Source organism: Embiotoca jacksoni, unplaced genomic scaffold (genome assembly GCF_022577435.1).
Source record: "Embiotoca jacksoni isolate LCO1_2020_lvr unplaced genomic scaffold, fEmbJac1.0.p SCAF_1, whole genome shotgun sequence".
Classification (NCBI taxonomy): Eukaryota; Metazoa; Chordata; class Actinopteri; family Embiotocidae; genus Embiotoca; species Embiotoca jacksoni.
This window is the reverse complement of record NW_027185229.1, coordinates 5,867,071-5,937,779: the sequence shown is the minus strand read 5'-3', so window position 1 is coordinate 5,937,779 and position 70,709 is coordinate 5,867,071. Positions and strand designations below refer to the sequence as shown.

The 70,709-nt window shown below is 41.9% G+C and overlaps 5 protein-coding genes across 6 annotated transcripts; 3 read left to right on the top strand and 2 right to left on the bottom strand.

Moving 5' to 3' along the window:
* The first annotated feature begins 30,360 nt into the window (after positions 1-30,360).
* msx1a (muscle segment homeobox 1a) lies at positions 30,361-32,488 on the top strand. The gene is made up of 2 exons (XM_069158193.1): positions 30,361-30,880; positions 31,140-32,488. The coding sequence occupies exons 1-2, from the start codon at positions 30,448-30,450 to the stop codon at positions 31,556-31,558; spliced, it is 852 nt and encodes a 283-aa protein (XP_069014294.1). The 5' UTR covers positions 30,361-30,447; the 3' UTR covers positions 31,559-32,488.
* A 6,361-nt stretch (positions 32,489-38,849) lies between these two features.
* cytl1 (cytokine like 1) lies at positions 38,850-40,822 on the bottom strand. Its single transcript, XM_069158204.1, has 4 exons — positions 40,593-40,822; positions 40,459-40,503; positions 39,802-39,948; positions 38,850-39,711 (listed from the first exon to the last, which is right to left on the bottom strand). The coding sequence occupies exons 1-4, from the start codon at positions 40,737-40,739 to the stop codon at positions 39,610-39,612; spliced, it is 441 nt and encodes a 146-aa protein (XP_069014305.1). The 5' UTR covers positions 40,740-40,822; the 3' UTR covers positions 38,850-39,609.
* A 58-nt stretch (positions 40,823-40,880) lies between these two features.
* On the bottom strand, positions 40,881-55,853 carry LOC138203378 (limbin-like). Its single transcript, XM_069158179.1, has 23 exons — positions 55,382-55,853; positions 55,021-55,096; positions 54,475-54,653; positions 54,302-54,358; positions 54,003-54,189; positions 53,791-53,891; positions 53,569-53,634; positions 53,292-53,426; positions 52,919-53,058; positions 52,199-52,523; positions 51,858-52,097; positions 51,416-51,591; positions 50,892-51,051; positions 50,571-50,747; positions 50,145-50,455; positions 49,818-49,992; positions 48,837-48,980; positions 47,619-47,846; positions 47,202-47,434; positions 47,013-47,100; positions 46,708-46,883; positions 42,251-42,352; positions 40,881-42,005 (listed from the first exon to the last, which is right to left on the bottom strand). Exons 1-23 carry the CDS (start codon positions 55,601-55,603, stop codon positions 41,594-41,596), a joined length of 4,110 nt encoding a protein of 1,369 aa, XP_069014280.1. The 5' UTR covers positions 55,604-55,853; the 3' UTR covers positions 40,881-41,593.
* A 350-nt stretch (positions 55,854-56,203) lies between these two features.
* On the top strand, positions 56,204-63,165 carry LOC138199384 (evC complex member EVC). The gene is made up of 20 exons (XM_069151444.1): positions 56,204-56,658; positions 56,941-57,054; positions 57,163-57,249; positions 57,770-57,993; positions 58,089-58,173; positions 58,268-58,366; positions 58,451-58,579; positions 58,652-58,813; positions 58,923-59,139; positions 59,823-59,971; positions 60,143-60,241; positions 60,329-60,541; positions 60,632-60,741; positions 60,928-61,129; positions 61,293-61,517; positions 61,626-61,761; positions 62,088-62,190; positions 62,296-62,422; positions 62,524-62,620; positions 62,706-63,165. Exons 1-20 carry the CDS (start codon positions 56,479-56,481, stop codon positions 62,852-62,854), a joined length of 2,907 nt encoding a protein of 968 aa, XP_069007545.1. The 5' UTR covers positions 56,204-56,478; the 3' UTR covers positions 62,855-63,165.
* A 644-nt stretch (positions 63,166-63,809) lies between these two features.
* Positions 63,810-70,389, top strand: LOC138203366 (major intrinsically disordered Notch2-binding receptor 1-like). Of its 2 annotated transcripts, none has more exons than XM_069158165.1 (4): positions 63,810-64,048; positions 64,989-66,909; positions 67,471-67,683; positions 68,020-70,389. In XM_069158165.1, the coding sequence occupies exons 2-4, from the start codon at positions 64,999-65,001 to the stop codon at positions 68,209-68,211; spliced, it is 2,316 nt and encodes a 771-aa protein (XP_069014266.1). In that variant the 5' UTR covers positions 63,810-64,048; positions 64,989-64,998; the 3' UTR covers positions 68,212-70,389. The 2 variants fall into 2 exon arrangements, with proteins under 2 accessions (XP_069014266.1, XP_069014258.1); XM_069158157.1 differs by having other exon boundaries at positions 64,989-66,996.
* The last annotated feature ends 320 nt before the right edge of the window (positions 70,390-70,709 follow it).

Here is a 70,709-nt window from a genome sequence, read left to right as displayed (position 1 = left end):
TTTTTCCATTTCTACATCCTGAGAAGAGATGTGCAAGATCTGAGGTTTCACTTCCCCTTTCAACACTCCCCTTCCTCCATGACCTTTAAATATGAACTAGGCCTTCATAATTAACCCTGGCATTAAAGTCTGTGTTTAATCTGATAACCTTATAAAAAAAATAAAAAAAAGACAGTGGTCCAACAGAGATACCCTGAGGGACTCCTATGTACTGCTGCCATATCTTTACCTCTTCATGGTAAATGCCTTATCAGCCAGGTCACTGTATGCATGTGACAATTCATTGAGGCACCAGTCCATCAGTGTTTGTCCCAAAGCTGGCAGGATGGGGTGGAGTGATAGAGTGGTGGGAGCGGTGGGGTAAGAGGGTAAGGAGCGGTTAACGATATCCGCCTCCCTCCCAGTTCGTCGAGACAGAGGTGGCGGCAGGTCTGAGTAGGCATCGCCACAATGGCCCGTAAATGGTGGAAGAACATAAATCTCTATCTTTATCAAAACCACACAGAGACGTTGGTGGCCACTCCCCACTGCAGCCGCCGAAACCACCAAATCTGTATCTGATAAACCCCTCCACCCCTACCCCCATCCCCCCACTACCAACTGCACTGCTCCAAATCTGACAGTTAATAATGCCACACAAAAACCTGGTAGGACAGTAAAAGGCTGCTTACACTGGAACCGTCAACAGAAAACCATCTGACAGTGCATGACTTGTTGCATTTCATGTTGACGAGATGAGTCTTTATACTCTCATGAATCAGTTAGATTGTAAATACCAAGTAAAGACAACAGTAAGGAAAGGTGGCGCCTGCTATTACTGAGACACTTTCTGTTTACATCTACAGATCTAAAAAATTATTTCAGCAGGGGCAAAAATGCAAAGTCAAGAGAAAATTGAAAAAAGTAAAAGGTTACATATTGGCCAGCAGAATCACTGAAAAGGAGAAGCAGAGCGTTGTGCTCATTGGGCCTGCAGCGTCTCCCTCTCCCTGCCTGAGCCCACCCCTAAGGAGGCAGTAAATGGTCCATTTTATCTCTTTGCTGTCAACCATGACTGCAAGAGCACCAGATAGAAATCTGCAACAACAAAAAAAAAAGAGTAAAAACAATTTAATTGCCCCCACAATTTTTTTTTTTTTACAGTCGTCCAAAAACCTTTCAAAGCCAACTATGATTGGGATGAAATTGCAGAGGCTCTTCCGCAGGAAGGAAAAGCTGACTAATCACCTTGTCATTAATGCTGGAGCTCATCAGGACCCCGCTGGCACTGCCATCGTGGCCACTCTGACTGCTGCTGTCGGAGCAGGGTTGGCGGATGATTTGCGCCGAAGTGAAAAACAGCTCGCAGAGAATATTTGGATTGTGCTGTTCAAATATTTGCAGCGCCCTGACACAGCTGCCGCCATCCAGAGCTGGCAAGGCAGAGACTGCCTGTAATTGATTTAATTAACAGTAATTACCCAACTGCTTTTGTGTACGCTCTGTCGTCCTGGATGAGGGAGGGATTGGGGGGGAGGGGGGGGGGGATTTGGGGGGGGAGGGGGGGGGGGTTAATGATGTGTTTCCATCTTAATTAATGCTGTGATCCAGTCTGGTTAAAGTGCAGGCATACAAACACTTGTAGATGTAATTTTGTGGAGACTGGCACAGACCGACGCTGAGGGTGGCGGTCTGACACGAGACGAAATGAATGAAAGGAACGTTATGACTTTTTACGTGCAGGTCACCGACTCTTTGTAAACATCAAACTATAAAGCTGAACTTGAGAATATTAGTTAGAAAAGTTTGGATAGCTGAAGAATCACAATAAACCCAATGTGCGTGCCATTCACAACCAAGTGAGTGAGGGTGGGGTTAGGGGGGTGGGGTGGAACTATTAAAAGTCTTGAGTTCTAGCCTGTAAATGTCATGTTTGGTCGAAGATTTCCGTTTTTGCCTTCTAATTGGTGTCGGGGGATTTTGGTCTTTAAAAGGGGGAGGGGTGAAGAAAAAAAAAAAAACGAGTGAGGAAAGCGGGTGGTGGGGAGGGGCGGTGGGGGTGCTAGAGCCCACAAAACTACAGTTGTACTGAACCCAAACTGGGTTTTAATGGTTCCTGCACCAGGAGAGCATAGCTCGGGTCATTAAGACGGGAAAATGGGGTCATGCTAGAAAAATAATCCTCCGCTTTTATTTGACAGCACAAGAAAAATATTGGGTCAACACATAAAAGAGGTCGCTAGTGATCATAAACTACAGTCACCGTTCACGACTGTTGAGTGGGAGGTGTTGCTGAATTGACAACTTCAATGCAGGAATAAAAAGTTGTTGAAGTTACAGCAGGTTTTGCAGAAGGTGTGATCTTGGAACATATTCATCTTGTGTGGAGGTAAGAATAGAGAGGAAGTCAAAAGGCCATTTAAACAGACATCCTCCTTCTGATGGAGCTTCAAAAGAGACTTTGAGCTGTTGTCATCACTCCTGCTTATAAATCTGAAAGCATTTCTCTTTCACACACTCTGTGTTTCATCCGCAGCCCTCCAACACCCCCACGTCTGCTCTCTCCCACCCCTGTCTCGGTCTCGGTCTCGACAGTGAGTGGGTTACTCTACTGTTTACAATATTTCAAATTCCCTCTCAAGTGTTTGGCTTGGCAGGTTGTCCGGCCTTTTCCCTAGCAATTACAGGCTTGCGGGGTTTCTCAAATGGGGCTTTTGAAGAAATAACACTTTTCTCCCCCAAGCTCAGGGGAAAAAAATGGAGACATTTGGCCAGCAGCTCATACAGTCAATCACACAGACCGAGCTCAAGCGCCGTCTGACGCACTTGGCTACTAAAATATCCTCATACCTAGTGTGAGTGGGGGCACACACACACACACACACACACACACACACACACACACACACACACACACACACACACACACACACATACATATATTTTAGAGTCAATCAGAACCTTAGTTTGACTAATGTAGCATAATAGAATATGAAGATTTGATGCTGGAACTGCATTGTTCTAATTTAGGGAGTGTGGTTCACTCATCAGCAGGGCAGAAGATGAAGATGTCAATATAATTTAGAATTTTGCTGAAAGGAGTAAGTAAGTTTAGCTTTTTTGGGAGAGCAAGGATAGTTTTTCTTTCTTTATTTGTTAATTTCACCTCAAATAGTGACAGCAACAAAATGTTTGATGCTTGCCGTGGTTTATTAATTTGTGTTTTGCATCATGTGTGGTCAAACAGCCCAAACAAAATGCTAATACTGTATGGAAGTGTCTTTTTTTTTTTAATAAAATGCAATGAATATACAGAAAACACAGAAATATCTGACCAAATTAAACTAGAAAGGAAATATTAAAACAGTAATATAATGTATGTCCCAAAAGAACAACATCAGTGTAAGATTTTGTGTATATTTTTTTTGTCAAGTCTTTGCAGAGATCAGTTTACTCACTGACACAACATGGACATAAATATACCATATCAAAATAAACCCTATTTCCCGCATCACAGCTACTATTTCTTGCTGACTCAAGCAGACAATTGGGCCTCAACTTCTCATCTCCTGCTTCAACACAGTACAGATGAAAGAACTGGTGAGAGAAGATGATTATTCGTCCATAACTGGCTGCGATCAACCGCCTGAAGTTCCTAAATGAGGGATCACGTGTGGAGCTGAGACTGAGAGTGAAACAAAGAGGGCAGAAAGAAAGATATAAAGAGAGGATTTGTGTGTGTGTCTACTTGAGAGCACAATAAAGAACATTTTCAGGACATAAGTCATTGCCACGTCACGTTCTGGTAATTACAATAAATGTAATTGCACAACTGCTCTGCTAAACTTTCTCTGTGAAGATTATGATGCCGAGTTCAGATGAAAGGCCCAATAACATCAACACAGTTGGCCTTGCATTGTCAGAGGGAGGGGGGCTGCGTGGAGGGGGGGGGTGAGTTCCTTACCCCGAGGCTAAGAATCTCCCCTCCCTCTCCCCCTCCACCTCCCCTCACCCTTCCACCCACACAAGGGAGTTAAAAATCCCATTTACTCTGACTGGAGCCAGGAGTTGGCTTGAAAAGGCCAGGGACAAAAAGCGATTTTCCACGGAACAAAACCATTACAATGGTCCCGCTTTGATCTGCCCCCCTCCCCACTTCTCCAGTCCTACCACTGCCAATTGAACTTTGTCACCATGCAACTGTCATCTGCGAAGGGAAAGCCCTTTTACCCTGAATGAAGCAGTCCACAGCAATTTACTCCAGACAGCGCTTTGAAGTGTCAGGGAGAAATCCAGCTCCTAGACGGCAACTTTTTGGACCGCTCGCCCTCTCTCCGCTCCTTCCCTCGTTCTCTTTATTTCTCTTGCCAAATTCAAACGGCCAGCAGGACAGCGCGGACAGTACAGCAGGGCAGCGAGAGAAGGCAGGGAGCATTAAATGTCCAGCATCATTGCTTTCTCCCTCTTTCCCTCCCTCCCTCCCTCCATCCCGTCTAAGTAACAGAGGCATGCAGTGCTGGCATGTGGATAATCAGCCATGGGGCCCCGCGACATCAAAAGCTTGGAGAGCCCCTAAGAATACAAATGTGAGGCCTAATGGTACACTTCATTAATGTCCTCCCCATCAAAGGCCACTTTACTGACTTGGGAGATTGACTAATTTACACATTGTGGGAAATTGCTCCCAGCCATGCGTAAAACTGCCAAGCATTTATATAGAGGGACTCGGAGAGGGAGGTGTGTGTGTGTGTGTGTGTGTGTGTGTGTGTGTGTGTGTGTGTGTGTGTGTGTGTGTGTGTGTGTGTGTATGTGTTGGGAGGGGGGGGGGGGGGTGTAAGTGGAGGGGACAGCCTCTGTTCTCTTCTCGAGTGCTTTCTTTAACTGTTGGAAGTGGCTGAAGGCCAAGCCACATTATCACACATACGAACACTGGGGAGTGCACGCCTTTGTGTCTCATAAGGATTATTACTTTAGGCATTTCGATATGCAATATCACTTCCCTCCCCTTCTCCTCCGTCTCATCCTCTCCTTCTCCCTCTGTGCTCAATCCACTTCTTTTTTCTTTCTTTTTTTTATTCTCTGTCTTTAGAAGTTTGACATGTTGCAAAATGGGCTTCTTTGGTTTCCGAGAGTATGATGAGAACATTGATATCAGTCTAGTGTGTGTTTTAAGGATGTAGCTGAGACCAAGGCTCTGTTAGCTTTTCTCAGAGTGGAAGCAGCAGGAAGAAGCTAGCTGTGCTTTTTCCAACTAAAACAACTCCGCAGACTTATTTACACAGTCTATCATGTTGTTTCTACATCATATAAAACAAAAAAGGAGAACATGACATTCGTGCTGGTGTGATGTCTGGACAAGCACGAGGTCATTTTATGCAGCATCTTTGGCTGAAGCTCAGGTGTTACATCTACTTATACTTAAAACTTCAAAATAATATGCAAAAAACAACAAGACACACTCAAACAAACAAGTTTTAAACTCGAGTAAAGTCAAGCTTATACGAACTTTCCTCTGTCAGCAGATGGAGTTGAAAACAGCCCTTTTGTCATGCTAAGTTATTGTATAAAGTGAAACAATTTGTCAGTCACTGTCATTATACTTAAGTGGACAGAATGTGTTCATTACTGAGAATTAGTGGCGTTGGCAGATGTACTTTTGAGGCAGGCTAACAGTTGGGCCCTGATTTTAATCTTTTAGCTATGCTAAGCTAACTACCGAACTATAAACGGCATATAAAAATGTATTTAGATTCCACATCTGAAAAGAGAAGCCAATGTGAAAGTGCTTTAAAGTGCAATACCACTCAGGGCCACTAGGGGCTGGCTCCAAAAAGCCCTGGGCACCATTGTCTCCCATTTAAAAACTGTCAACTTCTCTCATGAAGTAAAAAGTCAATAAAGTTTTTCCACAAGTCATTATGGTGTCATTTGTTAAATTCAGTCCTTCTGATCAGTGTTCTGGTGGTTCTTTTGAAAATGATTCCATAATTAATGAGATATTAGGCCTCAAAAAGCAGTATGTTTGAGAGCGTGTCGGGTATCATTGACATGTCTGTGGTACACTCATGTCCCTCATGTAGGTGGACGGGCGTAGTGTCCTCGGGTTCGAGTCACGGCTCGCTCCCCCCCATTTTGTCCAAATATGGTCTCTTCTGGTTAAAAAGGCCAGACGTAATTCTTCAAAACAACAGTTCACAAATGAATGGGTGACATCAAAACGACATTGAACATACATCAAACTGATATTGATCTTCTTATGTCGATTTTGGACAAAAGACTAAAAGTATTTCCCAAAATATTTAACCAATCTCAGCCAAACTTTCTCTTTGCACCAACATCCATTTTTCACAATCACACACACCATCTGCACTCACACACAAAACTCATATTACTGTCATCACCAGTTATTACAAGCCGGAGCCACATGCAGGCCTGTATGTTTTACAACCGCGTTAACCATGCTACGGGGACTTAAGTGACAGCTTGAGATATTTTTTGTAGCCGTCGTACATACATGTTAGCGTGAGCTTGCTCTGTGTGTGTGTGTGTGTGTGTGTGTGTGTGTGTGTGTGTGTGTGTGTGTGTGTGTGTGTGTGTGTGTGTGTTTGGGGATCTGGAGGGAGTTAACGCCTGCTCCGGGCCCTGACACCTGCGATACAGAGCTGGGTTTCAGCAGGCAAATTAGATGGCTTTAATTTGTCTTCTTGAGACAGTGTAGGCTGCCGCGGACACTGATGCCAAACGCCGCTCAACTGTAGCATTGAGGAGAATGTTAAAAGTGTGTTGAGTGTCTGTATATGTAAGCACAGCCTTGACATAAGTAAATACACTGCCTTGGGTGGAACACCTGTTTATGTTGGAGACTGGAGGAGCTGACAGATATTATAAAGGAGTTTTCAATGTTTTTCCATGTAGCCAGAAAGTAGCAATGAAACTTTTTCAAGGAGCTGCACTGGCAAAGGTGCTGTGCCACTGGACTGGGGTTTTGCTGGCAGGAAGGGAAAGCCTAATGTGTCTCATTTGCAAACTGGACAAAGTTTAGTGGTTGGCCCAGCTTGCAGTAGTACACACTTTAGTCACTGGCTGGTCAACAGAGACGATTTGAATATCGTGACTAATTCGACCAATTAAACTGTCACAGGCCTTTTTTTTCAATGGGCCTTTTTCACAAGCTGCTCATCCATAATGCCGTCCTCTGTTACCATGGGCTTTGACTTTAACTCTCTCCATTCACAGTGAAGTGGTGCAATGAGCTAGATCACAGAGTATGTAAAAGCATAGCCAGAGGCAGAACTGGGCCAAGCCTCAGATGAGGGGGGATCTTTACAAATTGAACAATGAGGTCAGTATAAACAGTTTGAGACACTGTTATTTGGCTGCTTTCAAATCAGAAGTGGTCAGGGTGGTCAAAACAAAATTTACAGGAATGACATGGAAATCATAAAATATAATTTACAACTTAGGAACAGAAACTTGAGCATTTCAAACAGGATAGCTGCACTTCTGTTTGTACCCAGTGTGTGCATGTGACTTTTTGCTACTGGTCTCACTGTAACAGAACTAATTCTATATTAATGCAATTACGCACAGTGTATGGATAAACAGTGGGATAGTGTGTTGCACTCAGTGGTTCAGTGGCGCCATACTCCTCCTTATTCATTTCAATGATGCTGCAAAAAAGTTCAACCTGGCGCAAAATTTGCTGCAATGAAACAACTTGATGTAGAATCCAATGCAATGACCAATCAAATGAGCAGTGAGTTGACTTTGTAATATTAATAGATTAATTCTACTGTTTATCTGCTGATCACTGCCATGAAGGATAAAATCATCATAGCTGCGGCAACTTTGGATGTAAACTCAACGTACAGAGTCTGATAACCCTTCCTACTTGTGGATCATTTAGTCAAACCATTCGTCCTAGATCTTATTGTATTGTCTCATAGGTACCTGAAACTAGCCTGGTATTTCCAGATCTGGCAACATTGCATTGGGGATGTTTCCAGTCGTTGCATGCTAACAGGTGTAGACCTTGATATAATTTCCAAATAACTGGAGCAGCCTTTAACCAATCGGCATTGATCACCACATGATGTATGTTGAGCGCCAGAACTCACCAAGAAGTAAACAACAGAGACCCTCCCACAATGTGAGCAGAGTGCAACACCAATTAGGTAAATGCACACTGCAGACTATAAAAAAAACAAACATTGGCCACTATTTTTGTTTGTGCTTTAATTCCTTGTAATTTTCTCGTGATGCTACAACTTTTCGCATCGCTTCATCTCACTCTACCGCTGCCACCAGTGTTGGAACTGCATTTAGCTTGACTTGACCTCATCGCACTGAGTCACGCCCACTGATTGCTGATTGGTCAACCCTCCAGCGTGACTGAGCAAACCTTCTTGAAAACAGGGTTTCCAGATGATGAAGACAGTGACAACTGAAGCTGTGAGCAATAAGGGGATGGAGCCAGGCTAACCAGATCACATCTTGGACTTGTTTTGGCTTGACTATCAAATTATAGCGACTATTGTGTTATTGAAAGGGATCAGATTTTGAATTAAATTGAAAGTGAAGATGAGCCATCAAAGTTGCTGCACTCACTACAGGCTTAAAACATAAATTAGTACTTTTCTGTTTTGTCTGTTCTCTCCCATCAACTGCATCATATATAATAATATAATATAATGCACGTCACTGCAGTCTAAAGTTTTTCCAACACTGATTTCTCAGCTCCACATAATGGCAACAGCTCAAGGCTCAATTATATAACTTTGCAGAACTTGTTGAACTGTTGACTCTAAACTAACCTGCAATTATAATTATTTCCTCTTCCAAAATCAACAAACACTGCAAACTGTGCAGGTAAGCACAAACTAGTGGTTATGAAAAGATCAAAATGATAAAGCAGGTAATAGTGGGAGAGTTAGCACATGTTCAGTTGTTTAAAAGCTACATTGGTTTGTACATGTGGATCTGTGTCATTCTACCAATATGATTTCTTTGTGTTGGTTTTTTCATTGTTCTATAACTGGGGTTCAACCAGGCCGTTACAAAGGTTGTATGAGCCACAGCAGTGACGGCTGACCAATGGAGACATTTTGGGAGACTGAGGGGAGACTTGACATCAATAGACTAGAGTCAGGTCTCGTGAACCTCAAAGGGAGCACTTGAATTCACCTTTTGTTCGTCCCTAAACGAGACGCTGGGGAGACCGTGCCAATCTAGTCCGCAGATCTCAAAGAGAGGGAGAGCCACACTTGGATTTAAGTAATGCGGTATTCCTTGTTGAACAAATTCACCATTGTGACTCGTTAGCCTGATACTATCCACATACCTGCTTTCGGGGAATGCATGTGAAAAGGCGGTCTGGAGACTCTGCCAACAGGAGGGATGGAGTGGTGAGGAAAGAGGAGGGGCTCCACTTAATGGGTCACAAATTCACATTGAGAGGAGCCACATCTGCATTTTATCAACAGGGCCCAGATAGTGTTACAGGGGACGATTGTCTGCAGATTGGCCATTGGGCCTTTTAAAGTGGTAAATTGTTGAGCAAAAGCAGAACTGCACACAAGATGACGTAGCGTGGTGCCGCCTGCCCCTCACGGAAGCTTTCGGCTTACCAGTGAAAAAGGCCTGAGGACTTTGGAGGATGTGTTGAATTATTCTGGGGATCGTTCATTCAATCAATTAACTTTTTAATCTCCTGCTGTCATGGAAACGGTTCGCTCTGTTACTTCAATGCACGTATGCATTTGGGCAGCTCACTTTCAGACTGTCTCAGCAGTTTCTACTCCTTCGCTCAAGTCAGTTCTCTTTTTTAGTTACTCTCCTCGACATCAAACACATAAGCGGTAATTTGGCAAAAAGACATTATCTGGTCAAACATGCACTCTTCCCATGGCTGACCCAGAACATCCTCCGACACATCTACTCCACAGGGAGCTGTGGACGTGGGGGCCAGCGTGGCCTGACAGCAAAACAAGTCCCGCGAGGCGTCAGAGACCCCGCGGGGACCTCTTGTCTCTTCCCTCTGCTTCATTACCATCTTTCCCCTTCTTTCTCCCCTTTCATCTGCAGTCTATCGCTGGCTCCAAGCCGCTCGCATCCGGGAATATGGTGAATAGGGGTGGGAGGCAACAGACAGAGCGGGAGCGGATATGGGAAAAGGCAGAATAAACATTAGAGAAAGGGGATTTTTATTTCAGTTCTATGAAGCCCCTTTTTTAAACAATAAAATGGACACAAAAATAGCAGAAAGGCAAATATTGGCTGCATGATGGGAGAGTTTTCTCTCCATTACATCTCAGGTGGTTTCATACAACAAACTGATTCAATTTTCTGTTCATATTTAGTACTCGCTGCCAGTAACAGGGTCAACTACAAACTGGATTTCATCATACACAAAACACGGAATTAAACATGACAGGCCAATAGCATTTTAGTGGAATAAATGAAGGGCCCAAATAGAAAATTTATAAACAGGGCTAAAACCATGAAGTATCACATCAGCCACGTGCACGTTAAAGTGGATGCGGCTGGGTTTGTTTTTTTAGCTTTCTGATGCTTATTTATTCCTCGTCATTACTTCTGCACTTGCATAAAAAAACACTGCCGTTGATTTTGCTATTATTGTTGCCATTTTTCTTTCCCCTGAAGGAGATTTTAATAGCTCCCTGCATGACAACTAATCCCAGTGAATAAGTAAATCATCAAGCCACATTGCACAACTCTGCAGAGTCAGCTGCACAAAAGCAATGAGGGAGAGTTGCTCTATTCGTCCTCAGAGGAAGAGGCCACTGAAGAAGTTGGGCTGGATCGCTTCACTTTATCTTAATTGTTGGCGTAAATGGGCGGGAGAGTCATTCCACTTTATGATCACCTATTTGCCCTCTAATGGTGTTTATGAAAAGGATGGGGATAAACAAATTAGGGCAGATGGGCGGGATAAGACACACACACACACACACACACACACACACACACACACACACACACACACACACACACACACACACACACACACACAAAATGCAAATGACTTTTCCACTCACAGTTCAGCAGAATTGTAATACTCAAAGTCCAACTGACATTTGAATTCTGGAAGAAAATATAAACTATAATGTATTTCAATTTATCAGGAGAGAATTGCAACCTTTTTGGGATGTTTTTGTTGGAACCAGGACCTTCTTCTTGAGGAACACAAGAACACATGCTTTAAGTTATGTGCTATTGGTGATTTAATACAAGAGCCCGAATGATACTGGATTTTTGGGACAGACACCAATACCAACTAGAGGAAATATAAATGTTCAAATATCAATATATTAACTGAAATGTGGTTATCAAAAACTTATGACAAAAATGTGTAATGGTTTAAGGACATTTTGCCGTTTAAGGATAAACTTTACTGTACAAAATGCCAACAGTGATCCTTACTGGGAGTGTAATAATTCGAAATAAATTCACAGGCACACTCACAAATATGACATCATAAATACAGAATATTTTCTTGCCATATGATCTGTAGAGTTCTTTTTTTTATATTGAACAACAAATACACCGATATTGAAAGACCTGTGACATCCCTAAATCGGCTGCTTTAATTGCCCGATTGATAACTCGTCTTAATTTAACACATCTGGTCACAACATTGAACCTTTGGGACGACCTGTCATGTTGATACGTCCGTATTTCACTCAGAAAGTGAAAGTGAAAGGATTTGGGTTTAGCTTTAGCATTTAGTGTTAGCTGACAAATTTTTTAAATAGTATGGAATACATTTTAACAACTTGTTCCGAGTTTAAAAGATACGACTGTGGCTGATGTAACGATTGATTATGTTCCATTATTATGTAAAAGATTCTCTTTTTATCATAATGCTGTAAAAATATCTTTTGTCAGTGAAGTATTTCAGATCAATTTTGTTGACATTAAAAAAAGGGAATATGTACTGATTCACTAGCCAGATATACCAAACCAACTGAACAATTTCATTCGACAAGCATTAAGCAACTGAGGCTAATTTATTGCTTTCTCATTTATTGGGGGAAGCTTTGAAACATACTTTCCCATGCCTCTCCTCTCTGACCTCTGACAGACTCACCTTCCTTAAATGCACAAATGAATCTGCCACACATACAAACACACATATTCAAAGACACAAACACACATGCTTACCTTTGTTTATGTGCATTTCTTCTGTACACACACGCGTGCACACACACACACACACACACACCCTGAAAGCGGCCTTATCGCCAGACTCTCATGCGCCCTCAGACTCCACTAATCAAGACAAACTCCAGCCCTGCCCCTCACCCCCCAAAAACCCACCCTATCATATCCTTCTCTCATTCCTGCTGCCAACCCCCCCCCCCCCCGCCCCCCTCATCACCCCCCCCCCCCCCCCCCCCCCCCCATCCTGCCTCATTCCCTCCTACTTGGCCCTCTGTGGCTGTTGGGCCGCACAGGGTCCCACTGTAATTGGTTTAGACATAATTTACTGCCCACTTGGTAATGTAGCATTTCAGCATCTGATAAAAATCATATCAAGTCACAGCGATGGCCGCTACGGCTTGAAAGGGACTCATTGTAATCATTTAGATACCAGAAGAGGTTCCTGCTCTCTCTCACTCACTCTTGTACTCCCCCCCGGTCTCTGCGGGCCTGTTTCTCTGACGAACGACTAAAATATAAGCTGATATATTCGTTTTACACACATGTAAAACTCCCCACTGGCACTGTCCTCCTTCCTCCTCCACTTTCCTTTTAACTGCGAGCCATTTTCAAGGGTCAAGACGAAGCACTGTAACCATTATTGTTCCAAAAACGTGGCTGCTGTTACTCGCTTGACTACTCGTGATAATATTCTTGTTTCCCCTTATTCTTTTGAAACAAGACAGGGTGAGGGAAAGAAGCTGGGAGCCAGAGAGGGAAAAGAAACACTGGGTACTAAGGAGAAAATCTGTCTGTGAATGTGAAATAGTGAAAGTTGGAGTTAAGAAAAATTACAAAGTTTCATTTAGAATTACGGGAAGTGCAGCTGTCTTGTCTTCTTTAACTTTTAATGAGCCATGGGCTGATTTTGTGGTCTCCACACCATCACTGCTGAGCTACTGTTGGAATATGGTTAAAGCATCATGGTTTTAAAAGACTGCACCACAACAGATAAGAAATAATAAGAAATGTGTTGTTGGGCAAAAAGATATATATAACGGCAGATTAGATTATTTTTCAAAAGTTAAAAAACAAACCAAACAAACTGCAACACATTGATATCCTGACAGAAGTTAATTTCACATAACGAGACAGAAACATAAGGAGACTAAGCATTATGTCCTTATTCTATCCTTACAATATTATTATTATATTACTGAAATGATTGCTCCTTTATTTGAACCTGTCAATTTACAATTAACATTTGCTCTGTATGCAACAAGCACCCGACACTTGTCTGATATGCTGTTCCTCTTTAGTAAATTTGGATTTAGAGTTATCCACACTCCTCAAGTTTAAAAGTTCTGTATCACCGGATATTGAGATAATTGGTGTGATGCATAAGCATATGAACTTTGGGTTCAATTGCGTGTGAAAGGACTTTTCTTCCAGACCTATGAGAGCGGGAAGGAGACTTATGAGCCAGCTAATCCAATGACAACACTTATTACTCCTTAGCTTGCAGATTGTGGTATTCAAGTATGTGTATGTATTAAAGCCTATGTAGCATTATTTAAAATACTGATTACTGTAAACATTTGCACTATATTCTGATCAATAATTTATAACAAATAGATTATAGGACATTTTTACACCATTTTCTTCTTCAAATAAACGTATGTTAAAAAACTAATTTTAAAAAAAACTCCATATTGCTTTCTTTTCTTTAGGAAGAATAATAAAGATTAAAACATCCACCCACCCACAGAGCTGAAAGGGTCAAAAACTCCACCTCAGTTGGCAGTGCTATTTGAGATGGAAATTTAGTGGACCCTGTTCCTATTACCAGGTCTTGAAGTAGATAGCTATGAGCGTGCACAATTTGCCTTGTGTTTTATGAGCGGCACTAAATCTGGGTTTTATCAGTGTTAGGGAAAATCCTGATGCGCTCTTCGGGTTTCGCTGACGTTTGGAGCGTTCACCACGGAGGTCCAGCCGCTCTCTCTCTCTCTCTCTCTCTCTCTCTCTCTCTCTCTCTCTCTCGCTCTCTCTCTCTCTCCAAGACTCATCTGCTCTACGCTTGACCACACAAAGGAAGAAGCCCCACCGCTAACAAAAGATGCTATCTGAACACTAAACAGAGGCCTTGTGTGTAGGACAGTCCAGATAAGAAGACAGGTGATTGGGCTATGATCAAAGACTAAAACATAACTTTCAATAGGATTCTTTCCCTTCAAACATAACTGATTAACTGACTAATTACTGACCGCCAACTGTCAGTCCACATGTTTGCTCCATCTCTATGTCTCTATGTCACCTCTGTAAAGGGGAGTTGGAGCTTCATCACATGTTTTGCCATCTCTAACTGAATGCTTCTGTATCTGCATAATTTTACATGCGAGGTTATAATATGTATCATGTTGGGTGATAACATGTAAACTAAACATAAAACACTAACGTGACGCCATGATATGAAAATGCAGGACAATCTTTCGAATAGCATTTCAAAAGACTTGGTTTGGACATGACCTTGTTACACTTGGAATGCTGATGCAGCCCGTTTTTATAGGTGAAACTGATGCAAGCAGAGAAAAACATCTGTATGTATGAGCATCCTTTGTATTACATCTAAAGTACGTTAGCCATTACAAAACCTTTGGAAGCTCCTCTAATTGGATAGTTTCCATGTTTTTGCACAACAGGCTGAAGCTGAGCTCCATGCTGGAGGTGACCACAAACCAGCGCTCAGTCTTGGCGACCTGCCGTCGGGGAGTTACCGTTCGGCCTGGTCGGGCGTCTCAGTGGCCACCAGCGGTGCATAAACACCGAGTGCAACAAGAAAAGGCCCTCGCTGCACTGAGCCGAATCAAGTGTCATCTGAGGTTAGCAGACGTCTCTGTTTGCAGTTTGCTTGCAGCAAAGGAGGCCGTCGCTGTGCTGTGAAACGCACATGCCACAGGGCTGCCGTCCAACAGAGAGCCATTAGTACTCATTGTGAAAAGTGAGTTGTTGAAGTGCTTACTAAATTAAAGGCAGACTTAGATCTTCTAAAGAAGACGACGGGCTTGGGAGTAAATAGGTGGTTTTCCTGTTCGTTCCAAAGTAAATAAGATAGAAAACTGTTTCCATCCAGTGTGGAGCTCAATCGTCTGGGTCCTATTTACACCATGAGCTATTTAGCCGTCTCGAACCAGCCTGTTCACGACCATATGCACAGATGAAAGGTGTTGTACACGTAGAGAAAAACCTTGAGAGGCCAAATCTTGTCTCGTTGAAATAACAGAAAAGGGATTAGCAATGTGTGGCTATCCGGTTATATGTCCAACCTCTGACTTGATAGTTTTAACAACTTAATAATATGTACAAAAGGAGAAAAAGTGAGGCTCCAATTATAGTGGGGCTGCAGAAAAATACAATCTGTTCGCAGGACTGGAAACCATTTCAGAATCCAAACAGCAAGTTAAGTGTTTTTTATTGCTTCGGTTCGTTTAACGTGGCTCTTAGAAATCCGTTCAGGTGTCACTGGTAGACAGAGTAATTGCATATTAATCCCATCTAATATGTCTCAAAACTGTGTAATGAAACAATTAATTCCCAACACTGCCTCTTACCTCCCACGCCTGCAGTCAATGGAAAGTTGCCAGGCTTTCATAATCCCCTCATCGCAAATGAAAATGCACAAGAAACTGAAACCGTATATCGCTTGGCACTGTGGTCCTGACATCATCATTTCACTCGTGTGTGGACTCTCACGGGGTGCTCTCTTCATACAAGAGTGTGCACTTGATAAGACTTACGGCCACTTAAGAAGCGTTTTAGTGGTTTTCAGCCCCTGTCAGGAGTCAAGTGCAGCTCTTTGGCTTTGTTACTACCGAAAACGCTGCTCAATCTCGAGCTGCTGCAGAGCAACGCACCCACCAAAACTCACTCTAGTGTCAAACCATGGGGGATTAACTTCAGACCAATAACACGCAATTAGATTTATTTTCCCCCCTTAAGCCTATTAGGCTACAGTCGAGCAGTCAGTGGTCTTGCTTTAGCTGAATTTAATTGTATTTCTTATGCCCAATGAGCTGCGTGCTGCAGGGGGTGGAAGAGTGGAAGAGGCCCTCGTGTCACATAAAGCCACACCTTAAAGGGTTCACAGTCGGCCCAGGCGATCTATGCTCTGGGGCAGAGCTCCGCTGAGCTTCCTCGCCTGGAAGGCACAAGTTGGAACTCATCAAACTGTAAGGTGAAACTGACACTGCTCCTAATCGTGTCACTTTGTGTGCTTTTCATGGGCTCGGTAATCCTGTTACGCAAAAATAAAGACATGACCACGTCCCCTGCTCCCGAGCCCCTCCGCTGTTCATTTACAGGCCCTTTTGCCTTTTGTATACATGTAGGTTTATCCATCCTTGTTGGCTGAGTGGCTCCCCTGCAAGACACAAGAGAATAATGACAGAAAAGATAAGATAGGAGCTGATGTTTATAGTAATATGGTACAATTTTCTTTAGAAAACAGCACACTATCTGTTGGTCATTTGCTTATATTTTTTTAATTGTTTAATAGCTACATTATCTAGACTCATAAGTATTTGGCCAGTTAAACATTATTGTTATTGAGGCTCTGAGCCTCAGCACATTTCATATGAAATATAACAATGGATACAACAGTGAAGCTGCAGCTTTATTTTGAGAAGGATTACGTCAGTGTAGAACATGTGGGAGATATAGCCCTTTAGAACACAGTGTCAAATGTTAAGTTGTTCAAGAGGAACTGAACAAATGAAGTCAGACACAGTTTTTGTACTTAAGATTTTGTGGAAAATCCTCTGCAGTCAATGACTGCCTCAGGCGAAGCATTGTTTCTGGGAAGGTGAAGCTCTCTCGAGCCTCTGCTGCAGCAACCTTCAGCTTTTGATTGTTGTAGTGTCTCTGCCTTCAGTCTGGTCTTCAACAAGTTGAATGCAGCTCATTCAGATAGAGATCAGGTGACTCAGCCAATCAAAGATATATTATATAACTCTTTTTGTATAATTAAGATATTCATCCTGCTGATTATGGTGAAATTTTATCAAATTAGTTTTTATTAATTCAGCTAAATCTGAGCATGAATAATTGTCTGCTGTACCTCTGAGTTCATATCGTTGCTTCCTGAATCCTGATGTTTTTTTTTGTTTATTTTATATATTTTTCATTATCATCATCTTCATGTCCATGGGCAATATTGATGTAAACCAACTCAAATTAAACCAGAGACGTGGCACCTATTGTTGTATTTCAAACTGAATGTGCTGAAGCTCAGAGCCAGAAAAGCAAAACCGGTCAAAATACTTTAAATCTGGGCTGTATATCATTAAAACAAATGGAAAAAAAAAAAAGTCAGCTTTCCAATAATTTTTCATGCAGGTGAAACAGCTACATAAATACTGGGCCAATGATTTCAGGATGAGTAGAGCTCTGGCTGACAAAGAGATGGATCTTATTCGAGCAGACAATAACCACTGCCACCTATTCTTCTGATCATATTCACATTCAAACCAGAAGCTAAATCACCTTCAAAGAACGCTCTCTGTACCCTATTTCTCATCTATTCCCCGGCCTCTTGCTCTCTGTTCAGTTACATATGTGATGTCTAACTCCTACACAATTGCAGAATTTGACAAATGAATTATTCATCCTTCCTTGTCAGGCAGATGAAACATCTTTGCTAGCAAATTTCAATGAATCTGTAAAAGGAGTGCTTAATCACATGCTGATATGTGTGGAAAGAGCAGCAGAGGCACCTCAGCAGAGACAATCAGAGGAGGCGAGAGGAAGAAGACACACGAGTCTGAAGACAAATGTTTAGAAGCTTAAACAGGAGACTTGACAGACAAGCCACCAACTCAGAAAACATGTTCACTGTCTTACGTGTCCAGAACAAAGACACCAGGCCTGGTAAGGCCCAACAAATTGCTGCTATTAAAAGTAGATTGCAGCGCTCATAATGAGCCCAGCGAGCATTCAGAGACACATCAAGCCTCACGCAATCTAATCAGAACAAAAACAAACATCTGAAGCTGCAAACTCTCATTAAACCTTCATCCCTCCAGACCAACACTTCAGTCTGAAACACTTCTTGATGACTGAACAAACAAATCCCAACCGCTGGGGTTGGAGGGGGTCAGATTAGTAATCATATCTTTGTCCTGTTATTCTATGTCCAGGCAGGGAGGACGGGGGTGCAGATGAAGGAGGAGGGAGACGGGTTGGTGGGCTTTTGCTGAAAACATAATTGGCATGGCCTCGGTGACACTGTCCATCAGATTGTGCTGTGCCTCTCTGTGTGCATTCGCAGGGCCCCTGCAATGTTTCATTAAACAAGGAGCAGGGGCCTCTGAGGAGATGTTTGTGCAGCCTCCGTGGCTCCACCACACAGCAAGGAGCACGCCTCACCATTGCGGCCCGACACAACTATAATTAGCTACTCAACCTCAGCTTGAAATGAGTCTCCATGTATACATTCACTCATGTGTGCGTATGAGCCTCTGTGTTATAATCCTCATGAAATAAAATGTAAAAGAAATTCTGACATAGCCAAGTAGTGTAGTTATATTTAGTAATTAATACATTTTTATATTGGTGATGTCTGTGGTGCAGGGGTTGGCACTGTCGCCCCACAGTGAAAAGGTTCTGGGTTTGATCCCTGGTCTTTCTGTATGGAGTTTGCATGTTCTCCCTGTCTGCAGTTCTCTCTGGGTACTCCGGCTTCCTCCCCCCCATGTGCATTTCAGGTTCATTGGTGATTCTACAAATGTCCCTTAGGTGTGAATGAGAGCGTAAACGGTCTTTGTTTCTGTCTCTGTGTTGGCCCTGTGATAGACTGGCGACCTTTCCAAGGTTTACCTTGCTTTCGCCCAAAGTGAGCTGTGATAGGGCCCCCCCCTCCTCCCCCGTAGCCCTGTTCAGAATAAAGTGGGTATAGATAATGGATGGATTTAATTAGAAGGTCAAACAGAAATTAAAACAGCCCTTAAATTTTCTGCGTCATTGCACTTGTATTTGTTAAACTGCTTTCACCTGCTAAGAAGGATTTCGGGCCAAGAGAGCTGTGTGCCATGACGTGAGACTAAATGAAGCGCGGTTATATAAAAATGATTCAGTGATACCGACTGAGTTTCATTGTCATCACCTGGGCCGCGCAATCATAGCTCCCAAAGCATGCCTTCCTGTAAAACATCTGTACCTGTTGAAGAAAGTACAATAAATTGTAACTAAATCTGCATGTCTCCAAACAACCACTCCAGAGTTTGTAACAGTTCACAGTAACAGTGAACAACCATCTGCTGGAAACAAAACCAATTACACAACTGTTGCAACATAACACAAAAAACAAGAACCGAAATCCAGTTGTGCATAAAAGGGCCGAGGCTCCTGGTCATGGGCCTCAACTTCAACAAAGATAATCATCGGAGATATTAAAGAAGGGGATGTGAAGATAATGTGAAGCATGCTAGCCAGAGGAATCCAACGCTGCCTTATAAGGTCTCAACTGGTGCAGAGAGGGCAAAGGGATTCGTGAGGGCACAAAATGGTGGACAGCGTGAGCTCATCATCTATGAATGTGGAACTAAGAGACGTTTAATTAATAAAATCACGTCCAAGAGAGTTTCCATTATGAGTCTTATGCCTGCGCTGCAGTCTGCATTCAATGAGTCAAGGTAGAGCCAGAGTTACCAACTTTCATTTCCCCCCCCCAAAAAAAGCGGGGTCAATATCCTCTCCTGAATTCCCCTTAATTCCACCATTCAAGTGGCTCTCAGTATTTTCCACTAAGCTATCCAATCCTGTCCCCCTACACTGTAGTTCACAGCTAGATCCATCACTAAATAGCACACTTGTACTTCTCGCTATGCTCACCTGTCCATCAAGTGAAATTTAATGAATCATATTTGTGTAACTCACCCTCATAATTCCCACACACTCAACAGAAGCTAAATATATACCTCTTCAGCTGGCTCCACGTGTCTGCTAGCAATTAGTATATAGGTTTTGTGCGAGTCCATTGTTTGGACTGCCGGCCTCTCAGAAAGATAATGAACCATAATCGCTGAGTGACACGATAATTGCCAAGGTGTATGGTGACACGACTGCCGACGCAATTACCCTACTTTTGACATCAATGCTCTCATTAAATGATGTCATTGAAACATGACGCTTTGCATACACACATATGCACCCAGCCAGATCTGCATTTTCACACGTGTGCACACACATACACAGGCATCACACAGTCTGTACAAGGGATTACAGGTATTTGGTACTTATAAGCACCTGGAAAAATTGGGTTAATAGGAATGCAATACGTTATGTTTCATCAATATTTTGTGGCAACCACCATTTTAAAGCGTTTTTTCATGTTTTCTAACATCAGCCACACAATCAAGTTGATTTTTAAGCAATATGATAATTAATACTGGTGAAGAAATTACTTTCTTTTGTCAAAGAATGCCTATAACTTATTTTATGGTTCAATTTTGTGCTGGGAATTATTTTTCAGAATTATTTTTTTTCTTTCTCTGTATTTGCTTAATTTGCAATGTTCAAGCAGTTCCTGGTTTTGGCACATGCAACAAAGGTCTACCTTTACTTCTTAATTCAACTCTGTGGACCTTAACCCATACAAAGTGACGGCAATATTCATTTCTGTTTTCAATTAGATATGGCTTAGAACTGCTTTTACAAGGTGCCTGTGCAAAGCGTACAATAGTATTTCTTTATTAAGTGTCAGCAGCTACTGGTGTTTTAGTCACCACTTAAATATATGCTGTAAAAATGTGTCAAGCAAATAGGTTGTTACAGTTTTATCGTCACACCTAACGCTATTCATCCAAATCACTTTTCTCCACTCGACAATATGAGAGCCACCAATAATAATCTTACAGCACGCTGACACACAAATCAGAATATATCTTATTTTTACTGGTATCATGCAACTCTATTAAAAATAGTTTCTTGCTTACGCTTTGTCTCTCTCATGCTCACTTTAACACCTCCTTAAAATACTTAACTTACACACACACAACGCTGAGCGTGAAGCACACAAACACAACACAAGCAAAAGGCCAAGGCCATAAATAAACACAAGAATTTGTAAGGTTGACTTTTCCAATTAGGACTGCAAGGGAAAATATATCTCAGAGAAACATTTTAATGAGCTTCGGCTAAGTAGCTGTGCTTTCTAAAAAGAGCTCCCCAGTAATGGTTCATCACTCAAAAACTGATGTCGAGAAAATTCTTTAGGATGTCCAGTGATGGCTCACTAAAGAGCCTCAGGCGTCATAAAAACCTGAAGGCAATTAAAAGTGGTTATTTTTCACCCCGCTTTCTAAATTCTGTAGCAATTAATCTGCCCAATTTGATTATGAACGGCACAAATTAAACAATAAAGACCTGTCTAATGAGGGATTAATTATGGGTTGCAGGAGGGGAGTGGGACGGAGGCAGCAGCCATGTGTCAGTGTCTCATGCAGACAGCGCAGGGCCATAAGGAAGATAAAGAGGCTCCTCGTCCATGTGGTCCTGCACTGATAGGGCCCCCTCATCACAGATCAGTAGATCCACAGCCCATGGAGCCCATAAACGGCTGGGCCATAATTGAAAGTGCCAAAATCAATAGCGCTGACAGGCCTTAATTAAATTAAATATGTCTCCCATAGGAGAGGGGTGGGGCTGTGGAGGGAGGTGGGTGCGAGTGCTGCTGCCGGAGTGAGCTCACTGTTCGAGGAACTGTGACTGCAGGGGCATCGTTGGTGTGGTTGCATTATGGGTATCTGACAACACCCTTAAATGGCTATGAGCTCATTAGGGGCAAAGGTGGTGTCCGAGTAAAGATGTCTTTTAAAAATGTTGCAAACGACATTCATTAACAGCTAAATTCTACCTGAAAATGTTTTTTTCACAAGTGACTCCATAATATCTGTAGTTATGCAGCTGTATTTTAACTTGTTTCACAGCGTGCCAACACATTTCCTGTGCATGCATTTGGTCTCTTCAAGAAATGCCATTAAGGCAGAGGTTCACTGTATTATTAGTTAAACTCAGTTCCTCTGACAGTTACAGGACAGGTTGATCCAACACTTGCTGCAGTGTGGTTTTTATTGGCCTCACCACACTACCCAATACAGCACACAAAAACCAAACAGAATAGTCACCACCACACTATATACAGTATATCTCACCAAACAATTATAGCCTGAACACACAACCTGAAAGTGCGTCGTAAAGTTGATTGAATAAAGTTGATAACATTTATTTCATCTCTCAGTGTTACTTTCTGTGACTGTTTTCTTTCTGGCTGCTCAGTGTCAACAAGTCTGCTTTTAACACTCCTGATTTGTCAATTATTTTTCCTCCTCTTGATTTCTCACAGCACATAGAGGGGATGTACCCTTCAGTCGTGTCCTGCACAGCTGAATTTGACACAAATCCGGCTGCATTCCTGCTGCTCAACGTGGAGTTTGCTGCCCATTACAACCAGAGAATCTCTCTCGTCTTTAGGCTGATCCTGCTGGCCACAGGGAAACACAGAGAGGTAAAGGACATCACCTGTATCAAAATAGCCCAACTCCTCATCATTTCAGGCTTTGCCTACATTTAAAGGATTAGGCAGCCCGAGTCAGCGAAGGGTCACTGACAGTGTGTTCCTTTGGGCGGAGGCAAGCGGAAGACAGGGCTGGGTTAGATGGGACAGCGATGGGGGGCTACAAGAGGCTCAACCCCCTCTGGATAAACTTGAGTTGCAGACTGTTGAGACTTGTGAGATTAGGATGGAGCCAAGTCTGCTACGCTGTGATCTGAAGGACAGGGCACGCAGCGCCTCGCCATCTACAGTACAATTTCCCAGACAAGCCCCCTGGTTCTGCCCCCCTTTTTTGTTTTGGTTTGCTTTTCTTTGGCCACATCTATAAAGCGGGAGGGAGCAACCCGAAATGGTGGGCTTAAGGTTTTTGTGAAGGATGGTTTATGTACATGGTGTCACTGGAAGGGCAAGCCAGAGATTTTGCAGTGATATTTTAAAATGGCTGAGCCACACACCACTGTATAAATCCTTATGATTGGATTTCAAAACCTTTTTGTATCTCATGTCGGTTCCCACAGAATTGATTTCCAACACAACTACCTACACTTATTATTCCTGCTTATCTTGATGGAAATGGAAAATGATTACAGTTTTCCAAAGGGAAATTGATTCAAGGGAAATGGAAAATTACAGTGGTCATTATTGTGTGATAACATCCAAAGTACCAGCAAATGCGAGCAAGTGATATTAGTGATTACGTAGTGAAGCAATTTGTTTTATAAAAATTGTGCAAAAAGATAAATAAAGATAATTGTGCAGTCACTGTAATAAAACAAATATTTTAAAATATCATAATAAATATCTAATATGGTGGGTTTATTAATTACTATATATAATAATAATAAAAACAATAATTATTATTATTATATTAATAGAACACAATGTATAGATATTACTTTACGACAATAGTGGCTGCAAAAGCTGAATTTCTACTAAAGTAAGACTGAACATGTTTTCATGTTTTCATTATTCCTGCAATTTGTTTTGAGAGCTGGAAATATGGGTGACAGCGTTTAGATGCTCCACATCATTTACTTCATCATCAAGCACCTTTTTAATTCCCGATTATGGACATGATTTGTTGCAGAAACTATTGCTTGTTATGCGCTTATTAAGCATTTCATTTAGGACTCTATTTAGTTTCTAATCAACAAGAGCACTCGGCGTTTGAAAAGCTCAAATGATGGACTTATCAGAATAAATCCCGTGAATTTCCATGAGTTAATCAATCCATTTAGATATCATATTACCCAGACCAGTGATTTGCAAACGATTTTAGTATGCTTCCTGTTTAATGGCGTGAAAGAAATAAAGGGGCGATAATTCAATTTCACACCAATACCTCGGGTAATTGAGATGTCTCTGACTGAACGATGAAATGTTGTAAATTTAAAAAGCCGCAGTTTTATCTAAGTTTTTCAGAGCAATGGACGGCAGGCCCAGAACTGATACCGCCGCTCACATGCTGAAATTATTTCAATTTTAAAAAGTCACGCGGAGGTCAGAGTGTGAGGGATAGTGATCCTATCAGGCTGAGGGCGTGTGTGTGTGTGTGTGTGTGTGTGTGTGTGTGTGTGTGTGTGTGTGTGTGTGTGTGTGTGTGTGAATTGCAGAGAAAAAGACAGAAATATAGGATGAGAAGCTCCCTTTGCATGTAAATGCAACACAAAAACCTCTCCATCAAGTGTGTGGGATTTTTAGCTTTAAATACAATTTTTTTTTATTATTTATTCTGCCAATTTCTTTATTTTTGCTCTATTCATTTGGTAAAAGGTTTATTTTGAAAGCTAAAATAAACAGACAACTTTGAATTTAGCAATAATAATAACAATGATGAAATATTAATAATAATGTAAAGTAGGCATTATTTAAATATGTAGCATAGTCAAATAGCATTAATGAGGCAGTAAAATGGACCCTGTGTGCATTTTTTTATATCAATCAACAAGCAAAAGTCAGTCCACTAAAGAGTCAGTCCATGATAATAATCCATCATTGTGCTGAAAAGTGTAGGCTCCCTAATTTTGACACAGTTTATATACTTTACAATTATACTTCTTTGCCAGTTCATTACTTTGAATCTTCCCACGAGTATTTGGCCTGTAGGTCTTAAACAACCTGAGTGACAGTTCTATATAAAGGCAATGGTTTTTAATTACCGGGTTAATATTTAAACAGACAGTGATGAGGTCACAGGTGTGTTTCACGCGCGAGCTGCTGCGGTTAACACTTCTGGGCCAATCAGAGTCGAGCATCGGAACTGTTTTACAATCCTCATGCGTGACCCGGACGCGCTATTCTTTTTTCTTCTATTTTTCCAATTAAATCAAGTTGATATTAATGTTTCTTGTTGAAAATTTAAATTATCATCCTGATTTTGTAGCGATGCCACGCAAATATTTCTTCTGAGAGTCTCCTCTAACAATACCCGCCCCCCGCAATGCTGGCGACGACCGAGCTCCGAACCTCTGTTTTTTTCCTGAACCGCAAGAAGGGTTTTCATCATCACCGTGGGGACGCATTCATCCCGCCTGTCAGCCGGAGAGAGGTGAGGGAGATGAATGGGGAATAAAGTTCAGTAAGCGCTGCATCTGATCGACTTCGAGAGTTAATAATTCGAAAAAACATCTATTTCTTCCTCTCCTTCTCCTCCTCCCAGCCGCGCGGAGTCCTTTAATCGCCGTAGCTTCAGATGCATTCATCATCTTCAGCCGGCGTGCCTTCACATTTGGACTTTATTTTTTCTCCAGGCTGCCGTTCTCCTGCTGCAGCGCGCCGCGGAGGACTACAGAGCTAACTTTTAAAAGTGAAGGTTGCGCTCATTTTGATAGCCTGGGAAATAGCGGTTATTGTTTTTATTATATCTCTTTTACCGGCCCCACTTTACGTACGAAAATCATGGCAGATTTAATTAAATTATAATAATTTGACATGTCAAAATATAACTATTGTATTGTTGCCTATTAAAATAAATTTAAAAAAGTATTATTTTAATTCTTTTTTTTTAAATCACCACACTCTTCTTTCTTTATTTTATAATAAAAACAGTTTTTAATTAAAAAAATAAACCAGATTCCATCCTTAATGGCTGCCCAGGATTTAAGATTCATATGTAATAATACTATACATGTTTTTTTGGGGTGGGATCAAAGTAACATAAAGTGGCTTCAGATGATTTGTGGACGTTGGACACATACACCTGCAACCCGCCAGAGCCGCCTATCTGCAGAGTGTGAATGGCATCCCGAAGCTTAAATGACCGTGAGGCATTGTTACTTAGCGGCAGCAAAGTGCCCCGATCCGCCTGATTGCGCTAATTGCTTTGAAATAGGATACATTATGTATAATTATGGAGACCTTGGGCTGGACTGCCGGCTGTTCCTTTCATCTCTCTTTTTGGTGCATCATGAAATCCGCTATCAAATTAACTCCAAACCACTAAAGTGCTGCTCAAATGATTTCACCAGATTCCTCAGAGGTCACAAATTTGATTCAGTGGCTTCATGAAAAAGCCTGTTTGTTTTTAATACTCGTGCACGCAGGCGCAAATTTTGCCATAATTTCTTTTTTAAAAAGGACCAAGATTTAGGAGTTATACTCACGCGCGATGTCATTGTCCCCAGACGAAGGTAATTTACTGGCACCAAGTGCAAATATTTTGCCTGAAAATACCTTTTGACATGGACTCTGCCTTTTATGTCTTTACAGTCTAAATTGACAGACCTTGCATGAAAAGGGTTAAGACAACTTTGAGAGGAGGCAACAATGGGCCTTTGTGTGGAGTCCCTGCCTCCTGACTGCGAATCAAAGGTAGTTTATAAAGTTAAATAAAGGCCCGATGAACCTTAGTTTTTTTGTAACTCAACTCTGCCCTCATTTGTTGCCTCGGGATTTAAATGAAACGGTATGTTAATCGTCTTCTCCATGGCATATCAGTCTTCCTTAAAGGTCACTGTTTGGGATGCTAATTGTCATCAACATTGTTTTCCAGCACCGCTGCCCCTCTGTTCACAAGGCAAATAAACTGGAGACAATGATACTGCAGCAATCCCTCAGATTAAATGGAGGTTTATTATAATCAGCTTCTGGTCGAGATCACAATCAAATCACTGTTGGTGATGAGTTTGTTGTTTTTACATTATTAATTGTGGGGTGGATTATTTTGTCATTATACACTCTAAGGGATCATCATGTTTCAAATATATCATGGGATCAGAAAATACAAATATATGTTGGCCAAAATGGGGGAGATGCAGAGGGAATAATAAACTTGATCACAGACCTGTAATTTAAATATGAGTCTCTGCACATCACCGGAAAAATGAGCTGATCGTGCGTGTTGCTGCGCCTCACCGCAGTGCGCGCGTTAATGCGTCTCATGTGTGCCTATTTGTGTTTACGCAGACTCGTTTAACGAGTTGGTGTTGGGGAGGACGGGTTAAGTGTTTGAGCCCCAAGCAGAGGGGACTTCAGACAGGACGTGGAAGGGCCGGAGACTCTGGTGACTTCAAAGCTTTTTTTTTTCGGTGCAGTGCCACTCCTCGTTCCAGGCAGGTTCGAGGTTTTAAGTGTTTCCAATCACACTGCAGCTGCACGCGAAGCCTGCTATACCTGCACACACAGGATGTGCTGCTGAGCAAATGATAAATGATAAGTGTGTTTAGTTTTTTAGAATCAGTTGATCTGGTCTAAAATGCAAGGCAACGATAAAGAAACACCTGTGGCAGCGATTTAAATATGAAAGTGTCAACCGGAAATGACTCTACGTCTACCTGTTGTTTCGGGAATATTTAAATGACTTCCACGGATTTATCATTCTAATAATCTTACAGTATTATAGCCCCGCAAATGTCCCTATAATTACCAATAATACAGATATTTCTCAGCACACAACTAACTTACATTATAAGGTTACTTATTATGCGTGTAAATCAAGGTGTCACCTTGAATGATTAATGAACTGTCAAGATGGAGGAAGTAAATTCATATACTAACCACAATAACAAGTTTAAAGTTTGCGAGATGCTGATCTGGTCTTGGAGAGGGACTTCCCTGATTTCCTGCATTCAGCACCCAACACACTGCTGCACCGAGTCAGAACACCACATCCCCTCAGACAGACACGGATCTGTGGTCTAATGTGCGTCTTGGGAAACACTTGCAGCGAGGAATCCTTTTCAGTGACGCTCTGAGTAACCGGTGGGCGCTGACCTTTTCTTCTGAGGAACCTACTATTACACGACTATAGCGCTCATTTGAATAGATGGAAATGGCGTGCGATCAGCTGAGAAAAAGCTAATTTTTCAGGCTGAATGGCTCAGTGTCCCTGGGCTAGGGCGGGTGGAGGAGGAGGCGGTGCTGCGCTCTCGGTGCGGGTTCAACTTTTTCAATAGTCTCCCGAAAGCGCAGCGCTTTGATCCGGCCGCTGCTGGCGCCTAAAAACAACATAACTTGTCTGCCCATTAGGGAGACTGACAAATCGTGACAGATTGTTTATGCTTGGCAATTAGCGACGCAGAAGCGATCCTGAGAAACTGACTATACCGTAAAAAGGTGGGCCTGATGTATTTTCAGGTCTCTGCTCCAAGATTTGTGAATCTAACTTTTACTGGAGCGGCATTTTATTTATGAAGTTAAACTGTATGCAGGCATCCAGTGAGGTAATGGGCCTTTACAGGTTCAGGTACAAGTACAGGTTCAGGAAAAAAATTCTATAAACGACTGTAAAAAAAATTAAAACTGCAAGCAGTGATGTACGGACCCTCGCACTGGCGCGCAGCCTCCCCGAAGCCATCTCCCCGACGTGCAGCGCGCGAGGGACCGCGTATACCCGCTTAATGTTGCTATTTTTGTCTCGTTTCCTGTCTCCAGCAGGGGGCGCTGGCGAGCCGTTTGGCCAGGCCAACTCGCAAAACACATCAGATGTATGGTCTCACCACCCTGGATGTATGTGACACGTTGTGTGAGGTTTCAAGCATCCTTTGACCTTAAACATCAACTTCCTGTGTCGGAGAGACCTCAAACTTTGCCGCGTGGTCACGGCGACGCCCATTGACAAAGTCGAACGAATGTCTCAATATATCATCAACTACATGTTTAGGTTATTGTGACCCGACTTTACGTTCACGTGATCAACCAGCTCCACGTAGAATGTGAAAGTATGAAAAGTGTCATTTCCAGTGGCCAACAGGGGGCGCTATGACTATGAGCGAATATTACCACGCAGGGGTCTTCAGGCTGTTATCATACCTGTGATGTTTGGAGAAGGTCAGTCCATGTACATAAGATTTAAAGCAACTAGTAGTTTCATGGCGAGACGCTCAAAATGCCCGCCTCTTACAGGCACACACATCGACGAAAACGAATTATTTTAAGAAGATTTAATCCCAAACATGTTATCTATCCATAGAACCTAAATTCAAGTCAGTGCGACAAAATCCCTAGGAGGAGTTCGACAAAGTGCAATGTGTCAGAATCGCCCAAAATGGCGACTAAATTCAAAATGGTGGACTTCCTGTCGAGTTGACGTAATGGTGCAATGTAACTTTTTTGTGCGTCTTGGTGTAATACACCTGTCCACCGGATTTCGTGAATTTAGGTAAATGTGGCCGCCGGGGCATCTCTTTAGGGGGCGCTCTCGAGCCATTTGGCCGCGGCCACTCGCGACTCCACTAGAATACGAAATTTTTCGCCGGGAGACATATGTGTATCCACTTTCATGAGTTTTTAAATATGTTAAAGCCTCCAAAAAGGCAAATCACTTTTCGTAAGAATAAGAACGTCCAAGAAGATTTTTACGAAAAACAATAGGGCTTTCGCACCGATGCTCGGTGCTCGGGCCCTAATAAAATTCCTCTTTGTGAGGACTACAGAAGGTACAGGAGCGGCAGCAGGTAAATCAATGACAGTCCTGGGGTAAATCTCTCCCTGGCTCCACGCTGCCTCCTCCCCCTCTTAGTCCGACTCCACATACTTTAATGGTTGTAGTCAAGGGGGTGGGGGGGGGATCCTAGTGATCCCTCCCCCAAGCCCGATAATTACCCCTAAATGACTGCGAAGGCCTGTGTGTTTCAATCTGATTAGAGCCCCGCAGCCATCAATAAACAGCGCGCTGCAAGAGGTTCAGCGCATAAAGAGGGGCAGCGACGTGTTGCGCAACATTCAAGACTCACTTCAGCGCTCTGAGCCCGTGGCCAAAGTCATGCACGGTCGATCCTGTCAAAATGTCAAAAGAGTTAGTTATGTTATGATAAACAAGGAGGGTAATAGTCTAATAGAAGAAATACACACGAACATGCACATAGCCCCTCTCATGTAAAATACAAATAACTTTGTTTGGATAATAGTTATGTTGGGATTAAACTTCATTTTGTGGGATTTGGTCTTGATGAAACTATGGCCCATTACGAGTTTGTTGTGTTTATATGTATCTGAAGTTGGTTGTTATAAAAAGTAACTATTGTTAACTTTCCCACTCTGATCCCCCTCCTTCCTCCCCTCCCTCCCTGACAGGGTCCGACCCATCTCGCCCCTGATTGGTCGCCTCTCTCTCCACGTCTGCCTTATTACAGCCTTTGCGCTCCAATTTGGCCACATAAACATGAGGATACCGTCACCTTAAGGCGCACCGCAGCATTTCCACAGAAACTCTTCCCACGAGTTACTAAGTCAACTTCACCGGTGCCAGTCGGACCTTTATGGCCCCATCGACCGCCATGTCAGCTTTGACCGCTGGTTTGAAATCCGAAGATCTCTCCCCCCGCTCGGGTCTCGTCAGCAGAGGCGAAATGCAGACCAGCCTGAGCCCCGCAGGGGAGACCGGGAAGCCCAAAGTCGCTATTCTGCCCTTCAGTGTCGAGGCACTGATGGCTGATAGGAAACCGAGCAGAGAGGTGACATCCCCGGAAGCCCCGTCCGTGGCCGGGACGTCCCAAGCCCTGGGAAAGGCAGTACGGATGGGCTCTTTCGGTGGTCTGGATACTTCAGTTCCTGCGTTACCCATGAGCTCTTCGTTTTCGGTGGGGGAGATCATGAACATGTCAGAAGATGTGCTGATTAAACCCGAGAGCCCGGACAGTAACGAGAGGACTTCGTGGATACAGAGTCCTCGTTTTTCTCCCACACCTCCAAGTAAGTTAAAGTTGTGTTTTCATCAAATAAGTGCCTGGAAGAGAGAAATTAGTCAAACTTTAGTCATATCTTAGTCAAGGATGTGTGTTTTTATTTACCGAGTCTGCAATATGCCAGGGCGTCAGTTTAAAGGGGGTTTCTTTCACTGTCAGTGTTTCTTACATATGCGAACTTTTTCCGAAATGTTTTTGTCCTGCTTGTATTCGGCAGTGCGTAATGCTATCATGACTTTGCATTAAAGCGTTTTGTCTCCTTACAGGAAGGCTAAGCCCTCCTGCCTGTCCACTACGAAAACACAAGACGAACAGAAAGCCCCGGACCCCCTTCACGACGTCCCAGCTGCTCGCCCTGGAGAGGAAGTTCCGCCAGAAGCAGTACCTTTCTATCGCCGAGCGCGCAGAGTTCTCCAGCTCTCTCAACTTGACGGAGACCCAGGTTAAAATCTGGTTTCAGAACAGGAGAGCCAAAGCCAAGCGCCTGCAGGAGGCAGAACTTGAAAAACTGAAAATGGCAGCCAAGCCTATGCTGCCTCCAGCTTTCGGGATTTCCTTTCCTCTCGGTGCGCACGTCCCTGCGTCCTACGCGGGGTCGCACCCGTTCCAGAGGCACTCGCTGCCGGTTTCCCCTGTGGGACTGTACGCCGCTCACGTGGGATACAGTATGTACCACCTCGCTTGACAGGGACCGAGGACGAGGGGCACGCGCAGTGGGACACAAGGGGGTTCACCCTACTTTGTGAGGGCCCCAAGAGCGAAGGGGCCCTTTGGAGCGGAGAGGTGACACTGTACTAAATAAAGAAGCATCCTGGTGGTGAGGTCAGTGTCACATCTTGTCAAGGGGCCAGGGCCCCCTTAAAGACCCCTTTCTGAGGACCTTGAAGTTTATGCACTTCTCTTGACCTCGCCAGTAAGTTCACACACTGCAAAAATAATCCAACTTTATTTGTAAAGTCTTAAATCTGTTCTTGTCGAGCATATATATAATACGAATATAATGAAGTTAAAAAACGTAAAATCTTATTTTAGAATAATGCGATAAGCTAAGACTAAATGACTTTAAGATGGACATTTTTGCGGTGGTGCAGAGGTGGGAAACAACTGGTAGCTCTGTGATATCATGAATGGAGAGTCAAGTATGGACAGTAAGCTGTGCGCCAGTGTGTCCAAGACAGCCCACTCCCTCACAGCTGCTCACAGCCAGGTGAAACGTGACAGGGCTTTTTTATTTTTATTTTTATTATTTTTTTATTTTTTATTTTTTTATAAATCAGAGGCTATTGCGCAGTGACATTTTGCACCAACATCTGTGGGCTGCTCTCACACTACAAGATCCATACTTTTTTCATATTTTTTGCATTCACATCAATGCGTGACTAGAGTGGATTACTGAATCCACTGAGTGCTCTTTGAGAATTTGGAGAACCACAGCATTTTTTTTTTTAATATTTTTTTTTTAATAAACAGCACTGTCTGTTGTCGGATTGATTCCCTTCGGAAGGGATATGTGTACTGTAAAATAATGTATATTTGAAGAATATCCTCATTTATATTATGAATATATTTGTGACATAACTTAACAATAAATTGTTTATTCTTTTTCATGAAAAAAGTTGTTCGTTTTGACTGACACGCCTGTTGCACCAAAGTTGACTATTTCTTGGTCATTTTACGGGACAAGGAGCTTTAAAAAAATATGTCTTATGTTTAATGAAAACTTTATGTATTACTTAGTGTGCTTTCTATATTTTTAGAGCGAGGTTCAAGCCTCTTTTGACTTGAAACGTTTTCTTGGTAATCTTAAAACAAATACGTTTCTATAGGAAAACCAGAAGGAAATAATATTTTCAGGCCTGTTAAAATACAAATACTGATGAGCTTAACGGGAAAATAATTTAGATATTATGTTTTTTTCAATATAAAAAAAGAATACTAAAATCTTTTAATGACCCACACGCTAAAATTATTGACAATAAAAGGCAGTAATCGAACAGGTCACCTGTGCGCACATCGCAGCCTCGCAGCGCCGGTGTGCACTGCGAATGTAAACTTGTCACATGTTATTAGGTGGAATGTATTGCTACAGCTGTCGCCTATTGCTTTGAAACAACTAACCTAGATTTTGTTGGCGCCAGAGGAGTTTAGGGGTGGAGATGAGGGGGTGGGGTGGGGGCAACCAGTTGTGCTGACTTCAAAAACACACCGATAAATATTGGAGATCCTTCTCTGGCCTAAATTGCTCGTAAACAATCCACTGGAGTGTCATTATGTGTATTTAGGGTGTAAAATAAGCCCGGTGACACCCCATTACGGAGAGGACCGGGTGATGGGACCCATGTGCCAATCCACAATCAAAAATATTACATTCCTGGAGCATATAAAGAAAATATAAGTTTGAACAGCCGAGTCATTTTCTGCCATCAGGAAGACTTAAATGACAAAACAGGGATCAGATAGATTACAGGCCACTCCGCAGCAGTTTTAAAGGCTTTCTCTTGACTTCCCTGCCATTCAGGCAGGGGTTAAACGCGAGTAAAATAATTGCTGTAATGAGCAAAGGCAATCTGCCGCAGACAGAGGCCGGCTCCAGCGAGGCTGTAGCTCCAGGCAAGGCGGAACTTTTATCATTCCTAAAACGTCAACGGGGGACTGGGACGGGCAACACTTCTCCTGAGAGCGCAGTGATTTCCTCCTCCTGCTGTCCCGAACAAGGGCCCAGAGAGTGATTTATTCAGGTAGGCCTACTTTCACAGTTTTTCGAGAATCACCTCCAAAGTTTTATAATTTGAAGTCGTTGATTATACATATTTTATTTTAGAGTGTTTACTTTTGTTTGTATGCCTTTTCCTCAACTCGGCTCTATTTCATCCATGAGGCATGCATGAAAACATAATCCCTGACAATAAGTTCAAATCACACGGCTGGACGCTCCATCTGAAAAGAAGAGAAACTTGACACAAAGGAGCCAAAGGGGATCCGTCCTTTCTTTTAAACTCTTTCATTCTTTTGTCCGTTCGCTCTCTATCTCGCCCGGAGCCAAACACAAAACAAAAGTCACTTGTTTATATCATCCAAAAGATCACAGGAGGCTGTTTGACTCTGTAGTAAAAACCCTTTGATCCCCAAGAAAGGAAATATAGAAGGCGCCCATACAGCTTGGATAGATGATTATTAAAGAAGAAGGCTATAACCGTCATTCATTTTTCCATACAGGAAAAGTTGAGACGTTTTAAAATGAATTACAGGAGAAAGTTTGTCGAGCAAAATCGATACCAATGAGCCAAAAATGGATCTGTGTCAATGAACGGATGCTTAAAAAAAGTCTCACCTTCTCTATCACACAGCTGGTGTCAACTGATCAATACTGATGATAAATCTGTAAACACACTACATTAAATTTGTTTTTATTGCAACGAATTTAGTCAGACGTAAATTACAATCCTATAATCGATACAACGATTTTCTTCTCAATAACCGGTTGCTTCTTTTATTTACCACCATACAATTCAATATTTCATCTGTATTAGATTATTAAGAAACCTAGAGAATAATTCAAGCATTTTTTTTGTTATCAAAAACGCCCCGATTTGACATGTTCAATAATAATAGTAATTCTAGCAAGTTTTAGAAATATTTTAAATATATTTGGTTGTTTATGAGCAAAATGCTGTTTAACTAATGGATTTTTTAAAATGACTGCACATTTTATTTGACTTTAATGCCAACCGCTGAGTTTCAAAGGCTGTTCAGGTCCTACATTAAAAAAAAAAAAAAAATAAAATCTATTTATATCAGATAGTGTTTCCAGGGTATGTACCACACTTTGAATAATAATTCAGTATTGAATACTATTCGAATTGTTTACTTAATAAAAAACAATAAATGCCTCCATCGTTACCATTTGAGTCTCAGAAAATTTTACCTCACACCTTTTTCAAGCCAAAATCCATAAAATTAGTAAAAGCCAACTTTCTTTCAGATCCCACACCACCACCTTCTGTTCAGACTCGGAGTAACACAGCAAACACAAACTGTTGCAACAGAAAAAGTATAAAGCTTAACCTCACTTAAACGATACTAAACTCATTTTGAATGAATGAATGAGTTTACGATGAACTGAGCCTAAATGCATCTGCAGCACAATCTTTGTGGTAGGGCTACTGCAGGCCTTTACAACCTAAAACAGGCTCAATGTGCGGAATAAATGTCAATGAAGAAATTACCGAAAAATTTACTTTCAAAAAAGGACGTCATTGGCTCTCTGAAATGTTTAGGATGTATTGTCTTCATCTTCATTTCGCCAAATCAGGTAATTTATTCAAACATTTACATGAAAATGTCGCGCACGTTTAAAAAGGTAAGAGCAAATAAAAGAAAAAGCATGATCTCCGGTTCCATATAAATAAAGACCTTCATAAATATTTTAATTTGGTTTTGAAATATAAATAATATCTTAATTTAACTGTGGAGGACACTGTTAATTTGACCGTACGTATGCTCTTGTTCCAGGCCTGGAAGCCGCCTCAGAGGAACCGCAAGACACAAATACTATTAATAATACAGCATGGATGTTATAAATCAGGGCTCAAAGATCGCCATCATCACCAATTTCTTCCGGATGTCTAAACCGAAAAAGACCAATAAAACCAGTCTCCTGCAGAAAACCAGATGTTCTCATGGAGGGGATTTATAGAAATATTACAGCGTGTTTTAAAAAAAGAAATCACCATGAAGTCTGTTTGGAGACAATCAGTAAAAGTCAATATTAAAGGAAAGGTATAAATACATCATTGAGTCGGACATTAGTTCGGCATCAATGCAACAGGCGTACAGGCCCATTGTACACGCAGAGTCCAGCGCGTGAATATCAAATCCATAAAACGCACTACTTATAGCCGGCTGTTTATCAGTATAGTCGTCACTGTCAGTCTGTTTATCAGCTCTATCAGTGCCGGTGATAAAACTGCTGCCCAGAAGCAGAGCTGGAACATTAATGACAAAATAAAGTGACGCACGTTTTCCTTTCGTGTTTACCTGTACGGTCCACCAGAGGGCAGTGGTGTTTTGACCGACTGGGCATGAAGGGTTTGGGTGACCTGACTGTGGCCTTTTAACACGAAAGGCTCAAGTAGTTCACCACAGAGATATCAAATAAGTGATTACAATGAAATATATGAGCAATCCTCTCCTGGGTGTCCTAATTATTTAAACGTGTACATCCTGTGCGTGTATAAGGTACATTTAGTGTTGCCGGGTGTGGGGGGGGAGGTCGACTATTTTGGATCTCAGAGCAGAGTGAACACAAAAACACAAGCATCTACCCACAACCAAATTCAGAGAGCAGCCTAATTATTTTAACCAGCGTGGAGGGCGCGCCAGTCATCGCTTGGAAACCAAGGGGGAAACATTTTCTTATGTGCACTAATGAGGCAACATTTCTTTTAAGATGCCATAAAAGCGCTAAATGTGATGGAAAATTGCCTGAAAACCCCATAAACAAAACTGCATCACCGATTCTTTAATGTAGCTGAATCGCTTTGTGATCTGTCCTTTACAAGGATATTTATTTCAGGAAAGCAGAGAATGATTACTGTCACCCTTCGGCTAAGTTTTTTCTTTCTTTTTTTTAATTGTGAAACATTTTTGGTGCGGTGTCACAGAACATAAAGTTGTTAAATTACCTGGCCGCCTGCGGTTTAAATGTTCTGTTCTCGTTGTGCCTTAAAATAAAGTGGATTCTGCAGCCATGTAATGATGATTAATAAGAACAGCAATTAAGCTTTATAGCCGCACTGTGGGCTGATTTCTTAACAAGCCACATGCTGCTCACTAACATTTTTGTCTTTGCAGGGTTAGTTGATTAGCTGTGAGGGGTTCAGAGCTCAACTTGTTTTTTGTAACACACGAACAAATATGCTTACTGCAACTTGGGTCAAACAAAATTAAACTGCAGGATGTACAATGATTAGAAAGTGATTAATCTGGGTTGTAAATATTTTAAAGAATCTTCTGCACAGAGGTCATGAAGCTGAGTGTTGTTTTTTTTGCTTAAATTTAGTGTTTAAAGATTGATAGCATGGCAGCTGGATGTTGTGTCCTTATTGTGCATTGTGATATTCCAACAATCCAGTAATGTGTGAGACTTTTCTAATGTTAAAGCTGAAGGTTTGCTGAAAATTCCCTCGCTTACATCATGTTTCAATTTTTTGGGGATCTCTTACTGACACATTGTTGTGGAAATAAAAAGTTTCAAGCCACTGAGCCCTCAAAGGATGCACAATAAATTTGTAGTCGTCCAGCCTTAGCAGGAGATGAATTCTGTCAAAAGTATTGCAAAACATAAATCTTTTGCAAAAATGAATAAATTACTCAAGAGCCATAGTTGGTAATATTTTGCTAATAAACATTTAGTGAAATATCAGAAGTTAAGACCTTTTACAGCATCCTGTCAGGTGTATCTGTCTGCACAGTCTGAGGTCCTTGTAGCATGAACAGCTGGAAAAATCCTCCACTTCTGGTGTAGCAATGTTGAACGAGGACAACCAGCGCCACCTTGTGATCAATCAAAGCACTGTCAAACTCCCTCAGGAAAAACCTTGAACATCTACTTTTGCTAACAATATGACCTTTGAACTGCCTCTCAATCAGTCTCCAGAAGTCCCTGATCCTACTGACCCAGGAACAGCGAAACTCCTGAGTGACTGCTACTTCAACAAGCCCAAACTGACGGCAGCAGTCTTTTAGCATCCTGCTCAACACCTGTGAACCTGATGAGAAAACATCACTGTCTAACAGAGTTGCAGGCCGAACACAAGACACAGACATGGCACACAATCCGTCACTGAAGCCACATGTAAACTCAGAAAAAATGTAAGGCGGCATGTTTCCCTGTTGAAGGGATTTCTGTGATGTCGACAACACTGGCAGCACAAGAAGAAATGTAAAGATAAAAAACAGTAAAGAAACAGCATCAACTGTGGCAAACATTCAGATGTTGGATTCATGGGAGTAAATGCTTGTGTGCATAAGTAATATCAAATATGCAACTAATATCAGAGAGGCAAATTCAGAAGAGAAATTACTCATTGTACCACAAACAAGGTGACCTTTGGTTTGTTTCCTTTAATAGCTGTTGTTTGGCAGCTAAGTCAAGCTACAAAAGATGTCAAACTCGTTCCTCCTTGACCACATGACAAGAACTGAAGCCTCATTTGTAAAATGGAAAGCTGACTGGATCATTCACTGGTGTACATCACTCATCATGTTTACATTTTATTTTCATATTGGCATTGTATTGGAAACCAGGAATTTGCATTGCCAGTGAAGCAAGTGTTCGATCATGGTGTCCAGTCCAGCTTCACTCATCTTTATCTAGTTTCAGTTTAATGAATTATACTTTCAAACAGATTTATTCAAAATGCATTAAATGACTTCCAGGCAGAAATCAATGGAGCTGAGAAAAATGCTGCACATCAGATAAAAGATATTTTAGGTCTAAATGGTCTCCAAAGTCCCTGAATAGGTTCAATGCCGGTGTAAACAATAAAGTTTCTGCATTGAGTTAATAGTTTGGCCAACAGAGGGCAGCAAAGGCTGCAACTTCAATCAAGGTGAGGTGCTTCCAAGTCATAACAGTGCTATCAAAATAATGAAAACAGGGCCATTATTTGTCCAAATGCTTTAATTCTGGAGAAATTGATGGTGCCAAAAGTAACACAAAAGAAAAATGTCATTTTCTTTGGTGGTATTTTTGTTTGATTAATGAACCATCAGGATGGAGACGGTGGTTTGTGTAAAAGCCACACTTACACAACACAGTCATCATTTTAAGACAGCATGTTCAGTTTACTTGGGTTAGTAGAAGACTTTGTATTTTACAGGCCAGTTTTTTTTTTTTATAGTGTTTCGCAAAAGCAACTGGCAGACATTTTTGGAAATAACTTTAGAGAATAAATCAACAAACCCATAAAAGGTGACAAATAATGAGGTTTATTACATGCAAGACGTATGTTGATTAAAAGTAAGAACGCATGAAAGGGAACGCGCTTCTACTTCGTCTGTGAGTGACTTCATATTCATTCTGCTCGAGGACATAAAAACATGTATTTTGTTCAGCTTCAGCAACAAGCAGCAGCGCTATCATAACTACTCTGGTATAAAACTGTCTATACAGAAAAACTCATAAGGACTGTAGAGCTGAAGGTGACAAAGCAATGCTTACAGGACATCCATTTCTTACCCATCATGTTTGACTCCTCCGCTGTTTACAAAATGCTGGATAGTGCTCCTTTAAGACATGTTAGTCGGACTAAAGGTTATGGCAACACAACATATTTTTCTTAATGACACGTGAACCTTTGATCAGCCCTGGTAAGTAAGCAGAGGTTAAGCCCCCGCTCACAAGCATCTCTTATTGGTTTATTATTTCAAGGTTTTCATCGGCATGGTTGGCATTCAGCAAATTTCCTGTGGAAAGTTCTGCGCTGCTTGCTGGAATTTAACCACACATGTCCACTAACATGAGTCTGGAGCGAACCCGCAGCCAACTCGGTACGACATGAAACAGCACTGTGTCCCGCATGCCAAAGCAATATGATGTGCTCATGTGCATGTGATACACTGCAGGCTGTGGTGCTTATTGTACATGCTCTACATACTGCTACTATGTTTTTTTTTTTTTTTTAATGAATGCAACAGCCCCAGTGTTGGTCTGCCGTCGGCTCTGTGTGTCACTCATCTCTCCTCTTGCAGTAGCTGAAGCCTGTCCTCTGCCCAGTGAGGGCTGCTGAGTCCAGTATCAATAGCCTCGCAGTCATCTGTGAAAAACACCAAGTCCTGCCAACGAAACACAAAGACATGTGGTCACGCCGCTCCAACTCCAAAACATGAATCACAAGGTCAACAACGCTGCAGAGGGGCTCTCACCCGGTAACAAATTCTAGTGATGATGGTGTACAGGTTTTGGATTTTACGCTTCAGCAGCCCTATTCTGGGCCGCTCTCTGCAGTACTGGTCGGGGTGATTCAACACCACGTAGAGAAAGTCACGGAGCTTGGTGGTGATGCACGAGTTCTAGAAAAATTAAACAATGATCATCAGTACCTCTTAAACTCATCTTCCGGTGACATATTTTCACTTTCTTGTCAGAGTTTTTGTTTTAAAGTGACAACTGACAAACCGCAACCATTTGTAGGTCAGGTAAAGGTCAACACATTGATTATACTGTTATGTGTCTCATATTCTCATTTTAAAAATGTTAAAATCCTCCTCATACAAAGAAAACACCTTTAATGTCCATCAGATAATATTTTCTCACAGGAAAAATTAACTTTGCATTCATTTGATTAATTCTCCACTAAAATAGGTTCACATGCAAGATACAGCTCCTATCTAACTGGGATCGATTGATCTGGTCTATAAATCTTTACTTTTTTTTATTCTACTTACTTTAACCCTGTATCAACGGAAAATGTTACAGTGAGAGACAGTGTCTATATCCCCAATCTGTTTCTAAGGTATTACCCAAACGCCCTCTCAGCATCCCTGTTTCCCACATTATATGCATCCTCGGTGGAAACTTACATGCACATCAAGGAAGATCGTAGGTAGAACTTCAGCACACGTTTTCTGTAACAATAATGACCATTACAAAACATAGATTACGTACCAGTCTAACATTCAAAACGTGACGACGATATAAAGGTGGAGTTTGTTACCGTGCGGTGGTAAGTGTGTATTTTATCCAACAGTGTCATGACTTCCTTGCTCAGGCCGAGCGCTCTGGAGTAGCAGGTCGGAGGCGCGCAGTCCGACAGCCACACAACGCCGAAGAAGCACACGAGCGTCGCGAGTCTGAGCCTCATGTCGGATCACGGCGCTGCTCGCGACCACGTCCAGCTGCTTCAACAGCCTCTCAAGTCGCACCGAGGAGGATCGGCTGCATTTTAAAGGATGGAGCGGTTTAAAAAAAAAAAAAATAAAAAAAATAAAAAAAAAACTCGGAGGATGACGTGGGAGTACAGGAAAACATTTGGGGTCTGCTGTGTCTTGGAGAGCAAATCAGTCGCGAGCTCCAAATACCAGCGATGATTGATCTCATCCTGCTGACAACAGCCAAACGTTTTGTCCCACCTAATTTTGCAGCTTGTCAACACAATATAGTAATGTCAGCTATAAATCAACTAATGTCAAAACAAGACAGGCACATTTTTTCTTTTTTTTTTTTTTTGGGAGGGGGGGGGGGGGGCTTCATTTGGCGTCATGAGGTTTACCTATCATGTTTTATTTTTAAAAAAAAAACCACACATTTGGACACTTGTTATAGGCTACTTGTGTATCTCACTGTAGAGCATCAATTATTTTGTATTACGTGACTAGTTGTGTTTACTTTGTTCTGTTCTTTTCCCGATGAATCGGTTGGTGATGAGTATTGTTTCAAGAAGGTCGGAGGCTGTGGCTTTAGGCAGATGCCACTTATAGACAGAAATAATCTGTGAATGAATCACTCATTTATGACCCCTGAGAAGAAGAAGAAATCTCAGGTAACACGTTAATTCAGCTGCCTTTACTTAAAAAAACAAAGCCAGACGCTATATTTACTTTGAAAAAGTACTGAAAACTCGCAATTTTTGCAACATAGCAAAACTACTATTTTAGTATTATCATTATAAAATACAATCATAAAAACAAAACTGGCAAAAGACAATGTTTATGCATTTCAGGGCAGGTTTGTTGGCGCCACGGAACATTTCTTCAGATTGAGGAAATTCCTTTTCCTTTTTCTTTTCGGGACAGTCACACTGTCACACGATTCAGGTGGATCCCGAAACACAAAGAGCCGTTCTCCAATAGCAGAGCTGCCCGGTGGGCTGCAGGCCGAGGTGGGGGTCATGTATTCCTCGCCTGTGCCTTGTAATGCTTCCTTCACCGTGTCCGTGACTCTTTCTTCACCACCGCCGCTCGGCTGCTGTTTAACAGGCACGGCTGCTTTATAAATAGGCCGTTGTGCTTTGGTGAAACTGTCCTCCTTTGCTTTTTCCTCAACCAGCAGCGGTGCAGCATCTCTTGGAAGCAGCAGACGGGATCTGGAGAGCAGTTTTTCCACCAGACTTTGCCTCTTTTCCTGGAGCCTGGGAGATTTGGAGGACAAAGGAGCCTTTGTTAGCAGCACTGGAGTGTTAAAGTGCTTACCTCATGCGTGTGGTCACTGCCGCCAAGCCATGAAACTCCTCTGATGAAAGGCACATTTCACTTCAATTTAGGATTTGTCAATGATGTGTTTGACTACTTAACTGCAAATTAGTCTTGGAGCTAATATGACATCAAGTCTTTATATTGCAGCGGGTAGAAAAACACAGAAATGTGTTGAACTCACCTCTCTCTGTCCGCAGTGCAGCTCGGCATATTTAGCATATTTTTCTGCACCACGTCTTCCCTCAGTTTGACAGGAAGAACTCGATTCAACTCTCCGACACACCTGGTCAACAAGTCATCAACATGTTAAGTTAACTGAAATACAATCTCTGCAGACAATGATTGGCTTTGATTAAAAAAATGTCGGGGGATGCCTAGCTATTGACAAGCTGTAATAACTCAGCAGTTTAGAGGCAGACTAGAAGATATTAAACATCTTATCTTTCTTCAGAGAGTACAGTCAGGTTGGTTGAACTAATTCAAGGGTCCAGATAATTCAAGCTGCAAATCCCACGAGACAAAATTTCTTTGAGAGAATACTTCTGTCTAACCTGTGTGACAATTTCAAAAGTCAAAGGATCACAGTGGTCACAAAAGCAAAATGCAAACTAGCATTACCACCTCGCGGTTGTATGCCTCCACCTACCAGTCAGGCTGCAGCTTACATCCATGTCTGTTTAGACTCATGTCATATATGTAGTGAAGACTGTGGAGGAATCCTTGTAGGTGATCACATGCTTGACCAATAAACATGATTTACAGTAGACAATGTAATCAAGAAATGGATGTTTCTGCAAAGAAGTTACGAATCCTAAAACTCAGATGCTTTACACACATCTTCAACCCGACAGCACAGAAGATCCGTACGATCACTGCGGTTTCAAGGTAGATACCCAAAATTAGTCACCAATTAAATATCAGTCTTTCCTTCTGTTCCCGAGTTATGTGTTTAATAACACCCAGAAAAGTGTTTTTTGCAGAACATTATGATGTCACACTGTGAAGTTGATTTTGGATCATTTGGATATAAAATGTCACCACTTCATTATTTTATCCTCTCGGACATTTGTGTAAAATATTGTCATAATTAGAGCATGAATCCTTGAGTTATGGCCACAAACAGTTTTTGTGAGGTCACATTGACCTTTGATCTCCAAAATCGAATCAGTTTATCCTTGAGTCAAAGTGAACACTTGTGCCACATTTGAAGAAATTCCCTCAAGACGTTCTTGAGAAATTGCATTCACGAGAATGGGCTGGGCTGGACGGACAGACGGACGGACACAGCTGGCACAGAGGCAGAAAAAGCAAACTGCTCATCAACCGGGTGACAACAGGTGACACGTGACTGCATTGAGAGTATCAGGCAGTAGTGATGTGTCATTAGCTACATACAGAGCAGATACTAGACAGAACTTCCAAGCACACTTTTAGACACACAGATTTCGGATAGTGAACGATCAAACTCGTACTACAGAGGCAGATGCCACGGACGTCCAGGAGCAGGAAGGAAAACATCAGCGTTGGACAGACGGAGAAGGTACGAGTGACACCTTCAGGATGGGTCATTCTGAGACCACAGAAATGAAGAAATAACAACTACATCAGGCCTGGCCAACCCGCGGCTCTTTGCCTGGTTTCATGCGGCTCTTACGTTCATATTGAAGTTTGTGTTTTGTTTTTTTCTTTTAAAATCTTTTTATTGATTTTGCAAATACTTTAGACAGAGAGGTAGGACAGGATTACCCCTCCAAAAAAATTGGGATATACAGAATAGTACATTCAGTTGTAAGTCTCTTGGAGGTCGTGTTTGTGTTGTTTTTAATGTGCGTGTTCGCTTCGCTTGAGTTCAATACGGTATTTTCGTCAAACACGCATGTGCGTGAGATGAAAATACCGCAAAGTTTCCCAGTAGGGGCAAGATCATCTGAGTAAACAATTTGTGTCCAGTTCACTCTCAAAATGGCAGGAAAAAAATGCACAGCAAAACGAAAATATGAAGAAAGAAACAATGATGGCTGCATTTGCGAAAGCAAATCTGCCCACACCGAAACTAACTGCAATAGCCATGGATGGAGCGCCGGCCATGATCGGATCTGTGAACGAGTCTGTGTTTTCTACCCTGAAACACCTGAAATCAAAGCATCGATCTGTTCTGACTGACACCCATGTGGAAGAATTGCTTCGAGTGGCAACAACGGAATACAAGCCAGATTTGAAGAAGATTGTTCAAGGCAAGGAATGCCAGAAGTCCCACTAAGCAACATGCATAGTAAAAGAAAAACGCTATTGTAAATTATTATATTTTTGTTTGTGGACTTGGTTGTGTGTGTGCGAGACAGTGCACACAATGTTCATTGTTGAAAATGACTGGCCTGTGGTCTTAGTACTGTAGGAGTCAATTTCTGTCATTATCATGTTGGTGTGTGACATTTACAATAAATCTGGCTGAGCAGAGGTCTGTGTGTGTGTGTGTGTGTGTGTGTGTGTGTGTGTGTGTGTGTGTGTGTGTGTGTGTGTGTGTGTGTGTGTGTGTGTGTGTGTGTGTGTGTGAGGAAGGGATGGGGTGATGTTCATGTGTGCCCATGTGTATGATGTGGCTCTTTGCGGTAACACAGTAAAAAATGTGTCTCTGACTGGTTGGCCACCCCTGAACTACATTGTCTGTGAGTTCAGTGACAAAGAAAGATGAGCGTATTAAGGTTATGCTTTTTAACTATGGTTCTAATGTTTAGTGTAAATATAAAGAAAATATCACCCATTTCTGTTTGTTTGCCAATTTATGACAAATTCAGTTAAAATCAGGAGCAACAACAATCACTTGGCACACATGTAGCATTTTCACAAACATGGCCGCCTCAGTGGAGGAAGGTAAAAGGCCAATTCTATCTCCTCTTCAGCATTCTGTGATCATTTATTTTGTCCCTCAGTTCAACTATTCACATGATACATGTGCTGAATTTCATTGTGTTTCCACTGACTTTAAATAAAGTAATATGATCGAGAATCTCAAAGGAACAACAGCCCAGTAAATTAAAATTGATTCGTAAACAGTCTACACTTCCTTTTCACCACATACACATGAAACTCTCCCATTCACTTAAATTTTCTTGAATAAGATTTAAAACTGCTGTTAAGAATAGATAAACACTATTGTGCAAACAAAAAGCAGAAACAAAAGAAAAAGAAAAACACATGTTTGGCATTTTGCTCCAAACTGAGCATTTTCATTATCTTGTCTTTTGGCCAAACAGCTCAGATTCAAAGCGACCTCATGCATGAGACATTATTCATCAGAAAAGTAATCCAAACTCTGCAGGGGCCAGACGTGAGTGTTCAGTGTGTCTGGGAGAGAGGGAAATTAAATGATGAGCAAAATCATTCATGTCTACATCTTGGCTCAGGGGAGAGTTCAAGTTCAAACACTATTTGTTCTTCAAATTTAAGACACTGCTTGGAGAAGGCTGTGTTTGAGGCAGCTGCTATGGAAACACGCAGGAACAGGACCTCTAACTTTAACTCATCCATGAGCAGTTACACACACACACACACACACACACACACACACACACACACACACACACACACACACACACACACACACATCAGTGATCAGTGGGCAGCTGTAGCTACCCGTGGAACAGTTAGGAGTTTAGGTGGCTTTCTTAAGGTCACTTTAGCCTTGGATGTTTTTCATTGCCGGCAACCCTTCAGTCTAAATCCCCGTTTCTCCATCTCTGCACCATGGCTGTCACTTATTCAATGACTTCACTTAAAATACTACTTTCTTAAACCCCAGAACTGTCGAAGAGGTTTCACTATATTCAAGTTGTTCTATTTATTACTTTTGTCGTTAAAACAGGGCCAAAAGAAAATAACACAAACGGAGAGACTAGTGCATGAGAAAATCACGAGTCAGCTTATGCACTGTAATTGGTGACCAAATGCAAATGTGAAGAGTCAGATTTTGTATGATGATGACGAATTGAATTAAATTAAGTAATCACTCAGGGATAAACAATCTGCATTGTTTTCAGTAAAAGTCATATTGTGTGGCAGCAGTTCAAAAACCTACTTACTGAAGTTTCCTGACATACAATAAAATCCGTCCAGGACTTTTAGAGTATGAAACAAAAGGTCTCCTATCATTACCACAGGTAATGGGGTGCAAAGTGTGGGACTGTGAGGGCTGTGCCTTGGCATGTAGATCAGAGTAAACCAACAGTCATTAGTCAAACCGAAGGTCGACAGTTTAATTGTCCCAAGTGAACCTATTTCTGTGCAGAAATTCTCTTTTCTCTTTCCAAGGAAAGAATAAGATAAGAGCTTTATACACAAACTCAATATATATATTCATTGTTATTCCACTAGAGTAATATATATAGAGTAATAAGTTACATGCAGAATGTAAACTGATGAGTTAATTTTTTTTTTTTGATTTGGATAAAATAAAATAAAATTAAAAAAAAACAAGGTGAATGACTAACACATCTTATTAATTTAGAGAAGAAAATTGGATGTGAATCCAGGTGAGTGTGTTTGACTTTATAGGGGTGACCCTATAAAGTCAAACACACTCACCTGATATGACCAGACACTGCATGAAAATGACAATCTAGGCCTGAAGCTGGTTCTTACCCCGAGTGTTCCTGCTCTGCAGACGCTGACACAGGGCGCTGTTTGGGACAGAGGGCGTCAGTGATGGAGAGAAGTTCACTTTCAGGAAGAGTTGGAAGGAGCAGACGCAGCGCCTCCAGGAGAACCTCAGCAGACACTTGACTCTGTTTCACCAGCTGAGAAGCAAACTCCAGATCCTGAAATGAAGAGCAGCGCAGATAAACCTTATGGACAGATTTTTTTTTGCATTATCTGGGACAGAAGTGATGTTTTTATTGTTTGTATTACAGATATTCGCCCTAAAACCCTCCTGAATAAAGTCAGACCTGGTCACAGTTTGCATAAAGTCTCTTGAGCTGCGTTTGTTCTTTTAAATCTTCCATAGCTTGATTGTTGGCAGTCAGTGCTTGAGACCTGAAGAAAACAGAGTTTCCTCACGGTAAAATGTAATGATCTGTGTCAACCCAAAACATTCCTCATTACACTCCCGAGATAACACGGACGTGACAGCTCACCTCTCAGCCATCAGTGTGACGACCTGCTCACACTTGTAAAGTGCCTCCTGCAGGATGGACGTCATCCTACAATCCGGGTGCAGCTCAAAAATATTTTCTTCCTCCCAGTCCTCCTCTCCCTCATCAGAGTCCTCATGGTGTGTTTTTCGTGACTCTACTCTGGGCCGAGACACCCACAGGCTGTCCAGCTCTGTCCTCTCCTTCTGAAGTTGCTGCTCTGCTTCCTCCAGGCCCTGAGAGAGTCAAATCAACCTTCTAATAAAAGTACTCTGGACTTTCTCACCGAGTTCAGGGAGAAGGGAACATAAATGCAAAAGTTTATAATTAAAATCTCAGAATGACACTTTAATGTAAAGATCATTATATGCATCACAGCGTATGAGCACCTGAGTTAACCACGAGTCAAACACCACCTACTGAGCAGTGGCTCTGTATACTCTGAGCCACGTCTTCTCTCTCCAAGGTTTTTCTCTCTCTGAGCTGTTGAATGAGCAGGCTGTGCAGGGTGAGCATCGCTGTGGAGGTCTCCAAAACTTTGGTTCGCCTCTCAGCCTTCTGGTAGTGGATCGTCGCCATCTGCATCGCAAGGACATCTGCCTGAGAGTGCAAATCATCCTCTCTCTCCCTCTGCATCTCCTCCAACACCTGCCAAGATTAGAAAGGATGAGTTTCAGTTCTCTTGTATGAACTCAAAAGCCGCCTCGTATAATCTTGATATTACACGTGAGCATGGATTATCATTTATTTCAAGGATTATGGTTCGTACGACTCTATGAGCTTATTGTGTTTAATATGATGTAAAAAAATACAAGGGAGTATCAAAAGGTTCAGAGACGGCTCATGTTGCAAATGGAGCGCACTGTGACATGCACGGAGAATTGGAAAGCTACAACCTTAATGAATAAGTATTCCAAGTTACGTCGCTCGATCAACACCAGCAGCTGAGTTACACATGTTTATGTGTGCAATTGCGATGCCTCCATGGACCTGAGCAGAATGCACATCAACGTTTGTGTCAAACTTGGTAAATCGGCAACAGAGATACCTTGAAATGCTTCAGAAAGTCTTCGGCGAGGAAGTAATTAGCCCAAAGAGGTGTTTTGAATGACATTTGTGTTTTAGAGGGGCAGAACATTGCTGTCCAAGACTGAAGGAGGCTCCCCAGGACAGGAATACAACCAGGTGGGTTTTCTTTGACATTAGCAGGGTTGCGCGCCGTGAATTTGTCTCACTGAGACAAGACTGTCAGCGCCGAGCTCTACTGAAACATTCTGAGACTCTTGAAGGAAAACATTTGGTGCATTTGACCCAAACTGCTGCGCAATTGGTCAGAGAATTCAGTTATTCAAAGAGGAACACCGTCCTGATTCACCTTCACCCCTACTCACCGGATTTGGCTCCCGGAGATTCTTTTCTGTTCCTAATAAATTTGACATGAACTTTGATCTGCGTTCTTTGCTCAAATTTCAGGTCAGTAAAAAAGCTGCAAATGTTCACATGCCAGTTGTAACAAAACTGTGTAACTCAGAGACTGATCTAACTCGGAATACTTACTCACAAAATAAAAGTTAATGCACTTATAAATTGTTGATTTTAAAGGTAACTGGAAAGAAATCAATAAAAACTTAACTTTACCTTGTTCATCACACCACTCTCCAGCTCCTTCTCCCTCTCAAATAGTTGAATCTTTTCCTCAAGTCTTTTCTGGAAAAGCTGCAGGTCAGATGTGTCTGTTTTCTGTCTGGTCTCACTGGTTTTCCTCTTGGATTGTACATTTGTCTGCAAAGAACCACAGAATCCACACGGTGGTTGGGAAGGGATTCCAAGCACACTGTTATGATGTTATTAGAAAGGAAACCACTCTGTGGAGCCTTTTATTATTTCTGAATAACAATGTGCACTCATTCAGCAGCCACACAATTGAGGCTGATGGCAGTGTGGTTTGTACTGGCGGTCACCGTTCTCCATTTCTTACTTATTTGAGGAAACATTAAAAGTACCATAATCTCCTGCTGTAATTTAATGCTTTGAATTACATTCAGAAATGTATGATTAGAGGATTAAAAAAAAAAAGGTTTTCTATCAAAGTTAACAGAAGAGTAAAGAGAATGGGTATAGGGATTTCTTCTTGAGGGAAAAACTTGTATGAAAGAACCAAAGAACAAATGTTATCAACTGGTTTTATTGAACACTAATTATTCAATTTATAGTAAAAATGTATAAATGACAGTGGGTTTTGAAAATTGGTGTTCTACTTGTTCCCACATACATTTTAAGTGACCTCATGAAATGATGAGTGGTTTGACCAATGTCTCCAAAAGAAATCTAATTCAGAACATTGTGCACAATTTAACAATTACAGAACAAAGAAGCTAAATAATCTTAATAAAGTGATTTGGCTAATGTCTATCAAAAGGAGAAATAAAAATGCAGTTGAAATTGAGTCATGGCTAATTTAATTTCAGTATATTTATGAAGGCAGGACAGAGTTTTGTTTAACCCCTGTCTTCTTTTTAATACTAAAAGCAGCCACTTGAGAAAAAAGTATGTAAAGCTCCACATCGGCTCTTTATGAGCCTATAAAGTGAATTCCGTAATGTGTGATTATGTGTTCACCATCTGTTTCTCGCTCTCCTTTCTCCAAGCTGACAGCGCGGTGTGGAGTTTGGTTCTGGAGACAGCGTGGGGCAGCACCAGACAGCGGTCTATCACAGACAGAGACTTCTGAAACTCCAGTTTCATCCTCAGCCTGTCATCGTCAGACAGAGTCAGCTGGGACGAACACAGACTCCTGAGACAGGATGGGGGAAAGGAGAGACAGATAAACACACCTAAATGCCACCATGAGACTTTACAGGCTGTGCTGGGAGAACTTTTGACCTACATTTTCTGACTAACATAAATCCAGGATGATGATAACTACAGTGTTATTATATCACTGACCTGAAGAAATCTCTGCAGTGCGCCCGGAGCTCCCTCTGCTCTTGCAGCTCCTTCTCAATGGCTTCCTGCAGAGCCTCCCTGGTGCAGCTGAGGGTGCGTAAGGCCGCCTTGCCTTCCTGGTGCAGCTTCTCCTGGCCCTGCAGGAGAGTGCTCGATCCTTGTCCCGAGGCCTGTCCCAGTGCTGCTTCTGGCTCCACCTGCAGCAGGAAGCGCTGCGCCCCTGGAGGCAAGAGTGTGAGCACAGCCTGGGCTGCAGAGGGCTGGATGGCTTTGACATCTGCTATGGCACCCTGGATCACATGCATGGTCACCTAAAGATCAGGTAGACGATCAGCTGATTAACCAAAAACCGTCAAGCCCAATTCTAGATTTGTGTGTGGATACTTTTCTCATGAAAGTGCCTGATGCACACTGTTAGAGTGGTACCTTGCGAATGTCTGCAGCTGTCTCTTCATCCAGGTTGTTGATAAGCTCTGCCAGCTCCAAACTGTGAGCTGTCAGTAAATTCTGCCAACAGTGCAGGTGCTGGGCGACCTCCATCCCTTCTTCCAAACCCTTGGACATGCCCGACAGGTCCTTCTGTCTCTGTTTGTGGACCCTCAACTGGAGAAGGTAAGAAACAGGGATTTAATAATGGTATCATGTTATTTCAGGAATAACTTGCACAGCAGGTTTTGTGGTATTAGACCACAACATACACACTTTAGGCATATTGAATAAAACCATGAGTATGCAAGATCTCCTCACCATGTCAGAGATCAGCTCCCTCCTCTTCTTGATCAGTCCGCAGCGCATGGCTCTCCTGTCTTGGTTCAGTGCTTCGTCCAGTCTCTGTCTCACTATCACCAGCTCCTTTTGAGCCTTCTCCTGCAGCTGCTCGATCTGCTCTGCAGGCACGGTGCTCCCTCTGGTGGACAAAACAACACAATGCCACAACTGACAATAAGTTTGAATTACAAAAAAAGTTTTCTAGGCAATATTACAAAATTATTTCCTTTTCTTTGTAAAAAAAAACAAAACATTTGAAACATTGTATGTAATGCAAGTATGGACACTGCTATGACCTATAAACAGTTTTTTCAAATAAAACTACAAAACATTATGATCCTAATTTTTCATAAAAAATATATTTTATAATAGGTATGAAAACATTTTTTTTTTTTTTTACATTATTAAGATGTAGTGACAATATTTGGTTTCCTTAAGAAACTCACTTATCCATATTTACAGTATTAAAAAACTGCTTAAAATATACTACAATAAGCACCAACCTCTTGATGTGAGTGAACCAGCTGTCCAAGTTGCTGGAGGCGCTGGTAAAGGTGTCAGAAATCAGACCGTTGAGGCTGTGGAGGCTGTGCACCAGGAACTTCCTCTGGGCACTGCGTTCAGCTAGCACATAGCGCTGATTGGCGAGGATGACATCCAGCACCTCCTCCAGCTGATCCTGAACAAACACAGTCACATAATCGCAACATTAAATCATCAATAATTTCATTTTCACCTTTTACATGTCGATGTTTCACCACAAATACAAATTTCAACAAAGTACTGATGTTTCCACCCCAAATGATAAGATGATGAGTTAACAAACCAGTAGCACAAAAGGTTCATACAAAGGTAGGTCCAAAGATTTTATTCTGACAGATAAATATTTAAATAGTTGATTCTAATCCTCAGACAATACTTTGAAAATCAGCTTTAATTGTTCACCTGACATGTAAAGTAATCATGCTGAAGACTCTTGGCTGTGCTCTTCTCCAACTCGCCCATCCTGGTGGCTTCCTCCAGTTCCTCCGAGAAGATCTTGTGCAGCTCCACCCGCCGCCACTCGATGATCTGCCTCTGGACTTTGGCTGAGGCTTCTTCATGTCGGACCAACAAGATGCGCTGAAGACGACTCTGGCTCAACTTGTGCAGTTTCTCCAGGAAAACACTGCACTGAAGGAGCTCCTGGTAAAAAACACAAAATGAACCTTTCTCTTGTTCTTTTCAGTAAGAGAACAGAAAAATAAACAATGTAAACATCAAATCACATGATCTGTTATCACTACCTGTTGGTCTGCATGTTGACACAGCAGCTCGGCCTGGGCCTTCTCAGCAGCCTCTCTGCGGTGCTCTGCTTCCATTTCTTCCCGAGTCTCCAGGTTACACTGACCAGCCAGTGCAGCCATGCGGGCCCCTCGCTCCTCCTTCAGCCGGCCCTCCATACCCAGCAGCTGTCCATGGAGCACACTGAGTAGCCTCTGCTGGGCCTGGGCGCTGGCCTGGCCCCGTGATCGCAGGCTGCCAAGCAGGGAGGACATCACGTCCTTGTATATCTGAATCCGGGTGGCCTCCAGGTTGTTGGTAGCATGTAGCAGTGAAGACATTTCAAGGCTTAAGGGATACAAAATAGAATAAGTGGGCATGTTGCAGGTTTTGCTTCAGATATACTGTAGAAACAAATAAATTTAGTTGTCGATGGTGAATGTGAGTGATGTGTAATGGTGCCATATTCTTTGAGGTATTTAGATGTTATAATGAGTAGTAATTTGGGTGATGCAGTATCTTAATGGTTAACAACAGAAAAATCCAACTATAATTAATGTTTCATCCTGCACAAAAATAAACTTTACTGAAGTGGGGAAAACTGAAAACTTCTCTTTAATATAATTACACATAATTCAATTGCACATTTGCTCATTCATTCCTTTTGGTAGTGAATGAGGGTCATTTTAAAAATGATCTCTTGCAGGAAAATATGTAATTTCCCTCTGGGATGGTTTACTCACTTTTCCAAAGCCTGGTACATGTTCTGTGGATCCTCCAGCACCATGATATCCACCATCTTGTCCTCAAATGATGCCTCATCTTTGACGGTCTCACTCAGGTTACAGTCTGCATACTCAGGGTCTGAATCACCTCTGTTTCTCTACAGCAAAAACAAAAACAAATAGGAAATCAGACAACATAAACCTGAACTAAACCATAAAATAATAAAAACAAATTTACATTAATCCGATATGCATCAAGTTTGATACATATAATATATATTAGCAACATTTTAATCACAAGTATTTACCAAGTGTAATGAAAATCTCACTTATTAACAACAGTTTATCAGATTAACGGGAACAAAAAAAAACATTTTTGAATGTGTAATACCCTTCGCTGAAGAAGACTCAGTCTACTTCTGAGTCCTATCAGGTTCATGGCCAGAAACCCAAGTGACAGCAGCACTAAAGTGACAAAGAACCCAGCAACAAATCCAGCAAAGTGGACACCATGGTTCGCATAAATCTAGAGCAAAGAGCAGATATGTCAGACTTCCCATTAATCCAGTTTTATAAACACTGAAAATCTCAAACCAGACATTACAAGATCAAACATGATGCCCAATGCTGCAGATGTGTTTCCATTTAACGAAAAGTACACAACGTACCCTGTCAGTGGAATTCACCCTCAGCGTTAGATTCGCTGTTAATGGGCCAAACATACTGACATCATTCTGTGGAAGGCAAAGAAAACAATACTGAGGGTAGGAAGGCAGGGCATTTTCTTATTATACTGCAAGTATTTAAATAGTGAAACAAAAAATGGAGTGGTGACAACTTAGTCAATTAGGAAGCATTTGTTTTTTCCAGTTAAAACAAGCAGAAATTACCTGTGAGGCGTTAGAGAAGGTGAGAAAAGATGGAAGGTTGAGGACTTCACTCTTATGACTTTTTATGTGAGCAGTATAATTCACAACTACTTGGGATCCAGCTAAAGAAAGTAAATAAATGTATCAATTGAAGACAGAGCATGTAGAAAATCCAACTGTTGACATATGTGGGTTAAAAATAATCTTTGTAACATTGTAATTCTCAGACATACATGACAGTGAATCAATGGCAAACGTCTGGTAGCCTTTTTCCACTTCCCTGCCCTCAGTTTTTAAAGGCACTATTCCGGAAATGGAGTCCCGGACAGCCACCTGGGACAGGTTGGTGCCCCCCACAGGGCCCAGGTTGCGAATCAGCAGGAAGAATGTCAGCTGAGGGGGATCGGTCTCAAGCTTCACCTGGGGCCCACATGATTAAGAAGGAGGGGTATGAATAGTCTGACATATACATTTACAGATTAAGTAGTCAAGCAAAACATGTTGATCAAATGGGTCATAGATGTTGATATACCTGTGCACACTTATGAAATTGTACTCCAAATGCAGACGGTGGCACCACACTCTGAACCTGCAGAGTTATTCAAAACATTGTATGATCTGTGACCACCAACATGATAAGCACTCAACTAACTCTAATTAAAATGTCAAATTAAGAATGTTTGTAGTGACAAAGCAGAAACACACCTGAGGCAGAGTGTGGCCAGAGTATCTGGTAAGTGTGCTCCTTCTGTTCCTGAGGTGCAACATGTTTGACATGAACGTAAATGAAGAGTAAAAAGAGTGTCCCCATGGACCAGCAGGAGCTGAAGAGGAGAGCGGACTCCCTCCTAAAAACATCATGGGCCCACTGAGTTCCACTGTACCTGTCAGGTAAATACAGTGTTTGAAGAGGTTAAAGAAGGCAAAGGGAGAAAAGCTGAAATTGACAATAAGTAAATACCTGAATGCATGTACATTAATGTATGCATTCAGACTAGGTTGTTGTTGTTTTTTTTTAATTTAAAAGTGCACTAATAGATTATCATAATATAATTTATTCTCAAATTAAAGCAATTATGGAAGAAATTGTAGAATTTAAGATTAAATGTACGTGTATGCCAAAAAAAATAAAAATACTGTATTTTCCTATTATGAAGTGCAGTTGCTCAATTGGTGTTTTTTTTTTGTTTGTTTGTTTTTTTTTTTATTTTTTTATTGTTGCTGTGTAGATGCAAAATAAAAAGCACAAACCATCCATCCTGAGCAATGTCAGGTCTGCTGATTTCCCTCCTGGATCATGTTGCAATGCATGCACAGTAGAAAGGCCCTGACAATGGAAAAAATTAGGTTAGATATTACACTTTTAACATGCTAACTGTTTACTTAAAAATATAAAATCGCTTTATGACACCCTGCATGCATAAACAGGAGTACATGAAAAGGCACTAATTACAATTTTCAAGTGCATCAAAATACTCTATGCTAAATTCAGGGATACAACAAAATAATTTACATTCATAAATATTCATTCGTTTCAACCAAAACAGGAAGATGTGATGTGCAGCTGCACGAATAGCTGTTTTACCAAACGGGATTCGTGCAAGATACTCACCCCATGTTTCTCTGAGAGAGGAGGAGGTGTGAGCCAGGATGTATCCGGAGACGTGCCGTTATAACAAGGCTGACGTCCAGCCCTGTCCTCCAGCACACCGGCACGCCGTGTTACATCGTGACCGCAGAAATGCAAATATGATGGATACAAACACAAAACCTGGATATTCAAGAAAATTGACCATATCGTGACCCTCTCCACGACGAAGTGTCCCCGAAGCATTCGTAACTTGGTGTCCTACCACCGAGGAGAGCTGCTAGCTAACTGGCTGCATTGGTTCTGCGAGGTGCCACATCGATGAAAAAGAAAACAAAACATTTCCTTTGGTCTCGTGAGAAAAATCAAATGCAACAGCGTCTCTGGCTCACAAGTACATATTCTTTGGATGTTAATATTTAAGGGGAAGCTGTGTACTACGTTTTAAAGAGATATACGCGAACACAACCTCCATTACCACTGCTGCGGCATAAATTCGGAAAACATCTCCAAAAGTTTGGAAAAACTGGCAACTCCTCAAGAAGTGTCAGGAGGGAAAATTAGACTACTTAGCTTCCGGTTATACCTTTCAGATTAAAAGAACCTTGGCGAGCCCGTTGGACGATTGGAATGGCGCATACTTCAGTAGATATAAATATTTAATGAAACCGAGTTATTCGTATTCAGCGTCATTGTTAATGTTGTCATTGTTATTATAGACAAAAATGCCATCATATTTTAACACGTACTGTTAAATGTGTTTTAAAATTTAAAGAGATTCGTTTCGTTTCCGGTCTAGCAAGCAAACTTTTTCTGATGCAGCACGGTCCTCTTAAATCTCAGTCCACCCATTGGCTAAACTACGAAGCGACCTTTGTCGTTTTAAGGAAAAGTTTTTGTCTACATACGTTTCTGCAAATCGCAGCTTTCAAACGTACCAACATGTAAACGCTTTTAAAAAGGAAATTATTTAAAAGCAGAATGCGAGCTTGAAACGTCAGCGTGAAAACCCAGAAGCTCGAGGAGATGGTTTCCACCTAGCTTCAAATGTGTGGCCGATTGCTGGAGGGAGTATCCTACAAAATGTTTATGGTTTGTCTAAAGTTTGGAGTTGGAGAGAAATGACAGCGCGGGAAGTGATAGAGGAGTGCGGCACCGACGTCTTGGTCAGTTTCGCCGAGTCGCTGCACATCTACACGGGGCTGCTGACGGTGGCCACGGTGTGCGGAGGGCTGTCGGGGATATTAGCTGCTGCTCTGCTGTATGTCTTCTGCCTGAAGCCTTTGTTACTGACCAGACAAGTAAGCACACAGCAGCTCTCTCCCCCATCAACTAAGTAACTTCCTTGAAACCTCATCATAATGTTCCTTCACCTGCTTACGTATACCTTTGTGTGTTTTGGCTTCATATTGTTCTTAATTTCTTTAATTCGGTTTTTATTGCTTATTTTGTGTTTATTGGTCTAAATGCTGTGCAGCACTTTGGTCAGCTTTGGTTGTGTTTAAATGTGCTGTATAAATAAACTGACTTTACTCATAATGAACACTTAATGTTCCATTGTTGATTTTCTTGTACCCCAACAGGGTTATAATGCGAGGAGGCTGCTTGAACCTGATGATGGGGAACTGGACAACAACCAAAGTGACTGTGTCAGCAACAGCAGAAAGGAGGCTCCAAGTGGCACCGCTAATTACAAAGTAATACTTTTCTCTCACAACAAAACACTGTCTGAAAGTTACAACAGCTTTGCACAGGTGAATACAGTACAATACAACTACATTTCACTCTGTTTACTGATTGACCAGGAGAAGAAGCAGCCACCCATGAACAGTGATGTGGCTGCATTTGCATCCAGAGCGAAGGTGGTTTACCCCATCAACCAAAAGTACAGAGTAAGTTCTCCATCTTTAAAGCATATCCAAGAACACCTTTACAGAGGCTAATTCCAAATCCGCCCGAGTTTTATGTAAAGCCACTGATTTTATCCGTCAGTTCTTTTATCTTCTATTATGCACAAAGAATAGTATAATGTATTTTTTGTTAGTTATACACTTATAAACAAAGCACCATGAGTAGACAACATTACATCCGAAAAAAGTTCCGCAAAATCAACCCATAATGCAGTTCAGTGCAAGTGATGGACGAATAGGAAACAGTAACCTGATGCAAAATAAACGTTGGGTGTTTGGCTTCCAGTAACATATAACTGCAAGTAGCAATACATTTCAAACTGCTGATATACGATGATATTTCATTTACTGCAATATATATGTATGTACAGCCAGTAAAAAGTATAATTTCTATGGACTTTATGTGTTAGTTATACATTTCAATGATAAGACAAAAACAATGCCAAGTTAGCCACTGACTATAATTACCTTGTTTTGTGTGTTGTTTCACGAAACCTGTTAGCCTTTAGCAGATGGAGCGTCCAACCCGTCCCTGCACGAGCACTCAAAGTTGCCAGCGCTGCCTAATGAGGACTCATCTTCCTCCATGGACGGAGAGTCTCTGAGCCAAGAACAGGACCACGACGATAGCAGTCAGTTCATCTCCTCCTCGCTGGTCCCAAAGAGCCTACAGAACCAGAGTTTCAACAGGGTCTCTCATTATCCCCTCACACTGACACAAACAGGGTAGGACTCTCTAAATCCTTAACAACACATCGCAACCTCTTAATCTTTATGCACAGACCCCGGTTGTGACAACACTCATCTGTTTATCTCCACAGTTTTGAAGGTCGGATCAGCCTTTACTGTTTGGCCCTACAGGATATACAACATTATTGCTCTCAGCTTCAAGAAGAAAAATATCTGGTGAGCTTTTTTTTAAATTTGTTATGTAGTTATATAGTGTTTTCTTAAAGCAAGCCAAAGTTCTAACTGCTTTTTGTTTTCCTGCTAACTTTAGATTTTTCTACAAATGGTGAAAATAATATTCAGCTGTCGGTTTCCAAAAGACAAAAATGATGCAGACTTTGCAAAGAATATTCTTCAGATGCAGGAAAAGGTAAAGGCAGATGTCTATTACTCGCAAAAGACATTTTGTATGTACAGACATACTTTCATGATGTAATGTCATTTATGATTTAAGGACCTGAATGAGTTGAGGAAACAGTTGCCAACAGTCCAAGCTGTCAATGAGAAGAGTCACGATGCTCCCTGTACATTGGAAGAGATTGAGAGAGCTCAGAAAGATCTCCTTGAACGTGGCCTTCAAACGGTAAAGAAAAAGCAAATGATTTAACACTTCCTCTAAATTTAAATGTAACTAAATCTCTATTTCTCTTCACAGTCCAAAAGTTTCAGCAAACAGGTTGAGGATTTGTGCCAACATCTGCTGAAGAAGACCAGCATTTTCCCTTCAGATGAAGTGCAGAATGTGATTCTCTCTCTCATCCAGACACTCCTGTTGGTGGAGAACCACCTTATGAAGGTACAAGAAGCTGATCTTAAGGTAAAGCAACTCTTCTGATTCTCATCCCTTGTGTCATCATGTGAGGACCTGGACGGACTGATGGTTGCACATGTGGCTCTGAATATGTCTGTTCTTTTGCGTTTCTCAGAGGATACAACAGAAGTTGTTGTGGTGGGAGGAGTTGACAGGGCTTCTTCAATCCCAGCCTGCCTTGCTGAGGCAGGAAGTGACTCTGAGGCAGGGCCTGATAACCACAACACTGGAACAGCTGACGAGTGATGACATCTTGAAATTTAGCCACATGGAAAAGATTCTTTCAGAGATTCAGGCCACTGTGGCCGAAGGCCTTCAGCAGTGCACTCAGGGTAAGATATGTAAATTGAAAATGGTGCCAGTTTATTTTAAGGGAAAATTCACTGAGGTACAATCGAAAAAAAAAAAGGTGAACATTTTTTATAGTTAAAGGAAGATTGTCAAAGAAGATAATGAAAAATGTAATATCACTTTTCCAAAAATGGACCAAACGTGAGCATAAATGTCTTCAATTATACTTAACGAGTTTCTCCTAAAAAGTAGAAATGGATAACATCTAGCCTACTTTTCAAACTTAAATGACACACTCTCAAAATAGACCATTTTCTGGAAATCCTCTTTAGCTCCTTAAATAAGGTCAGGTTCTTTCAGGACAGTGGATGAATATCAGGCCCATTAGTGCATCTCAGACTCTCAGGCAGCATCTTTCAGCATACGATTTTCCTGCTGCCCTGATGAGTAATCAAAGGTGTGAAAACACCGTAAACTGTGTTGACAGTAGTTAGACAGGAGGGTATCCACTCAGAGAAGCTTTATTAGACTATAGAGCGATGCAGCCACAAGACTTCATTCTGTTAGGAGATGTACTATTAATACTACTCATCTATTACATGAAATAAAGCATTTTAATAAACATTTATAGCATGTTCAGGAAGCTAACTTTACAAACTGCGATACTTTTGGTCATCTTCAACCAGGCAGGCTCATCTAAAAGTTAAACCTTCATGTTTCTCAGAGTGCACGAGGAAGACAACTGAGTTGGTGAACGAGAAGTGCAGCAAAAAGGAGTCCAAGAAGAAAAAGCTTCAGAGGAGCCAGACCAAGGAGAGGAGCAGCACACTGGAACTGAGACAGACTCACAGTGACCTACAGGAGCTCACCAAGGTCAGAACTTCCTGTCTCCCACAATTCAATGTGAGGATCTAATAAATAGGCCAAGTACCTGGCTGTAGGTTTTTTGAGTCTCTTCTCTGTTCTCAGCTTTACTAACAGTGGTCACATATGTCAGAAAAGACAGCACATGTAAATCTACTGGTATCTAAATGTGTCCCTCAGGTGTACCAGGAGCTGCTAATGAAACACAGGCAGCAGGTTTGTGATTTGGAGCTGCAGCAGGACAACAGGGTGGCCGAAGCCCTCTGTGACCTTTGGAAGGTAAAAGATTAAATATTAAACTGTGTATTTGTGTGAATACTTGTGTGTCCATATCTGCTGTTCTTATGTAAAACCCTGTATATTCAGAAACTTCGTACCTCCTGGTCTAAGAGGCTCGGGGAGCTGGCCAAGGACGTCTTTCTCACCTCTGTTCTTGCCCAGACGAAGCTCTCTGCTGAACACTGTGAGAAACTGTGGTTGGATCTGGAGCAGGAGTTGTGTGCTCAGCTGCAGCTGGTGGAGTGCATCACCAAGCAGCAGCTAGAGGACATCAGGGCTGAGCTGGATAAAGATGGACAGGTAGACAACACTTTGTGGATGATATACATATCATAAAACTTCTTATACAAATGCTTTTCATCGTTTCTAACCGAGCCCCTGTCTCTGTAGATATGGAGTGAAGGGATTGCTCTCGTGCAGGCCTGTCTGCAACATCTGAAAGAACAACAGATGAAGATCCTCCGCGCCATGCTGGCCAGACAGAGCTACACACTCAACAGGTAAAATTTTAGCACCTGTCAATAACTATTTATGGCATATTGAGGGGATAAATAAAACTACATTTGCCTTTAACAACAAATTTCCTACACAGCTGTCGTCCGTGTGGCCACCATGTCTACTTATACAGTATTGACATCAGTTGTTATGAGTTAATAGTAAGTAATGGAATATGATCTTTCTCTCAGTGAAATGGGGAGGCTGATAGAGAAGAAACATGAGCACCTGTTGGTGGCGGTGCACAGGTACTTTGTGGTCAGGCACTGCTGTCAGCACATGCTGAAGGAGATGAGGCTGTCCAAGCTGAAGGCACTCTCGCAGATGGATTTCAGGGCTCTGCTGATGGAAGATCCCTGTAAAACCCATACGTGCGTTAATTCAGCTCTCAAGGTGGGAAAAATTTGAACATGTAAATACAGCATTTTAACTTAGTACTGAATCTGAGAACCCATTCTGTATTACACTGATAATTTGCTTCGGGATACTCGGTAGATTCCACCTATGAGGATACCACATCATGTTGAGCACTGCTGCTGTCTCCTAACAACCATAGAATAGCAGCGCCAGCCTCGCAGAGAGACACCTGGGTCCAGAGAGTCAGCTGCTGGGGAACAGCTTCCAGCAGGAGTTCCTGTCTGAACTGGAAACGGGAACAGAGCTTCTTCAGAGCCATGCACAGCTGGTGCTAGGCAATGCCCTGAGTCACGCCGTCCAACAGATGATGGCGGCCCCGCCTGTGGACTCACAGACCTCTCCTAAACAGGACGACGGCTTCAAGGTAGGCTTTTAGTTCAAGTTATCCCATTAATCTTACATAAGTTAGAATCAACTTTCTATGGAGTTAGAAAAGCATATTACACACCAAACATTTTTTTTTTTCTATTAGCACCACCTGACAGAGGCTGCCTCCGAGAGCGTTTATGTGACCAAAGATTCTCTTACTGCACTGGTACAAAGCTACTATTCCCACCTACAGGACATTACCAAGAAACTGCAGCAGGATCAGTGCAACATACACCAGGGTGAGATAATAATTACAACACACATGCATCTATTCATGTCCATATGAACACCACTCATTGGATTAGGTGGTAAGTGTCCCACAGTTCTGTATGACTTGACTTTATATCATACATGCTGTTCCTGTCGGTGTACATATGGTGTTATTGTGACCTGCAAAGAGGCCGCAGGTGAAAATTACCTTTACGCTGACATCAAATTGTAAAATTGTTAATGATTGTGTAAATTGTACCTGGTCACTTAAAAATAAATAAACAAACTATTTTAAGTAGAAGGAACACTTAAAGAACAACTGAGTTAACTTTACTGCTGTAAACTTTTTTTTCAGAGGGGACTGAGATGCAAGACAGCAGCAGTCAGCTGACCCGAGCCTTACTGAGGGAGCTGGTGAACTGGGGCAAGAAACCTGCCTCTGCAGAGTTTCAACAGAGGTACAATAACACTGGCGGTGCTGGTAATTTTAGGGCAACTATCTTTTTAATTTATACATTAAATGAGCATAATTTGGAATTAATCTTTGCTTTCTTATGTATTAGGGTTGAGCTTCACAAAAGGAAGGTGCTGGAGCGGTGTGTTTTGGATCAGGAGATGATGTATGAGGAGCTGAGGCAGAAGAAAGTAGCCGAAAATCAAACCATGGAAAAGATCAACGGACAGTTGCTCGTTAGTCTGCTGTGCTTCTCGACAAGATGACAGGTGTATGAATATGTGTACAATCTTACAGTTAATTTTTTTTGTAAGCACTGTGTTGCTGTGTCCATTAGGAGGCAGAAGAAAGCTTCATAACTGAGCTGGCAGCTTTGGCCCGGATTTCTGTTCACAGTCCAGATCCAGAACCCAGTGGTGACGAGGACAACGACGGTAAGCAACCTTACCCCAATGAATACAAATATGTGCATGTCATGTCACTGTTTTCTGTCTTTTACAATGTGTTGTATTTCAACAGGTGATCAGAGTACCGCAATACTGGACCTGCTCGCCCTGAACCCGGCTTTAGATCCGGCCTTGAATCCCTCACTGACTCCAACTTTTGTAACTCCGGTGGTGAAATCAAAACCAAAGAAGAAAAGAGAACGAGAGTCTCGTCTCAGCTGAAATCTTTTTTTTACATATTCATACAGTAATACCCTAATAAAAGCTTAGTCTTGTTTCTATAGTTGGCACCTTTATAAAGTTTCTTTGATGTTGGTATGAGGAAGCCAGCACATAATCTGTCCCTACTTTATATGTTATGTATAATTATATAAATAAATATATAAAAATATATATTATGTATAAATGTATAAAAAAATATATATATTTTTTAATGTTTTTATAACTATTTTGTTCGAAGCAGGTAACTATAGTAGTTTCCTTTTTTTTTTGTTTATATTTTTTTTATCAAGTCTGAAAAATAAAGCTGCTAATCTCTTGACCGTGTCATCTTTTGTTCTTTCTTTTTACCTGCCTATGAGAACTGCCCCACAACAGGCCTTACAGTAAAGCATTAATGCCCATACCTCCACGGCTCCTGCACTGTATTGATTCCTGTGTTCATGAGATGATGGATGCCCTCCTCATCGAGTTGTCAGATGAATTAGAGATGTCCATTCAGATTGTAGCAGAGTGCTACTACTCTACTCAGCGATGAAAGCCTTGCCCTCTTCTTGATCTAATGGGGTTTTAAGTACGAGACTTTATGGATGATAATGCAGAGTAATGGTGAAAAGTCTGGGAGGGCTCAAGCCTGGCACAGTTCTATGTGTGTGCAGCAGTCCACTGAGCAATTTAGCCCGAACCCTTTATGGTTTACTGTCAGTTTGGAGTTTTAGGCGTGTCAATTAGCACACATTAATTTTTAATCTGCCCTTTATTTTGTGAGCTCAACTTGCACACATAACCAATTATTGCAATGGCACTCTGAGAAAATATGCTCCTAGTCCAGATCCACTCACACACGTTGGACTGTCCTGCCAAGAGTGTGTATCTCCTCCGATATATCAATTAGAAACGTCTGCGACTTTGCGAGTGTCGTCGCTGGTCTGTGACGAGGGGAAACCGTTTGGATGTATTTTGAGGTCCCTTAGGGGACTGCAGGGACTTGTGGGAAGATGACCTGATTTCTAATTTTCTCCTCTCCTGCCTGGGCTGTAGGCTAGTCGCTGCTACAAACAGAGAAGCCCATGAAAGGAGTGTGACAGTATGCGCCGCCGACCCGGACCTATTTGGAATATGGCCTCGCTGTTTGCGTAAATCTGGCTTGTGTTGATGGGTAGAGGCGTGGCTGTATTTCTCCTTCTGTAGATCCAGGTGAGTAGGGATGCACCGTGGTTTACCTTGGATTTATATACTCCGTTCGTGAAATGTGTACAACCCAAATTGCATTTGCATTGTCACGTCATTATTGTCCCATCTAGCACACCAACTCTCAAAAGGGTGTCGCTGACCAAATTAATGCGCCTCATAAAAATCAAAAAACAAAAACGTCCCGACGTGTTATCTTAATCGTTTTCAAATGCAACAACTACTTTGGTATAAAGTTACTAAATTCAAGTAAATATATTTGCCGCATTTGTGCGGTAAATTGGCGAGTAAATGACTCGGAGCCGTTAATGGAAATGAGTGGATTAAAGTCGTCCAGTGAGGTAAGGATGTGCGCAGTGTGACGGCGTCACCAGATCAGATGGTCGGTTATTTTAGGACCCCAAAATAAGGTCGCTGTCCACAATCTCACTGAAAAGCCCCCGTTTTCATTCTAACAGAACAAATCTACTTTGATTGTCGCACATATTCAAGCAGTTACATGCTGGAAAGAGAGTTTTGAAACTGAAAAACAAAAAAATGATTGTAAGGTCAGCCTGCTTACGATGATCGTACAATTGACATTGAGTATAATCACGACACGACCTAATGTTTTAGGTAATAATAAAATACATTTATAGTAACATTAAAGGTATAACAATGAGGTATAATTTCAGCTCTGTTATGAATATGGAGTACAGATGTATGTTTTATTATGATTATACTATTATTTTGTAATCTATGAAGCAAATAACTATTTTCTTGGGACACTGAAAGAAAACGTTTATTTGCATCTGCAAAATCTTTAGGGATGTTAAGATGTGGGACTTCCATTCCACCTGCAACCTTGTTTATGTGGCTTTCATACTTTGCCTTAATGTATTTTGTTGATATGTGCTCAATAAATATAGTGATCTTGCCTTGCTTACTGATTTGTTCTCTGTGTCAGGTGAGCAGCCATGGCTAACCTGCAGCAGGAATACCCTATGGTCCTTCTGGGCATCCTGGAGGAGCTGGCCAACATGCGCCAGTGGCTAACCTTCCAGGACCTTTGTCGCATGGTCAGCACCCGCTTTGACCTGGAGCACCTCATAGAGCTCAGGAGTTTGCTTTTTGCTGCTGCCAGCAGGGACCCCTGTTTCCCAGCCACTCTGTTCAGAGACCGGGTTTCCACCAGAGGCCAGGGCCTATCACCCATAGGTGTCGCTGCTGACATAGTAACTATCTTCAATCTTATTCAGATGACAGGTGGGGTCTCTGATGACAGCCAGCCAATGAGAGCCCAGACAGTCCTCCCTGTCGACCTGTCTCCAGGCCCCAATCTCCCTGGAATCCAACAGATGTACATTCCTGGTCACGAAAGAGCACGTGCCCACTCTGACTCCAGCGGCAGGCCTATCGAACAGCACTTGCTGTTTCCAAAATCGAATTATTCCGCCCACAAGCGAGCAAGTCTTCCCCCGGATCCCATCTCACTTGTGTCCTCTCCTCCTATCAGGGCGAGGGCTGTCTCTTTCGACTTGCCTCACACCACGCTTTTGTACCCCAGCGGTCAAATCCCCAATGAGGTAATGAAGAATATCTACCTGCCTTTGGATACAGACAGCGAGTCTAGTGGAGATTCTGCTCCCATGGATGTGTTTGAAGATGAACCGGGACCGTCAGTCGACCATAAGAGAAACATCTTTAGGAAAGACTTCCACAACCAGCCGCCTCTGATACCCCAGGTGACCGTCAGCAGTGAGTCCCCAAGTCCCAACAAAGGGCAGAAAGGCTTCGACAATCGCAGCTTTGAATTGATCACGAATCCTTACCCGTCACCCTCAACAGTTCACCAGTCACCAGAGCAGCATGTCAAACATGAGAGCCTTGATGACCTCCAGGACTCAACTTATTTTGGACCTGGGTCAATCCCAGAATCATCCCCCCGGCACCTTCAACCACCCAACACAAAAAGGTCCATCTGGAGCAATAAGAGTCACAGTCTTGAGGACCGGATAGGCCTCGGCAGTATTGGGATGGAATCACAAGGGGGACAACTTCCCAGACGATCGACCCCCGCGATCAGCAATTTGGGTGGACTGTCAGGAGTTAAGAGTGGGGATGTTGGACTGTTTAGTGGAGGTGATGTGGTCAAGGCTCAGGGAACACAGACAGACCCACCGGACACCCGGCGACTCCGTAGCCTGGTTCACGCTGATCGCTTCTCCTTCATGACCTCATTGGACGACCCTGAGTTTGGTGACGATGACATCAGTGCCATCTTTCGTTTTTTAGATGACATAAGCATGTGTGGTTCTACGGGAGTCCTGCACCCCAGCGAGGGCACCATTAACCAGGACACCCCTGAGGCCAGACGTGGCCGGCTGGGTCAACTTCAAAGGCTCTTCCACTCCCTGGAAAGCAGTGACGATGGGCTCAAGGCCAGCGTCTATAAGCTGCTGCTCCGTATGAGCCAGATAGAAAGACAACTGGAGTCACTGAATGATGTGAAGTCTGAGATTTCCCAGGTCCTTTCTGCTTTGCACCGACTGGATGAAAAGATACAGCAGCCCATCAACAGTGGCGGAGGACAACCCACTGATGGGAGATGGTTTGAGCCTCTCAGTGGCGTCTCCTCTTTCATGAGCCACCCTATAACTCCTTCTGACTCATCAGACCCTCAGCCTCTGTCTGTATCTGAGCATCTGTTTCCAGAGACCAGCACAAGTAGTCTGGAGTGGAGCCAATGGAATAATCCTAGGGATCAAAAAGAAAACAGCAAAGGTCAGGCGGGTTCAAAGGGGGCAAAAGAAGGGAAGAAGGATGCAGCATCCCGTCGTGCCTCCAAAACCCAGCTGGAGGAGAAAAGTGGCTCTGATTCCAAAAAGGTGAATGCTTCTAACTCTGCGAGAGACTGGAGCGTGTCTTTCTCAAAAAGTAAAGATGGCAAAGCTTCACAAATGAAACCTGTACAGGTAGAGTCATTTTACATACTACATTCTTTGTAGTTTTTTTTATGTTGTTTTTTCTATAATATGAAAAGAAATCACAGTTCGATGAGAAATAGTTTTTTCAGCATGTGAGAATCAGTCATGAAAGAGATACAACAGTAAATCATTTTGAAGGCAATAAGTAGTGCTGTAGTTGCACAATGTGTGTATCCATGTTGTACAGGCACACAAGCTGAGTAGACAGATATGATTAAGTGGCCATTACAGGCTAATCAGACCACTTTGTGGTTCAAACCTTTACAGTAAATAATGTCTGTTCAGGGCTGCAAGGGAAAAAGTTAATTGATTCAATTTCACATGCATGTTATACCACCAGTTATACTAAGATTTGTCAACTTTGCTTGAATTTCACTTTTTTTTTTTTTTTTAAGGTTAAAATAAGTATTGTTCAATATTCTGTTACATATACAATCTATATTTGCTCCATTTTTATTCTAGGTCGATCAGTCAGGCAGCACCACGAACCTACTCTCCCAAAAGTCCAGCACGCTGGTGGAACAAGTGTTTAACTCATCACTGTTCCGCCACAAAGACAGCAGTCTGACAGGGGGGCTAACCTCTGGTAAGATCATAGAGCCCAGACTGCCTGAGGGGAGGGGAAGGCCTATATGGACTGTAGATGAGACACGAATCTCCCCTTTGGACTTACAGGTAAAAACAGTTTCATTTTAAAGGCCTTCAATAGTTAAAAACATAATATATGTTCTGTTTACTGTATTGTCCTTTACAGTGAGTCGGGGATTTTAGTCTATAAAAGAATAAGTTAACTGTGTTGTTGAATTCTTGTTCTCCTATGCTTATACGCTTTATTTCTGGAGATAATGACCTTACAGAAATGCATGAGGCAGTAAAATACAATTTGATGTAACAATTAGATTTTTAGCAGGAAAGACAAAACAATATTTCGCTAAATTAGTTGATCATGTTTACTCAATCCATATGCTTTTATATCTGCTGTAACATTAAATGGCATTGTTTTCACACTAGGCTCAGGAGTCTCTGAACCCCAACAACATGGAGTTCTGGATGGATGACATCTACACTCCAGGCTACGACGCTCTGCTCAGGCGGAAAGAGGCTAACATCCGACGGGCCAAGATATGCAAGCTGCTTGCACTTATTGCCACTGTAGTGGCTATCATTCTCATCATTGTCATTCCCATTTGCACCGTGGGCTAATAAGGACCCTTACAGACAACCCACATTATTACCTGTTTGCGTTTAATTTATTTATTTAAACATTTTGAACAGCTAAGGTGCTTGCTATGAGAGACTGTGACACTCGGACTGGATCGGTGATCAGTTATCAGTCAGTGGCTATTTGCATTTCTCTGCATGCAGAAAAACAGGAGGATTTGAACTGTTACTTACTTTGAAATTACACCGAGTCATTCACTCATGCAGGTGCAACAAACTGTAAGTCATCTCCCATGCAAAGTTATCTCCATCCATTTGCTGTGATTTATTTCAACTCTGAAAGTTTTTAAGCATTCTCAACTAACTGACAGTCTATGTTGAAACTACTAATACTGAGCCAATGCAAAAGTGTCAATTTCTTTTTACGTGCTCATTTTGTCTGCACTTTTCTGAGAAACAACACTGTTACTAATGCATTGTGAATCTGCTTCAGCACTGAGCACTGCCTGACTCGTTCATGCTGTTCCCTTGAGAACAATACAGGGCTTATTTCACTTCTGTGTAAGATATTAGTTTCATCAGTACCTGAGAGTTTTACGTCTACAATTTACAAATAGTATCGGATTGTGTGGACAGGAGCATTTCTACTTAGTATCAATGTTCTTGTATTTCCTTTAAGCAACAAGATACACTGCTCGAACAAGCTTGAATCAATAAAAATAATATTTTTATAGAGTTCGCTCCCATTTTTCAAACTGGAAAAATATGAAGTGTTAATCCACTTGTGAATGGGACAGAGTGTTTACCAAGTGTCAGGTTTCCAAAAAGGGTTGTTGTTGTTGACGGTGCTTTGGCCCAGCAGCACTGCAGAAAAGAGGGAGCCTTTTCCAGTAAACACTCTCTGAGTGGGAGATTCCACTAGTAATTCAATTGATGGGAGGTTTGGAGTGCACCTATGCACATTATCTTTTCAGGGTGCTCTCTTGGCTTTTCCACATACCTGCAGACTCACTTAGCACCAACACATTCATCTGCTGCCCTTTTATTTGTCAATGTTGTGACATTTCATTTTGTAAAAACATCCTGTCAAATCAGGAGTTTAACTCCAGAAGGGTTGGCACAAAATATATACACCTGTAAAATATAATGGAACCCAACACAGTACCTCTACAACAAATACTGCCCTTGTAAAGCTTGTATAGTTCAGTTTTTACTGAGAGTAGTGTGGATTGAACTCTTAGGTAAGGCTGTAACATAATGTACAGCACTGTATATTGTGTGGTCAAAATATGAGGCACACATACACTGACTTGTAATCTAATACAACACCATCAGTGACCACAGCCTCAAATAATTACATTACACAGCTCAACATAACACATCTCCACAAAAAGGTGACATTACAAGCTCCAGAATATTAGTATTTACTACCAGGCTGGTTGGATTGCATGACATTTTCTAAACATTCACGTTACTGTGCCCACTTCCTCTGATGTGGATTATTTTGTTCGACAATAGGTTAGCAGGGATCGAAAGGTTAAATCGTATCCTGCATTATTACAACGTCCAGTTTTCAGGTTCAACCAGGCCCATGTTACAGGACTCTTGCCCCACATTTGGTGTGTGTATCTCAACTGCCACGATGAATAAAGGCATAATGCCAAAATCAAAACAATAAACAAGCACTTTACCATTAAAAGTGCATACGCCAAAGGAAGACATTTATCAGGAAGCTCACTGGTTTTGTCACACCCTCAAAACTTCACTTTGCTTTTTGTACACGAATATGCATGTAAAGAGGGTGTGTTCTGCTTCAGTGTATCCTCCTAAGTAGATGTGCTGTTTATCTGCCAAGTGGTCCCCGTGAGGCTGTTTGTGGATCCATTACCTTTCCAATGGTGCCACTGCAGAGGTCTAACTCCAGAGTCAGCACAATCCGCAGGTGCTTCCTCTGAAACTTCTGAGCATTAAAGCCTCCTGATACTTTTTCCACTCCTGAGATGGAAAAAAGATTTGATTTGAAATACTGTTGTAGTGTTATCCATGCATCTTTAAGACATAACTGAAAATCTGTGAACTCATTATTCAGGTAAACACTGTCTTAAAAACTGACTGTTAAAAGACAAATATAGTGTTATCAAAGCACAGGTTAAAGTGTTTAACGCGTCATATTACTGTGGGGGTGTAAGTTGACTTATATTGCTTGTCTGAATAAACTCAGCAAAAGGTTTCTATGCCTTTTACTGTTTTATTATCTGATATAACAAATAATAAATAATTACCCAAATGCAATAGATTATGATGACTGAAAAAAAGTATCCTGAAAGGAACTGCTGTGCAAATCTATTTATCTCCCTTTTTTCTTTCCGTCTAGTCTAGTGTGTGTTTTTACTTGTAGACAGCAGAATTAGTTGACTCAGTTTAAGAAAGGGAAGACAGTGATCGGTGTTAAGACAGTTCTGGCAGTTAAATGATCATGACTGGAGGAAATGTACATATAAAGATGAATAATTGATAAAGACAGAAATGGCATATTGACT

Bases quoted from the DNA above. Each gene is read 5' to 3' on its own strand.
- LOC138203378 (XM_069158179.1), bottom strand. From the start codon at position 55,603: ATGCTTCGGGGACACTTCGTCGTGGAGAGGGTCACGATATGGTCAATT. The intron at 51,592-51,857 runs GTGAACAATTAA...GTGTTTGTTCAG, and splicing joins ATGATTACTTTACATGTCAG to GATCAGCTGGAGGAGGTGCT. The intron at 42,353-46,707 runs GTAAGAACCAGC...CTTGTTGACCAG, and splicing joins GCAGAGCAGGAACACTCGGG to GTGTGTCGGAGAGTTGAATC.
- msx1a (XM_069158193.1), top strand. From the start codon at position 30,448: ATGGCCCCATCGACCGCCATGTCAGCTTTGACCGCTGGTTTGAAATCC. The intron at 30,881-31,139 runs GTAAGTTAAAGT...GTCTCCTTACAG, and splicing joins TTTTTCTCCCACACCTCCAA to GAAGGCTAAGCCCTCCTGCC.
- cytl1 (XM_069158204.1), bottom strand. From the start codon at position 40,739: ATGAGGCTCAGACTCGCGACGCTCGTGTGCTTCTTCGGCGTTGTGTGG. The intron at 40,504-40,592 runs GTAACAAACTCC...TTATTGTTACAG, and splicing joins TACACACTTACCACCGCACG to AAAACGTGTGCTGAAGTTCT. The intron at 39,712-39,801 runs GTGAGAGCCCCT...TTTCGTTGGCAG, and splicing joins TCACTAGAATTTGTTACCGG to GACTTGGTGTTTTTCACAGA.
- LOC138199384 (XM_069151444.1), top strand. From the start codon at position 56,479: ATGACAGCGCGGGAAGTGATAGAGGAGTGCGGCACCGACGTCTTGGTC. The intron at 57,994-58,088 runs GTAGGACTCTCT...TTATCTCCACAG, and splicing joins CTCACACTGACACAAACAGG to TTTTGAAGGTCGGATCAGCC. The intron at 58,174-58,267 runs GTGAGCTTTTTT...TGCTAACTTTAG, and splicing joins TTCAAGAAGAAAAATATCTG to ATTTTTCTACAAATGGTGAA.
- LOC138203366 (XM_069158157.1), top strand. From the start codon at position 64,999: ATGGCTAACCTGCAGCAGGAATACCCTATGGTCCTTCTGGGCATCCTG. The intron at 66,997-67,470 runs GTAGAGTCATTT...TTTTTATTCTAG, and splicing joins CACAAATGAAACCTGTACAG to GTCGATCAGTCAGGCAGCAC. The intron at 67,684-68,019 runs GTAAAAACAGTT...TTTTCACACTAG, and splicing joins TCTCCCCTTTGGACTTACAG to GCTCAGGAGTCTCTGAACCC.